General features: G+C 35.6%; 6 protein-coding genes across 9 annotated transcripts; 3 read left to right on the top strand and 3 right to left on the bottom strand.

The window, feature by feature from the left end:
* The first annotated feature begins 2,755 nt into the window (after window positions 1–2,755).
* Window positions 2,756–4,418, top strand: LOC110879353. Its single transcript, XM_022127798.2, has one exon. It carries the CDS (start codon window positions 2,850–2,852, stop codon window positions 4,062–4,064), a length of 1,215 nt encoding a protein of 404 aa, XP_021983490.1. The 5' UTR covers window positions 2,756–2,849; the 3' UTR covers window positions 4,065–4,418.
* A 13,439-nt stretch (window positions 4,419–17,857) lies between these two features.
* Window positions 17,858–21,833, top strand: LOC110879354 (protein NPGR1). 3 transcript variants are annotated; one of them, XM_022127802.2, is made up of 6 exons: window positions 17,858–18,154; window positions 18,755–18,984; window positions 19,105–19,363; window positions 19,449–20,665; window positions 20,747–20,891; window positions 21,395–21,833. In XM_022127802.2, the coding sequence occupies exons 2-6, from the start codon at window positions 18,784–18,786 to the stop codon at window positions 21,706–21,708; spliced, it is 2,136 nt and encodes a 711-aa protein (XP_021983494.1). In that variant the 5' UTR covers window positions 17,858–18,154; window positions 18,755–18,783; the 3' UTR covers window positions 21,709–21,833. The 3 variants fall into 3 exon arrangements, with proteins under 3 accessions (XP_021983494.1, XP_021983491.1, XP_021983492.1); XM_022127799.2 differs by having other exon boundaries at window positions 18,703–18,984; XM_022127800.2 differs by lacking the exon at window positions 17,858–18,154 and adding an exon at window positions 18,346–18,475 and having other exon boundaries at window positions 18,703–18,984.
* A 1,315-nt stretch (window positions 21,834–23,148) lies between these two features.
* On the bottom strand, window positions 23,149–24,651 carry LOC110879355. 2 transcript variants are annotated; one of them, XM_022127804.2, is made up of 4 exons: window positions 24,467–24,651; window positions 23,803–23,908; window positions 23,630–23,656; window positions 23,149–23,431 (listed from the first exon to the last, which is right to left on the bottom strand). In XM_022127804.2, the coding sequence occupies exons 1-3, from the start codon at window positions 24,577–24,579 to the stop codon at window positions 23,642–23,644; spliced, it is 234 nt and encodes a 77-aa protein (XP_021983496.1). In that variant the 5' UTR covers window positions 24,580–24,651; the 3' UTR covers window positions 23,149–23,431; window positions 23,630–23,641. The 2 variants fall into 2 exon arrangements, with proteins under 2 accessions (XP_021983496.1, XP_021983495.1); XM_022127803.2 differs by having other exon boundaries at window positions 23,149–23,396; window positions 24,467–24,650.
* Window positions 24,652–36,820: 12,169 nt separating this feature from the next.
* LOC110876661 (protein FAR1-RELATED SEQUENCE 5-like) lies at window positions 36,821–38,748 on the top strand. Its single transcript, XM_035977108.1, has 5 exons — window positions 36,821–36,866; window positions 37,128–37,941; window positions 38,047–38,305; window positions 38,414–38,643; window positions 38,736–38,748. The coding sequence occupies exons 1-5, from the start codon at window positions 36,821–36,823 to the stop codon at window positions 38,746–38,748; spliced, it is 1,362 nt and encodes a 453-aa protein (XP_035833001.1).
* A 2,088-nt stretch (window positions 38,749–40,836) lies between these two features.
* LOC118481819 lies at window positions 40,837–47,346 on the bottom strand. The gene is made up of 10 exons (XM_035977107.1): window positions 47,268–47,346; window positions 46,435–46,554; window positions 46,175–46,342; window positions 45,959–46,084; window positions 45,083–45,876; window positions 44,145–44,801; window positions 42,462–43,081; window positions 42,155–42,335; window positions 41,826–42,074; window positions 40,837–41,247 (listed from the first exon to the last, which is right to left on the bottom strand). The coding sequence occupies exons 1-10, from the start codon at window positions 47,344–47,346 to the stop codon at window positions 40,837–40,839; spliced, it is 3,405 nt and encodes a 1,134-aa protein (XP_035833000.1).
* A 14,027-nt stretch (window positions 47,347–61,373) lies between these two features.
* LOC110879356 lies at window positions 61,374–62,485 on the bottom strand. Its single transcript, XM_022127805.2, has one exon. The coding sequence runs from the start codon at window positions 62,350–62,352 to the stop codon at window positions 61,684–61,686; it is 669 nt and encodes a 222-aa protein (XP_021983497.1). The 5' UTR covers window positions 62,353–62,485; the 3' UTR covers window positions 61,374–61,683.
* Between the last annotated feature and the right edge of the window lie 9,604 nt (window positions 62,486–72,089).

Raw genomic sequence — 72,089 nt, 5'->3', positions numbered from 1 at the left:
AATAAAAGATTTCCCGGAGAAATCATATTATTATGGGATTTATTCCTCAGCTATAAAACGGGCAGTTTGAATTATTAAAAGATCCTGTTTTAAAAAGACTTCCGCTGTCGCCTAAATTAAATACCACGGGATTCCTGTCCCGCGGCTCCTGAAACGGGTCAAACCGGGTCGGGGGCCGTGACACTATATCTAAAAGAGATGCAAATTAGCAATTAGCAAATAGGTAAAAGAATATAAACAGACTAGTATTAAGCCCCTGCGTTGCAACGTTTGTCATAAAATTGTGTTAAGTAATAGCAATATTATACCATTGTCAGCAACCACCAACACCGGAAAAGCTCGTAAAAACAAAATAAATAAAAACGGGGAAAAAATAACTTCGAGCGAAAAGCAGACGTAAAATCTTTGAATCACGCTCGTTGCTGAGAAATTAAACTGAAACATAAAACATAGAAAAAATAGCTAAGTCCATCTAGGACCCCGTGTGTTGGACGAACTTGCCAAACGCAGAAAAATAGATGTGGCGCGGCGGGTCAGTCAAACGGGAAAAATATACGGAAAAATGTTGAACCCCACACGCACGTTGCGGTAGATTAACTCACAAAATTTAGAACGAAACGAAAAACTTGGGAAAACTGAAAAGTATGATGGACCAAAATTGAAAATAAATTAATTTTTTGCAAAATTAAGGTTATTTATTAATTTTAGATAAAGATAAGGATAAAAATAAGTGATATCTATATATTGGTTATTAATTAATATTAATATTAACATTAAAAGAAATTTATTAAACAAATATAAATTAAATTTATGAGTTTGAAGGAGAGAATAACATGTGACATTATTTGAAGTCTTTTATTATAAGTTAGATTAGATTAAAAGAAATTTATTAAACAAATATAAATTAAATTTATGAGTTTGAAAGAGAGAATGACATGTGACATTATTTGGAGTCTTTTATTATAAGTTAGATTTTCATAGCTCTAGTTTAAAGAAAATACTAATTAGATTGAAAAACTAAAAGAAAATACAATTATCAAGAATAGCCTATGTTAGAATTATTTAACGTACTGTTTTTTATATTTATACTTATTAGTATTTTATTTTTAGTTCTGGAGGCCCTAATAGGGTGGAGGCCCAAAGCAATTGCTTGGGTACACTCCCTCATGGGTCGGTCGTGCCCGCCACCGACCGCAGCTGATCGATGAGCTCCAACACCATCCGCCATCGCCACATTATCATCCATTTTTTACATTGAGTGAATTACAAAAAAATGTCCTTTATCTTTATACCAAATTTCAAAGATTTTCATTTGCCTTTAAGATTGACAGGATTTGTACTTTATGTTTACATTACATGTTGTGTCCTATTCACCAAGGAACGTTAATTTCATGGTTAAATCTGATCGCATGGACCATGCGTAAGGGCAAATTAGTCTTTTTACCACTTTTAATGCAAAACTAAAAAACAAAAAATAATTAACCTTCACTCTCACCAATTCACAAATCTCACAAAAACAAACATAACACATACTCAAAGATCCATCCAACCAGTCATTTAATTCAATCTCAAAACACATTTTTCAGAGTCGACACATAAATCCCCTCTAAATTCACCTTTTCATCTAACTTAAATCTACTATGTTGATCAAGAGTCTTCAAATAGGTATCCATAAATTTTCATTTTTCATTCCAATTTGTCCCATGGATAGTCTCCCAATAGTGGGGGTATGCTTTGGCATAAGGGGTACGGTCTTACGGCGGTCAATGAGTCAACCTTAGACATAGCCCTGGTCATGATGGGTTTACACGTGAGATTCTTTCCCGTTAAAAAAAATGATGCTACCACTTCCATATATTATATTCCAAAGTTGCACCTTTTTTTTCTTGCTGATTTTAGTTTTTGTAGAGAACATAATCGATACCTCTATTGAAAAAACCCACAGACCTACCACAACTAGTTCTTTAAAATATGATTTTGAAGATATAAAATATGATATCTAAAAGTTAAAAAAGAAATCAGTTATAGTGATCCTGTTACTGTTAAAAAATATGCTAGACGCGCTCAACTGGGGGAAAATTTTGAATTAGATCGTGCTACTTTGAAATCTGATGGTGTTTTTCGTAGCAGTCCAAGGGGTTGGTTTACTTTTGGACATGCTTCAGTTGCTTTGCTCTTCTTCTTCTTCTTCAGACACATTTGGCATGGTTCTCGAACCTTGTTTAGAGATGTTTTCGCTGGTATTGACCCAGATTTGGATGCTCAATTAGAATTTGGAGCATTCCAAAAACTTGGAGATCCAACTACAAGAAGACAAGAATTTGGACTATTTCTACTAAAAAAAGGTTATGAATGATGGAATAATGGTTGATGACATGACGAAACTTGATTGGAAGTTGTGAGTGATGAGTAAGGGTGGTCGGTATGGCTTGTTTGAGTGGGATCGGTGAATGGTTTCACAGATCGGTGAACTACCCATACTTGTTTGAGTCACCGATTGTTTGAATGTTTTCGGTGTATAGTCACCGATGCGGGAAGAGGAGGGAATGATGAGGGAGGAAGGTTTAATAGTGGGTCTCAACCCCTTTCAACCAATCACAATTTTTTTTTAAAATTCTTTACCACTCTCTAGGTGTTTGAACCATACCCTCTGATTGATTGCAAAATGAGAAGTGAAATAGGAACTTGACATGACATAATATTATTGGGTAGAGAATAACTCAAACACCATAAAGTGATTGAACCATACCCTCCACCCGGAACACCCACCCCCTGACACCCTGAAGATACTATTCAATCTACTTGTTCATTTCAAGCTTCCAGTTCCCTTATCCACATGAACTGATCAAATGAATTTTCTCTACAAATCCATCCAAACCCTCTCCCTCAATCTCAATCTCAACCCCAATCTCCCACCTCCATCTTTCCACCATCAAACCCCCCTCCACCCACCCAAACCCACCACCACCGGTTTCCGCCAATGCCGCCGCTCAATCCCACCCACCTTGGCCTCCGACCACCCCGCCTCCATGTCGGAAATCGACATGGTCCCAAACAAAGAGGGCATCTTCACTGCAAAACCCAAAAAAGTCGTCATCTTATGGGACCTCGACAACAAACCCCCACGCGGCCCTCCATACGACGCCGCTTTATCCCTCATTAACATCGCCACTCATTTCGGTGAAGTCGTTGACGTCTCCGCTTACGCTAACCGCCACGCCTTCGTCCACCTCCCTCACTGGGTCCGTGACCAACGCCGTGATCAACGCCGTCAAGATTTTCTTGAACGGAAAGGCGCCGTTACCCCACCAGAACCCTACATTTGCAGTGTGTGTGGACGCAAATGCAAGACTAATTTAGATTTAAAAAAACATTTCAAACAGTTACATCTTAGAGAAAGGGAGAAAAAGATGAATAGAATGAAGAGTTTGAAAGGAAAGAAACGACAGCGTTTTAAGGAGAGGTTTATTAGTAGTGATCATAAGTATATGGAGGCTGCTAGGACTTTGATTACGCCCAGAGTCGGGTACGGGTTGGCGGCCGAGTTAAGACGGGCCGGGGTGTTTGTTAAGACAGTGGAGGATAAACCGCAGGCGGCGGATTGGGCGTTGAAGCGGCAAATGCAGCATTCGATGAGTAGAGGGATTGATTGGTTGGTGTTGGTTTCGGATGATTCGGATTTTGTTGAGATGTTGAAGAGGGCGAGAGGGTCGAATTTGGGGACGGTGGTTGTTGGTGATTGGGATAGGGCGTTGGGTCGCCAAGCGGATTTGTGGGTTCCGTGGAATCGGGTTGAGAATGGGGAGATTACGGAGGAGGATTTAGTGATTAGAAGGAGAAGTGGTGAGGATGTGGACGATGTTAATGCGGGTGCGTTTGTATCCGATTTTGATGAACGGGGTATGAGTTTAGATGGTGTTTTGGATGAACTAGTGAGGGAACGAAACGGGTTTAATCAGTCCAAGATTTCGATGTTTTCTGAAGGGGAAGAAGAGGATGATGATGATGAAAGTGATTACTTATCTGATAGTGATGATGATGAAGAAGATGATTGGTACATTTGATAGGAAAAACGGTCTGTCTTGTTCTGTATGGAGAAGAGATGCAAGTTAGATTGCCGACATAGAAGTATGGTTCCCAGAATTATTTGATCTAAAGATTCTTGCTTGTGGTTGGCAATGGCCTTTCCTCGAGTCCACTTTTACAGGGAATTCTTCTTTTGGTTGTTTATATAATTATTCTTTATGAATACTTGATTTATGTAGAAAGTTATGATCTTATAGATTTATATATTTAATGTTAGTTTGATGCTCTCAAGTTGTCTTCTTAATCCATAGTTTTGACTTTTGATGATAAAGATAGATGTAGGGAAATGAGATCCTGTAAAACTGTACATAATGGAATTTGGAGCCTTTATACACTGTGTTATCCGCTGAGCATGTCAACCGTTGAATCTACAATCATATTTGAAAAAGTATGCTCTACTTGGTTTCTTATAACGTGGAGCAAGAGATTGAAAATGAATATGTTTATTTATATTTGAAACTTGAAAGTGTTTATTTGATGCTTCAGGTATTACATCTGTGGTGCTCGGGAAGACGAGTAGCATGGCATTTAAAGGACACCGAGAATGTAAACTGTAAACCGTTTGTTGGCATAGCACCTGTGGTCAGGTGCACTTTCTCTGTCACTATGATATATAGCAGCCTTGTCGACACTTTTAGAAACCAGGCTAAAAGGTCTAGCACGAACCACCTATAAATGGTTTTTGGAGAAACATCTACTGTTCTTATTCTTTTCTCAAACAATTTCAAGTTTCGCTCTTGCAAAACCAAATAGACCGTTGCTGCAAGTACAAGGCATTTAACAGTACGTGTCATTTTTTTTCTAGCATTAATTTGAAGATAGTGTAATTGATAGTGTAACTGATATCAACCTAGCGTAATTGATGACAGTCCAAACCTGGTCTGTGTAAGGACATTAAAAAAGAGGTGTGCTAACATCCATTTGGGTGGTTGCATATCGTACAACATAAGTTAGAATGAGCGAATGACCATCTCAATTTCTGATTCTGTCGTACCTTTAATCACAGTCCACACCGAGGCATGTGAGCCGTCATAGCACTCCATACATGATACAACAGCAACTGAAACTGCTGTTGGGTGCAAGCAAGTCTCACACATCGGAAAAGGAGAAAGTCAATGCCTACGTATACGCCTATGAATTTCATCAAGAAGTAGCACCAGAGCTACGGCTTAGTTCAGATGTGAAAGGTGCAGGTGACTAGTCGAAATTCTAATTCAGGTGCCTTGTATCATCGTGACCCGAGAAATACATACGAGGCATGGAACTAGATGATTTATCGGTGGAGAGGCCCAATGAATTTGGGTTTGAGGGGGTGAAGCTTATTAGGTGGGCATGTAAGCTAAGCAATCGGTCCAAGATAATGTGACCTGCAGTTATTTTGCTAATGTACACAATCAGCACCCCCTTCAGGCTAGCCAGTTGCCAATCATCAAACCACACCGCTGTTGACCCGAATGAATCCACATTCCACTGTACCTACAAAATATCTTTATTTGCGATAATCCGCCATATATGCCTGGACATGCCCCAGTGTTCCACATTGTGTTAGAAAGTGAATGTAATATGGGGGGTTAGACTGTAATAATGTGTTAGTCAGGGGGTTAGTTGTAATTTTGTAATAACAGTGGTTAGGAGTTAGTTGGCAGTTACTATAACTAACTAGTTGGTTAGTGAGAATGTTAGCTATGAATTGAACAATTTCCTTCTCTCTTGTGTTCTTCTCAATTTATAGCTAACAAATTGGTATCAGAGCTACCGATTCTCAGTGATTCTGTATATGAATTCGAATCAAATCAACATAATTAAACAATCGCTTCATTTCAATCTCGAAATTGATCATTGTTCGATCGATTTCTGTTAAAATTTCAATTCAAAAACCTTGAAATCGATCTTTGTTCAATCGATTTCTATCCGTTCTTTCAATTCCGAAATTAATCTTTGTTCGATTAATTTCTAAATCAATCAGTGAAGATGTCTATGAGAAGTCAAACAATGGAACAAAAGATACAGGAGCATGATACCACTTTACTTCGTTTGGAATCTGCGGTCACTAAGAATGTTGAGAATATAACATCTATGAAAATTCAAATGAATGAAATCATTTGGAGTATTCAAGCTTTGAGCAACAATCAAGGTCATCTGGCACCACAAGGTTAGCAGCTTGTTGGTCCTTATCATAACAGCAACAATAGACTCACAAAAATGGAGTTTCCAAAATTCAGTGGTGAGAATATTGAAGGATGGTTGTGGGTAGAACACTTCTTTGATATTGATGCTACTCCTGAAAATCTTAAGGTAAAGTTTGTAATAGTTCATTTGGAAGATATAGCTTTACTTTGGCATCAATCATTTGTGAAGTCTAGGGGGTAGTATCGAGGGTATGTTGTGGAGTGAGTATAAAGGGTTCATTCTTGCAAGATTTGGGGTGGGTCTTAATCAGTATGCAATGGGGGCTTTGGTAGATCTAAGACTGACTAGGTCTTTGAGTGAATTTTGCAAGGAATTTGACTTAGCTTTGACTAGGGTCAATATATGTGATGAATATGCAGTAAGCCTGTTTTTAAGGGCTGTTAAGCCTGAGATTGGTAATCCTGTGAAGTTGATTAAGCCAAGAAATTTACCGGAAGCATATATGTTAGCTAGGATTCAAGAAGACAACAATAATTCTTCTGTGAGCCAGGGCAAGCCTTTTAAACCTTCATACTCCTTTAGTTCCAAAAACAGTGATTACACCACCAGAAATGTGGGGGGTTCTAATACTCCTTTGTTACCTACACCAATTCCTAAGCCGAAACCCTTGAATGCTAGAAGATTATCCCATAAAGAGATCGAGGAAAAGAGGGCAAAAGGGGAGTGTTTTGGGTGTACTGAAAAATATACCCCAACTCATGTATGCAAGAATAAACAACTGTTTTCTATTGAAATAGTAGAAGTGGATGAATGCAGTGATGACAATACTGCCCTCAATGAGGTGATTATGGCTCTTGTATTTGATCATGATCCATGCATTTCTTTAAATGCAATCATGGGTGTTCCTTCTTATTCTACAATGAGGGTGACAGGGGCGATTGGGACTAAACCCCTTCAGATTTTAATAGATTCTGGTTCCACTCACATTTTTTTGAACTTGAATTTAGCCTTGAGAATGAAATGCCCTATTAAAGAAGTCCCTAAGTTGAATATTACAGTGGCTGATGGCAATAAGATGGCTTGTACTCAGTTATGTGAGAATTTCAAATGGATTATGCAGGGAAATTGGTTTAGCATTGATGTTATGCTTATTCCTTTGAGTAATTACGATATGATTTTAGGGGTGCAGTGGTTGCAGACGTTAAATGATATCAACTGGAACTTGAAACAGCTGACTATGAAGTTTAAGGTGGGTGAGCAGTGGTTTGAGTTGAAGGGTATTGGATCAAATCTGATGACAGTATGTTCTGCTGAAAAAATGAGCTCATTATTGAATGATTCTATGCACTTAGCTAGTGCACAGTTGTACAGTTTACAAACTTTGGACACAGAGTCCTTCCAACATGAAACTAAAGTTCATTTGAATAGTCAAAGTGCAGCTTTAGAGGCCCTATTGGATGAATTTCCTGATGTTTTTGCTGTACCTACTTCTTTACCGCCTAAAAGAAGTTGTGACCATAAGATTCTTCTTAAGGATGAGAATGTTGTTATCAATCAAAGAGCTTATCGATATCCTGCTCATCAAAAGGATGTGATAGAGCAGTTGACTCAGGAGTTACTTGATGCTGTAGTTCTTGTCAAAAAGAAGGATGAGACTTGGAGGTTTTGTGTGGACTACAGAAAATTGAATGAAGCTACTGTGAAGGACAGGTTTCCTATTCCTTTAATTGAGGAACTTTTGGATGAACTTGGAGGGGCAACAGTGTTTTCTAAACTTGACCTCAGGGCTGGTTACCATCAGGTGAGAATGAATGAGAAAGACGTTCATAAAACAACTTTTCGAACTCATCAGGGGTTGTTTGAGTTTGTAGTGATGCCATTTGGTCTCACTAACGCTCCTGCAACCTTTCAATCTATGATGAATGCTACTTTTAAACCACTGATGAGGAAAACTACATTGGTATTCTTTGATGGCATATTGGTGTATAGTCCCACGATGGAACAACATTTGGCTGATTTAAAACAAGTATTAATGTTGTTAAGGAAGGATACACTGTTTGCCAAAAGGTCAAAGTGTTCATTTGCAGGGAGAAGTGTGAAATATTTGGGTCACATTATTTCAGGAAGTGGGGTAAAAATGGATCCAAAAAAGATTGAAGCCATTCAGCAATGGCCAGTTCCAGCTACTATCAAACAATTAAGGGGATTCTTGGGTTTGGCCGGATATTATAGAAGGTTTATTAAGTCTTTTGGAGTTATTGCCAGACCTTTAAATGATCTCATGAAGAAGGAGGGGTTTACTTGGAATAGTGAAGCTCAGCAGGCCTTTGAACAATTAAAAATTGCCTTGGTGACTGCCCCTGTGGCAGTTTTGATGCAGGATGAGCATCCTATAGCCTTTATAAGCAGGGCTTTATCTACCAAACAACAGTCTTTTTCAGTCTATGAAAAAGAATTATTGGCCATTATTATGGCAGTCAAAACTTGGCACCATTATTTGATCATAAAGAAGTTTTTTATTAAAACTGATCAAAGAAGTTTGAAATACTTGTTGAGTCAAAAAAATAACCACTCCTTTACAACAGACATGGTTAGCTAAATTGATGGGGTATGACTATGAGATAGCTTACAAGCAAGGATCTGAGAATAAAGTAGCTGATGGGCTGTCTAGAGTGCAGGGGTTGGCTTTATTTGAAATGGGCATGAGCTCTATTAGTCCATTATTACTGAACAGAATTAGGTCTACTTGGCAATTTGATCCTAAGTTGAGGGGTATGATACCGGAGTTGCAACAGGGGAAAATTATTCCACATGTCCATTGGGATGGTAATCTCTTAAAAAGGAAGCACAAGTTATGGGTGGGTAATGAAAAGAATAATAATTATTAATATATTAATATATGATCATATGTACCTGAATCGAACCGTACCGGTATTTTAGATACCAATATTGATTGACACCAAGGTTATCCAACTTAGAAAGTAAATAAAATAATAATTATTATTAATATATTAATATATGATTATAATATATTATAATAACTGTTCATTCCATTTGCTTTTTTAATATATAGTAATAATATATACACAAGTGGTAAAGATACACCACCGCCACCGCCACCACTGCCGCCGCCGCCACCACCACCACCAAAGCTAAGGTAGGGTATGAGTAGGGTAAGATGTAGACAGTCCTACCTCTATTCTGCAGGAACAGAGAGGCTACTTCCATACGGTGTGGAGGGGCCTGAAAATTGGACATTATTCGACACATGAATGACACGTTAGCGCGCGTCAGAAACAGGTCGTGGTGGCAAAACAGGAGGGTGGCGTTATTCGACACGTGAGTCGTGACACACTTTTTTTATTGTTAAATTATATTTAAAAATTATATAAAATCTATTTAATTAAAAAAAACAATAATAGTAATTAAACTAATAACATTAATAATTAGACATTACATAATTTAAAAATAAAAAAACGTTACATAATTAAAATTAAAAAAACACACAAAATAAAATAAAATAAATAAAAAAGGATTAGATAATTCATATATGTTAATAACCAAACAGACTGAATAGCAGTTGTTGCAGTGGTGACGTTGGATTGGGCCTTTTGGTGGTGGTGGCCTAATCACCAAGGAAGACACACATTCATATTCATATATTTGTTATAACCAACCAGAATGGATAGCAGCTGTTGTGACGGTGACGTTAGATTGGGCCTTTTGGTGGTGGTAGCCTAATCACCAACGAAGACACGCGTTGTTGTATGTGTCTTCCTTCAAAATCACCACTTCATGAAATTTGGTTTCATCTAGGTCACATTAGAGAGAGAAACCGAGAGAGCGATGAGAACAATTAAAATAAAACCTAAAAATTAAACATTACTACATAAAAAGTCGAATAATCTGCCACGCCAAAACGTGCCAGAATTCACGATTGTGGTCGTGTCGAAGTTGATGAGAGTGACTTGTATGATGTCCTCCTCCCCAATGTCACTATCCGCGTTTTCCACCACGGTGTGCATCGTCTCGAATCTTTCGCAATCCAAACGGATAACCCTGAAACGAGAAGAAAACGCGTCCACGGTTCAACCCACGACTCGCATAATGCGATATCTTCTTCTTCGGTCCAAGGAATTGTTGCCATTTTTGGTTTTTTGAAGTGGAAATGGGAAGAGAATTTATAGAATTTTGGGTGAAATGTGAGAGTTTTTAAAAAAATGGAAGGAGTGGGTGGTTTATATAGGGGAAAGTTTTTATTTTAAAAAACTTAATGTCGGGGTCAAACGGTTAATATCCACGCCAAATTAGAACGTGCCACGTCAGCGCGAATTTCATCTCCACGCTAGTGGAATTTTCCCCACTGAAGGAGCCGCGCCGTCCCCAACGCCGTGGGCGAGCTGGTGTGCACGACGTTGACAAGCATCAACACTGGTTTTAAACGCCCACACCATGTGGTCTTAAGCCAAGAATACTTGATACAAACGACTAAAGGAGCATACTTCTTACAATGTGGTGCATCCCTATCCAAACGAGCAAGAGTACCACCCAAAATATAGATATGTAAGGCTATGCGTTATAGGTTGAGGATGGTGTCATAGGAGTGTTACGTGGAGGATGGAGGCCCTGTTCGTCATGCGAGATAAAGAAAATTTTGAGAAGTTTTGAATAGAAATCTGATGTGAAAGTTGAGATGAAGGGAAACACCATGCCCCTTAAAGGGGATATAGCTGCCTTTTACTTTCTCCCGAAATCATAATACATAGCCTAAAATATGCTCATTAGTCATTACACATCAAACGTTATAGTCCATTAAATTTTATAAAAATAAAAAAATAAATAAAAATAAAAAACCTGCTTTTAAAAGTTGATTTAGTACTTGGTTCATCATCATATATATCGAGTATGCGTTCAATAATGTCTGTTCTGAAGATATAATAAATGTAATAACAAAAAGAGGACGTACGAAGACCAAAACAGTCTTTTTTTTTTTTTTTTAGTTTTTACCATTCCTTCCAAAGCTTACTTATTCATCACGTGAACACTCTGCGCTAAAGAAAACAGACTGTAAATTGCCCTCTTTGTCTCTATTCCTCCTCATCTCAAAATAAAAACAAACAACATTTTCTTCTCTCTACTAAAGGATATTTCAAAATATAGCAAACATTGTAGACATCATTTTAAATTTAAAAAGAGTTTAATTTAATTGAAACGAGAAATAGGCAACTAATACAAGATTGGGTTAACCCCATGAAGTTTGATAGATTAATAGCGTAGTAGAATAGTACTATTCGTGGCGGTGTGATCATACCAGAAGTCCAGGACATGTATCTTTTGAATTATTGGAATTCCTTAGGGTGTAAGGGGTGCTCACCTCTTAGGTGAGTCCCCCCTCTTACACACCACCAATCACATAGTGCCATGTCAATTCTCCTAATACACTCCCCTAATACCGATTTTTGATGGCGGCACTCCCCTATTAGGTGAGTTCAAAATTAATTTTTTTTTTTTGGTAAAATTATGGATGTTTAAAAATTATATAAAAGACATTTCATTAAATTTAAAAAAAAAAATACATTCAAACTAGAAAAAAAAAACACATTCAAAGTAGAAAATAAAAAACACATTCAAAAGGGGGTTGTGGTTGAGCATTTGCACCGCTCGAACCATCTCGAGACGGTTTCGAGACCCGTCCCTTAGTTTTTTTCTTGGCCTCGCGGGGTCGGTTCTCCATTGCTCGGTGTATAAAAAATAAAAAGTGAAGTGGGTTTGGTTGGAGAGTATAAAAAATATAAAGTGAAGTGGGTGTGGTTGGAGAGTTTAAAAAAATAGAGAGAATGAGATGGTTTGAGTATAAAAAATGGTGAGAATGAGATGGTTATTTATATTAGTTTAAAAAAAGTGAATTTTTTTTTATTAAATTTCCGACCGTTGTCAACGGTCATATCTCGATCCATGCAACAATTTCCATCGGTGAACCCCCACCCATAACCCACCCCGAATCGGGACCCCGCGAGGATGGCGGCGGTGTTCCCGATCGGGGAAATGCCTCACCGATCCCCCTTACCGAGTACGCCCCGGACACCCTTACACTCTGTTCCTGAGTTAACTTAATGAGTGATAAGAAAAGAAAGCAAAAGTGAGAAAGGAAAGGACGAGAAAGGAAAAATAAAGATGTCTTTCCCACCGTTTCCTCCCAAATCGGAAGGAAAGAAAAATTAAAGAATTTAGCCTAGTTTTCCTGTCACTTCCTTTCTTTTCCTTCCTTAAATGAAACTCGGGAACACGACATGTTTTATTTTCCTTTCTTTTCCTTCCTTAAATGAAACTCTGGAACACAAAATATTTTTGCTTTCTTTTTGTTTCCTTTCCTTTCCTTCGGTTAGTAAACTCTGGAACACAGTGTTAGTATTTGATATGTCTTGTATTCTATGATTATTAACATACTCCCACTTGTTACTTTTTATACCCCCTTTCCATAAAATCACATTTAAACTTGGCATATTTACCCCCTAAACAAGTCATATTTTTTTAAAGTATTCTTTTTGTTACAAAACAAATTCAAAAGTGTAAAAATATATTATAGACGTTTAAAAAAATGTTTATTTTTATGTTTATTTAAAAAAACCATATTTTTTAAAAGGTTTTCAGATATTTTTTACACTCTCTCAAATAATATTTTGATTATGTTTTCTTTTATTGAACATCTTTACAAATTACTAATAACGTTTTTCATATAAAAACAATAATAAAAAAAGTTTTGAATTTTATTTTTGAAAAAAGTCTACATTATATTTTTTCCTCGTCTAGTTTGTATTTTAAATGTCTTATATTTATTATTTTTAATATTTTAAAATGTTTTTTTTTTTATTTTGGAATGACTTGAAGTGGGTATCTGATGCGTGGTCGAAAACCGATGATTATTCGTAATTAAGTTTATGTTTTTACGTGACTTTTGGTTTCGAATGAGCTACTTTTGATTACAAAAAAAAACCCACATATATTTTTGAAATCAACAAGTTTGATATATTTTTTAAATGAAGAAGAGAAAAATATTTATGAATCAACCCTATCCATTTGTTTTAACTTAGAAAAGTGTTCACTTCGATCCAAGTCTTAAACTGGTTTTAACTTGTTTATAACATATTCTTTACACTAATTAAATTTGAATTTTATATAGATTGTTAATTTATTGTTTGATAAAATAATTTTAGTATCTATTGTTTATTTGTTCACTTACATAGATGGCAAAATAATTTTTTTTTTACTTTTTTGATAAATAAAAATTGTTAAATTATTTTATAAACATGTCAAAAGTATTAAAAAAAATATAAAAGTAAGACCTTTAAAATACAAACTAGACGAGGAAAAAACATAATATAGACTTTTTTTTCAAATAGAAAGTTCAAAACCTTTTTTTATTACTTTTATAAGAAAAAATGTTATTATTTATTTGTAAATATGTTCAATAAAAAAACATAATCAAAATACTATTTGAGAAAATGTCTTTAGAAACAATATATGAAAACTTTTAAAAAATATGATTTAAATAAAAAATAAATATTTAAAAAAACGTCAGTAATCTTTTTTTACACTTTTGAATTTGTTTTGTAACAAAAAGAATATTTTTTAAAATGATGATTTGTATAGGGGGTAAATAGTAAAAGTTTTAATGTGATTTTATAGGAAAGGGGTATAAAAAGTAATAAGAGGGGGTATATTTAGCCTATCCCTTATTATATGCGAATTTCCGATCTATGTTTCTAAAAATTTGATTAGAGTGTATGTGCATTGTGTGTTACTTAGATGGTTGAATTTTTAGTGTTACGCCTATGTCGTATTAGTCACTATACTTATAAGTTTCCAGTACAGATTCTTAAACCTACTAAACATTTGGTGAAATGTTATATCTTAAGGAAGAGTATATTTTCATGATATAAAAAAAAAACATTTTTAATTTATCAGAGCCTTCAAATTTTACTTAATAACATTTTTTTAACTTTATAAGTGAAAACTCATACAACAATTTACATTTTATACAATTCTTTAAAAAGATTCATTTTTTTTTTCACAGAAATAATGTTCAATACCACCATGAGCTTAAGTTATGGACCGTTTCGTTATGCGATCATTAATCGTATTTTCTCACATCTTCTATCGTTATTATGTCGATCAAAGACTGTTTATTGACTCAGTCGTATTTGATGAATGACGTTTTTTCAAAGTTTTTCAGACGGGTAGTGAAGACTGATGAGAGTAGATTAGAGCTTAATGTGTGTGTATTGAAACGATGTATAGAAAAATGTCGACCAAGTCTTTGTGATTCATCTAAGTACGTTTATTGAAGTATTTAATTTCACTTCTATTACATATTTAATGTCTATTCTAATTCCTATATTTATTCTACCAACAAAACATATATGATTATTAACTTAATTAACCACGAGTCCCACGAGTACATATTAATTTGAGTTGTAAAGATGCAAAATTTTGGTTTTTTTACAACAAGAAAGATTGAAACATCTTAACTTTATCTAGTAAAGAAGAAAAAGACAAGAAGCAGTGGTCAACTTATTATCTTTTCTAAAAATGCTTACAAAAGTAATCCACCACATGGTATCCATCCTTATCGTCCCCTCGATCCATCCAATATTCTTTTCTAAAACACCCATCAATTACCTTATTCGCTCCTAGGTTTTGCCAAAATATTAAAAAATAAATAAATTAGGCTTATAATATATATAACGACAATATACCTAAAGTTGATTGAACTTTGTAAAAAAAAAAAAAAAAAAAAAACTTTAAAAGGATTTTAGTTTGCATCATTTATAACATCCACTCATCATTTAACACTATATACTTCATTCATTTTGATAATAACCGGGCGTGAACACAGTGAATTAAAAGTAGTAGGAATCAAACATAAAGTATTTTTTTGGAATGTCTTTTTTCTTTCTTAATAAAAGACATTTATATTTATAAGCGATTTACTAGTTCTATATATAAACTAATGAGATATGAGGAAAACTTTTTTTGTCACGGTTAGAAGTGTAGTGTACTTGATGTGTATAGGGGTGGAATGATCGTTAATTTTATCAGACTGCATGTTGTTGACCGCGAGTAGGGTGGCGTGAGCCATGTCGTGGTTATGTAGCTCGTGAGCACCACAACGGGGTGCCATGGGCGGGGGGGGGGGGGGGGGGCGAGAGCTGAAGGGTGAGCATGGTCGTTTGGGCGAGCGGCTGTTTTGGGGGTGTGATAGCTTGGACAAGCAGAGGTTAACCACAACAAGCTCAAGTGAGGGGAGGCGTGAGTGGGCAAGTTGATGAGTATAAATCTTGACCCATGTGTCGCAATATTAGTAGATGAATACATTTTTTTTTTGAACGGCAAATTTGGATCACTGACGGACTACTGGATTATCATCGTGCCACCAGCAGAACCACCCGATCATATCCATCTCCACTAGGCAATATTGCCTATACACCAATTCAGGAGGAAACCCAATAAATCTGGGAAAAACCCCCTTTGTGGGAATCGAACCCATGACCTAATGGTCATAAGTCTTATCCCACCACCAAGATACCACTAGGCTATAATGCCATGAGTATTAGTAGATGAATACTAAGTCATCAAATGAGCCAATCTCATCATGAATAAAAAGATATATTGTTTTTCTGGACAAATATGCCACATCCATGTGCATGAAAAAACACACAAGGCCCTTTGGGGGTAAGAAGTTAAACTGTGAAGATACCAAGAATCGCCATGATTAGACATTACTTTCTGTCTAAACAATAAAATGCTGGAAACTTTATGAAAACAGTGAAACATGTTTCTTCTTAAAACATCTATCAAACAAATATAAACCACATGAGACATATTTTAGCAAGAAAAAAAAATAATACGCTGACGAAATTGATTCGTGACAAACAATGATAGATAATTATTTGAGTTAATTACTGTTTTCGTCCCTGAAGTTTGTCAAAAATAACGGTTTCAGTCCATTAGTTTAAAAATTGCGATTTCAGTCCATTAGTTTCATTTTCGTAACCATTTCAGTCCATTAACTTAACTCCATCCATTTATTTTGTTAACTTTGACTTAACTAACTAATTCAAGGACGGTTTGCGTCAGTTTTAGAAACACAGGGACTTAAGTGTAAACTCTAAAACATTAAAACAAAAAAAAATAGTAAATTCCAAAAAATCAAAAAAATTCCAAAAAAACCAAACAAATTCCAAAAAATTCTAAAAAATTCTAAAAAATTATAAAAACTCTAAAAAATCAAAAAAATCCGTTTCGCCGCGAACTGTTTCGAACCCGAACCGTTTCGAGCTTAACCGTTTCGACGCGAACCGTTTCGACCCGTACCGTTTCGACTCGAACCGTTTCGAGCTGAACCGTCCGTACCGTTTCGACCGGAACCGTTTCGAGCTGAACCGTTTCGACGCGAACCGTTTCGACCCGTACCGTTTCGAGCCGAACCGTTTCGACCCGTATCGTTTCAAAGTCGAACCGTTTCGAGCTGAACCGTTTCGAACCGAACAGTTTCGAAGCCGAACCGTTTCAAGCCGTACCGTTTCGAACCGAACCGTGCCGTTTCGAACCGAACCGTTTCGAGCTGAACCGTTTCGAGCCGAACCGTGCCGTATCGAACCGTTTCAAGCCGTACCGTTTCGAACCGAACCGTTTCGAGCTGAACCGTTTTGAACCAAACCGTGCCGTATCAAACCGAACCGTTTCAAGCTGTACCGTTTCGACGCGAACCGTGCCGTATCGAACCGAAACGGTTCGGCTTCGAAACGGTACGGCTTCGAAACGGTTCGGGTTGAAACGGTACGGTTCGATACGGTTCAGCTCGAAACGGTTCGGTTCGAAACGGTACGGCTTGAAACGGTTCGGCTTCGAAACGGTACGGGTCGAAACGGTTCGGTTCGAAACGGTTCAGCTCGAAATGGTTCGGCTTGGAAACGGTACGGGTCGAAACGGTTCGGCTCGAAACGGTACGGGTCGAAACGGTTCGCGTCGAAACGGTTCAGCTCGAAACGGTTAGGGTCGAAACGGTTCAGCTCGAAACGGTTCGGGTTCGAAACAGTTCGCGCCGAAACGGATTTTTTGGATTTTTTAGAATTTTTATGATTTTTTAGAATTTTTATTATTTTTTAAAATTTTTTGGAATTTGTTTGGTTTTTTGGAATTTTTTTGATTTTTTGGAATTTATTATTTTTTTTGTTTTAATGTTTTAGAGTTTACACTTAAGTCCCTGTGTTTCTAAAACTGACGCAAACCGTCCCTGAATTAGTTAGTTAACTCAAAGTTAACAAAATAAATGGATGGAGTTAAGTTAGTGGACTGAAATTGTTACGAAAATGAAACTAATGGACTGAAATTGCAATTTTTAAACTAATGGACTGAAACCGTTATTTTTGACAAACCTCAGGGACGAAAACAGTAACTAACTCTAATTATTTATTCACCTAGGACACAAACCTGCATTTTATAAAAAAATAATAATTATTTATTTTTTCTGAAATTACTATTAATGTAAATAAGCCATTGTTGAAGAAGAGACAATACAAATTTCATTTGTAGACCAGTTTTTAAACTTATGAGTTCTTTTTGGTAAAGTTGGATTAAAAGGAATCCAATTTGTTTTTGAAGCAAGAACCTGACTGCCTAAAATCGACCATTGAGGGAGGCCCTGCCCTGCCCACTTTCTCCCCCTTACCAACCAACCACATGTTACTATCAATCATAGATCTCATTCACTTCCATTTCATCTTCTTCATTCACGCTCAACAATACTACTAGCATTTGCTCTCAATTTCTAAAACACTAACACCAACCTTCTTCTTCTTCTTCTTCTTCAACTGCCTTTTAACAACACTCCAGAAGTACAAACTCACGTTTCAAATGCTGGTCTTGTTGGTTGGTGGTAAGTTCAAAGCTCTAGCCTGCTCTCTCTCTCTTGTTTCTTTCACTCGTATTGTCATTTTCTGATTTGTTTTGTTTTTTTATTAACTTTTGTCTGCTAGTTTTCTCTATCTTTAACTCTCTTCATCAACATATTCCTTCTGTTTCTGCGAGTTTTCGTATGTTTTTAACCGTTTTTCCAACTTTCCGGTGGTTAATTTGCAAGTTATCAGATCTACATTGTTGTTTTATTGCATAAAGTTGAAATCTCAACGGTTTATTTTTGAAATATGTTGGATTATTTGCTGCTGTAATGTTAATTTTTCCTTTTGAAGCTTATACGGTACGTTTTAAGTTATGTCCTTAAGGTGTTTGTTCTAATGCCTACATGAAGATGAACTTTGTTTTTGTGTTTTAATTGCTTTTTAAGTGGAAGCTTATAGGCTTACAGCACACAGATTTGGTGTGCTTTTATTTTTGGTCTTGAATGTGTTTGATGAAATGCCAAGATGAACTATGAGATGGAAGTTGGTTTATGCTGAGAGTGCTTTGTGTTTATTTGCTGTTCAGGTAATTCATGAGAGAATTGGCATATTAACAAGTACAAACTAAATAATTACAGACTTTTGATCAAACAAAGAAAGAAGAAATATGCTGTGTGCTTGTTCCGGTGAGCAATTTAAGGTAGAAGAGCCGATTTCTCGGTCACCGGAGTCGTTGGCTACACGGGATTTCTCAGCTAGTGGGCTTTCTTCTCGAACCGGAACTGGCGATTGGGACTCAAAGTTTGAAGATGCTCAAGTTGATGAAGCTGAATCCACTCTAAAAGAAGCCCTTTCTTTGAACTATGAGGTGAAAATTAACTGTTTTATTTCATGTTTGGAGTTCTTGATATAACATTTGTTTGCTTGTTTTTGTATATTCTTGTGGCATTGAATAAAAAGTGTATATGTATATGTGTATGAACTGAAGGAAGCCAGAGCTTTGTTGGGTAGACTTGAGTACCAGAAGGGCAATTTCGATGCTGCTCTTCAAGTTTTTTACGGAATCGACATCAAAAGTTTGTCGCCCAGGATGATTAAAGCTATTAGTGACAGAACCCTACAACATAATGTAAAATCTAAAAGGGAAATTACTATGGTAGGTTTGATGTCCCTGCATTCGGTGAGCTTGCTTCTCGAAGCAATCTTACTTAAAGCAAAATCACTTCAGGAGATGAGCAAGTTTAAAGGTATGATACACTGATACTCACCATTTGCTATCTTTTAACACAATGTAGCATATTTTATATTATAATACTTGTATTGTTCTATCAGAAGCTGCAAAGGAGTGCAAGATGATTTTGGATATAGTTGAATCCGCCTTACCTAACGGAATGCCCGATTCGATGACCGAAGACTGCAAATTGCAGGAAATGTTTCACAAAGCGTTAGAATTGCTTCCGGTGTTGTGGATAGAAGCTGGGGATTTAAAAGAAGCTATTGCAGCGTATAGAAGGGCTCTAGTTAAACCATGGAATCTAGACCCGCAAAGGTTATCCGCCTTACAAAAGGACTTGGCTGCTATATTACTTTATGGAGGCGTTGAAACAACCGTTCCTCAAGCCAAAACATGGGATGCGTGTTATCCCACAACCAACACCGAAGAAGCACTTCTGTTGCTGTTCATACTCATGAAAAAGTTATCATGTGGAGAAATCAGATGGGATCCCGAAATTATAAGCCATTTGAGTTTTGCGTTGTCAACGTGTGATCAATTCGAGTGTTTGGCTGTTCATGTGGAGCAACTTCTTCCTAGAGCGTATAAACGAATCGAAAGATGGTTTTTTCTCGCTCTTTGTTACAGTGCTGCTGGTCAAACCGAATCTGCGTTGAACATTTTAAAGAAAATTTCAGGTTCTTCTGAATCAGAACACGAACCGCATATCGCTTCGCTTCTTTTGGGAGCTAAATTGTGTTCGCAAGATCCTAATCATGCACATGAAGGAATAAATTTTGCTCGAAAAGTTATCGAATCAAGTGATCCAAAAAACGAGCATTTCAAAAGCATCACCCACAAGTTTCTTGGAGTTAATTACGGAAATGCAGCTAGGGTTTCTTTATCGGATTCCGGTAGAGTGTTTTACCATGAAGAATCTATCAACTCTCTCAATGCAGCTGCTTCGGTCGGTGTTAACGATGATCCTGAAGTTGTATTTTATCTTGGACTAGAAAACGCCATACAACGAAATTTGGATGTAGCATTTAGTAAGATGATTTTATATTCTGATATGGTTGCGGGGAGCTCATCAAAGGGTTTTACGTTACTAGCCTTGATCTTATCCGCTGAGCAAAGATTCAAAGATGCCGAAACGATAGTTGACATTGCGTGGGATGAAACAGGAAGAGTTGACCAACTGGAACTTCTTAGGCTAAAAGCAGTGCTTCAAATTGCTCAACAACAGCCCAAACAAGCGATTGAAACGTACAAGATTTTACTAGCCCTAATTCAAGCACGTGGTGGTGAACTTCGAAGCAAGAACATGGGTTCTGAGGTATAGCTGCATTTATTTCTTCTTCTATATACATTTATATAAAGTAATTAATTATGATTTCCGTTTATATGATTTTGATAGGCAATGGAGCGAAAACTGGAAATTGAAGCTTGGTTAGATCTGGCCAATATATACACCAAGCTTGAATCTACCTCTGATGCAGAAATCTGTGTTAATAAAGCCAGATCAAAGGAATTCTATCACCCTGGAGCTTGGCATTCTACTGGTTTGTGCATAATTTCATTGATATTTATATAACGAGTAAAATATCATTTTCGTCCTTGAGGTTTGGCTAGTATTGCGACTTTCGTCCAAAGGTTTGTATTTTCGCATCTGGACCCAAAAGATTTGAAATCATGCCATTTTCATCTAGCTGGTTAACTCCATCCATTTTTCTCCATTAAGTCACAGGGGTATGTTCGTATTTTTTGTTAACTTAAAGGGCAATCCGGTCTTTTGAATACTTGTACATTATGCTAAATGCTTGTACATAAAGTGAAAAAGACCGAATTGCCCTTTAAGTTAACATAAAAAGATGGAAATACCCCTGACTTAACGGAGAAAAACGAATGAAGTTAACGAGTCGGATGAAAATGGCAATATTTCAAACCTTTTGGATCCAGATGCCGAAAAAGAACCTTTGGACGAAAATGACATTTTACTCATAATTTCTTATTTTCACTACTTTTTTTAAATAAGATTTTGATAAGTTGTGTTGTCTTGTTGCAGGTTTGTTATTTGAAGCTCAATCTTTACACAATGAAGCACTTATCGCCTTTTCAGTTGCGTTGTCTATAGAACCAGATCATGTCCCGAGTATTATTTCAACAGCAGAAACATTAATGGAAATGGGTGGCAGCGAAACGCTTCCAATTGCAAGAAGCTTCTTAATGAACTCGTTGCGGTTAGAGCCTACAAACCATGATGCATGGTTTAACCTGGCTTTGATCTGCAAAAAGGAAGGTCTAGAGCAGCAAGCTGCAGATTTTTTCCAAGCTGCGCATGAGCTTGAGTCATCGGCTCCGGTTCAGAGCTTTGCGTAGCGATATCTTGCTAGTTGAATTTTGTGAATACTCGAAAATATGTACATTCGTTTATGGCTTATGAGTTGACAAGTGTCATTAGAATTCAGCGCAAGATAACCAACGTCGAGTCAGTTTTTGGTGCCTGTTTGATGAATCATCCAAGTGATTTAAACCAAGGGAAAGGACCCCCCCCCCCCCCCCCCCAAAAAAAAAAAAAAAAAAACAAAAAAATAACAAGGTTTTCAGTTGTCATGTCTTGTTCAACAAACAGGTGTTTGGGTCGACCAACTTAACCCATTTAATTAAACAAGTTGACCCGTCAATTTTAAAAATTGGAAGAGGAAAAAAATAGTTTTCATAAGGTCAACCTGCCAACCTATTTATGATTTGCTAATTCATTTGTTATAACCCATTGCAACCTACGTACCAAACTATTTACAACTTGATTACAACTCAACCACAATCTCTCAATTTATTTGCCTTGTTTAGATAAATGGGTTACACCTACTATATTCACATTACATAAATTTAAGTGTGTTAAAGAGCTAATGTCTTTGTCACCATCAAATATATGGGCGGTGTTTAAGTTCGTCACTACACCCTGCCAACCCATTAACTTGACACGATTGTCAACGTCAAGCTTGGTTTAAAAAGCGAGCTTAAAGTGTGAGGCGATGAAGCGTTAGGGTTGTCACATTTTTTGCTCTGAGGCGACAAATCACGTGAAGCGTTTTCGCTTTAAGCCCGAAGCGCCATTGGTTTGAAGTGACGCTTCAGCCCAATCAGGTCATATTTAGGTTTTTAATTTAGGCCCAGTAGTCTCTAATAGGGTTTAACTCATATTTAGGTTTTTAATTTAGGCCCAGTAGTCTCTAATAGGGTTTAACTGAAGCCCACTACTTCTTTACCCTAAAAAAAAGAACATTAGTAAACATCTTCAGCCGCTCCCTCCATCTTCTCCATCGATTCTTCATACTTTCTCCAATAATCGACTTTAATTTATGTTTTAATTACATCTTTTATGTGTTAAGTGTGTTTTTTAATCATGTTTTTGTGTTTATTATTGAATAACAAGTAGAATATGTCATATTGATGTGTACAACTATTTTTTATTTTGAGCGCTTCGTATACGTGAAGCTCTCGCTTCGCGCTTGAAGCTTCGCTTAAAGCTTTTGGAACCAAAACGCTTCAGAGCGCCTCATGCTTTTTTAAACCAAGACGTCAAGATCTTCACCCTCTTTTGTATTCCTCATTTAAGCAATTTAACCCAGTAATTAACTAAAAAGTATAATTTATGAAGAGTTTTAAAGCTAATTAGTCCAACAAGCATTGTGATGGGTTAGAACTGATTCCAATAGATCAATCCAATATCTATATATGGTAAATATTATTGGTTAAACAGAGCCAAGAATGGGGGGGGGGGGGGGGGGGGGGAATACATGTATTTTTAGAAGGCAATTAAGTTAAGAGGCAAAAGCTGTCATTTCACTACTCATTTCCTCAAACTTTTTGGTGGGAATGGGAGTACAAAAAGAAAAACAATTGCCCCTTCAAGTTTATTACACACTGTACACAATTAAATAGATGGAAGTCCAAAGCAGGAGGAGCTAGAAACAAACTTTTGTACAATATTTATTGCCATTTCTGCAAATAATTGTTTCAGGGACATCTTCCAGTTCTTGATGACCATGATGATCTTACAAACACTGCATTCATCCATGTGGGTAAGTGATGAGTTTAGCTGTCAACAATAAGGAGGTATAAATGCCATTTAAGTTTTATTAAACATTTGAAAGAGAACCTTTATATAACAGTTTACCGTATTGGTAAAAGTTACTAACTTGTTAAATCTCAAACAGATAACTTCTAAACTTCAAATGTGAAGTTATAAATGATTCCTAATGATTTGACAATGATGTTTAAGGGTGGATGTTCTTACATAAACAAGACGTTATCCCATCTGCCACTGCACGCACAAAATAATTCCCGTTATATTTCAAAAATGAAAAGAAGACCATAGAGACAAAAAATGAGTTAAATAATGATAAAAAATGCATGTATAGAACACCATAAGGAAAAAAAGAATTGAAAAATAGTGAAGATCAGGTATACCTTAAGAGTTGGTTCACCTTTATTAGTATGTGAAGCCTGTTTTGCAGCTGCTTGCATCTGAGCTCGCGCAGCTCTACCTGCAGCTGATTGTGCAAATTGTTCTTGCCTGCAAATTCAGCCATCAAAAATAAGAATGCAAGGATTCAGTTATCATCTTGATTATCCATATGTCAAAATAGCTTTGAAAATTGGATCCAGTTTTTTCCAAATTGAAAAGCAACAACATCCCCATATCTGAAACTCAATATTTCCAAAAATCAATCACTTGTATCATGATCATACCGAAAAGTAACAAATCCGAATATCAAGACAACCGGCCTTAATAGCTAATATGTCCCGTGTGCAGGGTAAGACAGTGTTTGCTGATCAATTTTCAGTAACATTTACACAAGTTGTTCCGGACCGAAACCATGGTAAGAGAATTGACCAACATCCAACAAATATGGGGTTTATAGTCGTTTGATTATAGTAAAGTTAATCGTAAACGTCAAACTAACTATTTCTTCAAGCACCACTAACATCAATCATGAATCAAACTAATGTAAAAATATACCTAGGGCTCAAAACAATAAGTAATTAATGAAATTGAATGCTATCAGATGAAAACTGGAAATCAAACTATATGAAACAACGACTGATTGAAAGAGAAAGAGGAATAAATTGCCTTTTTTCGGCGGCTTCAGCGGCTTTAGCTCGAGCTTCTTGAGAAGCCCTGCGTTCTTCCTCCAATCTCTCCTGTTTGGCTAAACCTCCATCGAAGCAACCGAAGCAGCCCATCTCACGCAGAAATTGAGAATGTCGGTCAATTTGGATCGGGCGTGTAATATGGGTCTACTTGATCAAACAATTTTAGTTGCTTTCTACTTTTCTTTTCTAGTGCATTCATCTTTTAGACAATTTTAGTTTTTGTCCTTGGAGTTACCGTAATAAAAAAATTCGTCTTGTGATTTGATTTTTTCCAATTCTTATAAATACATTTTTTTTAAATCATAAAAACTAGATTTTACCCGTAACGCGCGTTGCCGCGGCAACATCACGTTTGTCACTTCGTTACACGCGTTACAATGATGACATTAACATTTGGTGCCCACGCATGATGTGACACGTTTTTTACTTTATCACACACGTTACGTTAGTAACATTAACGTGGCTAGGTAAAAAAAAGAGTATAATGTATCGCACGTTGAAGTGTAAAGTCGTAAAAGTAATTTAATCAAAAGAATTGAAGCGTTAGAGAAGATGACGTGCCCACGTGTGACGTAACGCGATTTTGACTTTATTACACACGCTATGCTAGTGAAATTAATGTGATTAGACATAGATAAAAAGGAGTATAATGTCTCGCATGTTGTAGTGTAAAGTCGTTAAGTGATTTAATCAAAAGAATTGAAGTGTTAGAAAAGATGAGGTCTGAAGTTATCAAGTAGAGATAAATGAGGGGCCAAAGTTGTTAAATATCAAAAGTTACGGATCAACGTGTCGATAATCTAAGAATCATTTTTTTTTGTCAAATGAACCTTTCAACAATATAGCTAGCGACACGACGCATTATGTGATGCGTTAAACATATGAAAACACGTGTTTCGGCGTATTCGATCTAACTCAGTGTAACCTATATATGCATTTCGGTTACAGTGTATAATGAAGACATTAACGTGTGGTATCCGTACGTGATATTACGTGTTTTTGACTTTGTTAAACACGTTACGGTCGTGACCTTAATGTTATTAGATATAGATAATATAAAAAAGACTATATCTTGAACGTAAATTAAAATTTAAGTTAAATAATAACAAAGATAGTATGTTTAATTGATTTGATTATTATTATTATTATTATCATTTATTGATACTGATTGAAATATGTAAACGAAAAAATCAAACTTCAAAGAAGTGAAGGAGGATTAAGCAAAGGGACACGCGTAAGATTATTGTTTTGTTGGTGGCCTTGTACGACTACATTTTGCTCACGTGATATATGCATGGTCTTGTCGTCTTGTGTCACCGACCTTTCATTTTAATAGTTATATAATATAATTGACTGTTTAAAAAAAGTAGTTCAACCAATATCTAATCTATACTATATTATAATGCATGAGGAAGGGGCATTTTAAGATACCCAAAAAATAAGAACTTTTCCCCCTCTTTATTTATAGAAAGACCCCTAAAATGAGGGTAGTTTGGTCTTTTAAACATTATTTATTTTTAGCCCCTAAAATTATTACACTTAAATCCTTAAGGTTTTAACAAAATTATAGATAATTAGTTACAATTCACCCCACCATAACAAACTTATAATTTTTTTACGTATCTTGACATATCTTATAAACTATACTGTTTAAAAAAAATCCAAAGATAGCATGACGACCTACACATTTTTGTCGACGTTTCGGTAGTTGTCTTGTTCAATATCGACGCACGGATTAAAAGGTACAAGTCGATTATGCGTTAATGTACAAGTAATTAATACTTGTGATCTAATGTGCCTAATCTACAAAAATCGGCTCATCTACGCAAACAAAAACAAAAGAAATTAAAAGTACCGTAACATAAAATGAAGATATTATGTGTCACATTTTATTTTATTATATCTTATAAAAACTTAAAACTAACCACAATAAACTTCCTAAATAATGGGGTGGCAAATCTAAAATTAAACCCTAATTCACTTCTATAGTTACTACTATAAATATAGCAGGACACTCCTATATCTATTGCTAAACAAAGTTAAAAAAAAAATGAATCCAGTTCTGAATTCAATTGTTGTGAAATGTTAGTTTTGTTATATCGCAACAGTGAATATTTTTTCTTTTATTTACTTTTATGTGAATGTTAACTTATTTGATTTTTCAAATTCAGTTGCATGATGAACATGCCAATTTAAACAATACATTTGTCGAACAAGCTTCTAAGGTATTGATTTTGCTGGTTTTAAGTATTATTTTGCGTATATCTTTCATATTAACATGTTTGTTATGTTATTATCTGTGTGTTTTATTGCAGGATGATGGTGATAAAAATATTGATATTATTTTTTATGGTACAATGTTTAGTCTATACAAGTCTAATCTTCAATGTGAATTTAGTGAAGCTATAATTTTAAGGTTTATTTAATCTTTTTTTAACTTTTGTATTCAATTTTTGTCATTTATAGGGATCGGAAGTTTGAGACTCAAAGTAAGAGATCCAACAGATTCTCTTAATGGAAATGGAGTGAGGTTATTAATTTAGACGATTCTGAGGACAATGACAAAGAAGAGGAATTAGAAGATATTGTCGATTCAAGCACAAACCAGAAAACCCGATTAAAAAAATGTCGAGTGTCAATTCAGAAACGGACAGATTTCCTGCAGTCTAATATGAAATCTATCAAGTGTTTTCATATATATATATATATATATATATATATATATATTTTTTCATTTTCAGTTGTTATGTTTGACCTAGACGTATGAATAAAGTTTATTTTATATTTGAACTTTATCTTTGGTGTTAATATAATGCAGTTATTAACCATATTAATAAAGTTCAAAATAAAGTTAATATCCTAAATTTATAAGTCAACTGAACTTATATAAGTTAATATCCTAAAGTTGCAATAAATAGATATTGTAGTTAGATATAGTAAAGCTGAAACTATAAAATATTGCAGTTATTTTTGGATATTAATCTAATAATTTGCATTTTTTAATTAAAAAGTAATAAAGTAATAAACTTTAAAGCTAAACTAAAAAACTGAACTTACTATGATATAAAGTTAATAAAAAAAATAATTATTTTTATAAACATTTTTATAACAAGTAATATAAATAAAATACTCCAGAAATTTACAATCTTTACTAGATAAATTCTAAACTGGGTTGCAAATTTTTAGGAATTATAAGCTCAACTATATTGCTATAGATAATATTAGTCAGTTCTAAAATAATTATTTACCAACTTAACTAGATACATAGTAGTAGATTGTGTTGCATATTTTTAGAGATTATTAGTTAAAAGTAGACTCATATAGATAAGATTAGTTAGGAACTAAAAATTTAACTTAGTATGATATAAAGTTAATAAAGATATAAACTCTTATCATCCTATTTTTTTATAAATACAGTTATTGAAATCTTATAAAAAAATATAAATTTTTTATATTTGTAAAAAAACCGAAGTTTAACAATTTAAGTTAAAGCTCTAAAACGTACTTACGAGTCAAATACTATTTTTTATTTTTATAAAAACGAAAATTTTAAACTTAAAGTTTATTGGATGGATACTATGTGGATATTTAGAAAAAGTTATGAACTTTAAAGAATAAAATTATACTTTATAATTTAACCAATAAAATAAACAAACTTTACAATTATAACAACTTATCTTTTATTTTTTGTCTTTTGATTATTAATTTTTATAAAAGAACAAAACTTTTACATATGTGTAAACTTATGACATATATCCACCACAATAATGTTATCATAAATATTATACGAATAAGAAAACTACCAGAAACGAGTGTCGCAATACAAAGTGTCGCCCCCGCTGCATCGCGCGGGCACCCTACTATTACTATATAATGCATAACAAAATAACATTTTAAGATTGTGTGCTCACCATCCGATTGTTTTGGGGTTTTGGAGGGTAAAGTGCACTCTAACCGAAATTAAACAAATCAAACAAAAACCCGTCAATCTAACTGAATAAATCAAACTGTCTGTGTTTCTGACCACATCACGCGAGCACTTTTTTAGTTTATATAATCCATATTGGCATTAAGAATTAAAAAATATAGAAATGACCTGACAAGTTATAAAGTGTAAATTGGTGAATTTTGGAAAACTTCAAGATACAAAGAACCGAAACATATTGTAATTGTCTTGTCCTTTGCCCGTTTGGTTCGGGGTCGTGTTTTGTAATGGTCTTTTGCCCTTTTGGTCGGAGGCGTTTTTAATGAAGTTCATTTTCCAAAAAAAAAAAAAAACAAAAAACAAAGAACCAAAACAACAAATAAAAGTTTAGTAAATTTAAAAAGAAAAAAAAGTTATGCACCTTAATGAAACTAGGGGTATTCGAGGCCACGCGTTGCGCGACGTGTTAGGTTAGCTTTATTTAGGTATGGTTGCAAGCAGCCAAGCATTCATCATGTTAGTAATACTGTGATTTATTTATTCAGGTATGGTTGCAAGTATTTATCATGTCCTTCGTTGTGATACAACCTGTGTAAGTACAGTTAACATAATAAATTATCAACAGTTCAAACATGGTTCTTTGTAACTACAATCTGAGCAACCGTTAGTTGGAGCAATATTAGCAGACCAATAACGTCCGATGCTTTGACCATTGACCCGCGTTTCGCCTTTCCCCATTCCCGTGAAGTCTATTGCAATTGGACCATCAGCAGCAAAAGCATCAAAGTTGGTCAGTTATAACATACTTGTTTAAGACATAAAACTCTTGTCAAAGTTTGCTTTTTTAGATAACTGACTTTGATATTACCTTGTACCAAGTCTAAGGTTGACTTTTAGGGGACCCTGAGATCCAAAGTGATGAACCACCAGTGTCCTACCCTAGTGCTTCTCCTTTGAATCCAACTCAATATGTCCATTGCTCAGATGAAAGGTCAACGACTAACCCATTTGTTAAGCCCCGGAGCTTCACTTGGCCCATAATACCAGTACCCGTTTTATTAAAAACCGTACCATAGTTCTATACTCATATTAAAATCTTTTATATGTACGAAAGTCAAACTTCATGTCCAACAGTCAAACTTAAGAGATCGAGTTTATATGAATCAAACTTGTTATTAATATATATTTTGAAAAAAAGGGGTGATAATATAACATAATTTTCATGTTGAAGTACTCGTTTGCTACAAAAGATGTAAATTCCAAACTCACAGCATCATATGGGGCCCGCCAAGCGAAAGCCACATGTTTAATTCTTTATAATCTGTCAAAAGCAAAACGTAAGCTTTTCAGACATTTTGTAGAAACTGAAAATGAAATCAAATTGGTGCATCCCCCTGTGCCAGGCTTATCTTGCTAAAGAATATCGGTTTGGCGATTTAAAGGTTTCCCTATCCTTTGCACCAACATATGAAAAGTTCTCAGCGAAGCAATGAAGTTTTGTTTCCGCTGAGGAAGCTTCCTACCAGGCAAAAAAAAAAAGTGCACTCAAAACATGTAGAGACTTGATTAATTCCTCGATTTTTTGAATGAAAGCACACATTGTTTCTCAAAAACCCTAACAATATACTTCTTCGGTCACTCCAAATCACATCACGATGTTCAGTTTCTGTGGTTGTAGAAGTTGCAAAAACATTTAGTAAATAATTTTGACACGCGTATCCATTCTATTAATTAATCAAAGGAACTAAGGGTGAAGGGGGTGCTCACCTAATAGGTGAGTCCCCTCTCTTACGTCAAACCAATCCCCGTGTGCCACGTCAACTCCCCTCTTAAACTCCCCTAACACCCCCATTTGATGGCGCCACTCCCCTATTAGGTGAATTGGGTTTTTTTTTTTTTAAAAAAAAAAAAAAAAAGGAAAGCATTGATTGGTTGAAAGTGGGCTGGCCCCACCACCTTTCCCCTCTCTCCTTCGGTGAGCCGCCACCCCCTTGCCTCACCGATTTGGGCTACCGCATGGTTGGCGGTGTGTTGCCGATCGGTTGTTTGGGTCACCGCATGGGGTTGCCGAAGGCACCCCGTGCACCCTAACAACTGAAAATACCTTATAAAAAGCCTAACCAGATAGCTGCTAAAATTGATTTACTAAGATGAAACACTGCAAATCGATTCTGAAGCTTAAATCACAATAAGACCAACAAAGGTAAGTCTGCATACATTTATTACGATTCTGGTATGAGGTGATGTTTCAGAATCCAGATATGTGTGCAGTCGGCTAAGGGTGCAGCTTTAACACCATTTGTTAATTAAAATATTATTATATTAAATTAGTTTCGAAATTGACCCGCACGATGAAACTCAGGACATGTACCTTACATACTTGTCCCCTTACATACATCTTACAACTACGAAGCTCACATAATAAAAAATACAATTTGCAATTAATAAAATCTTACCAGCAGCGGTGCTCTATACAATCTGATGCATCATTTGTAGTAACACGGTTGACACTCGTCAAGGTCTGAGCAATTTTGTTCTCTACATATGTGTCTTATTACCAGCAACACACAACTTTGAAAGTGATATGTTAAGAAATGCAACCTGCAATTAACAAAACTGACCCACTATCGCGACTGGCTTGGGTCTTTGATGTAAGGAAGACGACGAAATACTTCCCGCATACCAGAAGCGCCCTTTAGTGCTTCACAATAGCAGCGACATACGAAGACGAAGACGAAGTAAAAAGCAGATCCTTCGGAACACATGGTGCAAGAATAGACGTACGTCGACGTGCTTGCAGAAACGTTTGGTGCCCATCCTCATACTGCATGTACCTGAAAGATGACTATAACATAAAATAAATAAGTTATATGAAAAGTTATAAAATAAATATCAGCCTAAACACCAATATATAGAAGTTTGGATTTGCATTTAATTAATTATCTGATTATTTTTTTCCAACCCTTTTCTTGGATGTCGTTATCGATTAGGTTTTTTGTTCTTCATCTGAAAATTCATAACCTTCGGATTTTTTAAACTTTAGACTCTGGATTGCTGATCCCAGTTCATGGTTTTATGAATCTGCAGAAAGAATTGGATAATGTGTTCATTAGAGACTGCTTCGCTTCTCTTTTTTAGATTTTGATTCCAGTGATTATTAGTCTTAGTTTTACTTACTTTTTTGGTTAAAGTTTGGATCTTTGGGTGTCCCCAGTGAGGGTCAAAAGTTTTGACAACTTTTTACAATTATAATTTACTTTTGGAGCAAAGTATTTAGGAAATCCGTAAATATACATTTTGGATGAAATTTTGACCCGTTCAGCCCACATGCCCTCTTTCGTTTCATTATTTTTTCTTATTCTTTTTACCATTAGAGATAAATACAAACTGAGTCGGCCGCTAGCAAATGGGTCAAAGCCCTTGCTACTTTTTATCCAAATCAAAGCGAAGAGCTTCTTATTTTTTTTATAATGCAGAATATAGTTTCTTTGGGGCAAAAAAAGGTGGTGGGATCCTTTCCATTAGTGAAGTTCAAATAGAACAAAGTTAATTCTTAAGCATCCAACAGAAAATAGTATAGCTAATTATTTTTCCTTTGAAGCCACCAAACAATTCAATTAATCAACAATAATTGAAGTTATTATATCATTTCGAAGGTGGTGTATCTAAATAAAAAACAACAATTTGGTTTTTGATTCTACAGTAAATAAAAGTTATTTCGCAAGGCTTCAACCAGTGAATTTTGACATGTCTTCCTCACTTTCTTCACACAACAAAAAACAACTTTACTTTATATCACCTGTGAATGTTTTTCTGTCTAATTCTTATCATTTATATAAAGTATTTTGTAGAATCATGATAGCACTTCTTACACAATGGTTCCAATCATTACTATATGAGCCGATCTACCCAATAAATGGAGACATGCAGACCAAAAGTGCTTACCGAAATTGTCGCTGAAACACGATTCAAGTCTCTGAGGTTGTGGTGTTCAAGATCACCTTCAAGTCTCCCATTCCGTCTCCAGAATCGACCGATTAGAGTCACCGGTACAGCCGCCGGAACCATAGAACCCCCGGCCGTCAAGTTTGCTTTCAGCGACGATCGATAACATTATCGTCGGCCGGAGACCATTGTTGACCAGTAACAGAAACAAAGAAGACTTTATTTTTATTGAGACATTGTTTGCTTCATATTGAATACAAAGAGAACAATAACCACTTCTACTTATATTAATGAACAAGGATTTAAAAAAGGAAAATATAAGGAAAATATGGCTAATTCTTGGAGAAAGGGAAATACGGCTGTAATACTTGGAGGAAGGGAAAACATATTTGACCCTATAATCATGGAATATTCTAACACTCCCCCTCAAGTTGAATAGTGGTATTGCTAAAATTCAACTTGAATTGGTTTTGGTTTTGGATTTTGTTTTAAAAAAGGTTTTGTTTTGATTTGAGAATTTGGGTTTTGGGTTTTTTTTTTTTTTTTTTTTTTTTGTGGGGGGGGGGGGGGTTTGGTTCCCTTCAAGCTGAAAAACAACTTGGCCATTTGGGTTTTGGCATTTGGACTTTTTTTTTTTTTAAATTTGGTTTTGGTAAACTGTTTTGAAAAAATTTGGGTTTTGGGTTTCGTTTTTTTTTTTTTAAATATTTTTTTTTCCTTTTAAGGCACTTCATCTCTTAGGGCTTAGTGCCAGGTCCAAAGATTTCCTTCGGAAGCTTCATCACCACCACTCTTCCCGGCGTTGTCGTTAGTAGCACTATTGTTGCCTATGGCAATGGCAACCTTACCCTCTTGATTAGGGTTCTTGGTTTTGTGATTGTCACTCCACCAGTCAGGAAATCCCACGATTTTAAAGCACTGCTCTTTGGTATGTCCCCTCATATCACAGTGGGTGCACTTGAGGAGCGATTTATCTTTTTTTATTGGTGCTCCGTTCTTCTTTTCTGTCCTGCAATATCCTTTGGTTGCGAGGCCTAACCCGTCAGATTCGGTGGCTGAAAACCCAGCTCCGATGCCTTGTGTATCACTATGAGCCGCTCCTAGAATAGTTTGGTGGGCGGTTTATTTCCGAACAACAGCATAGGCCGTCTCTATAGATGGTAAAGGCTCCCACCGGAGTATTTCGCGCTTTATAGGATCATATTTTTGGTCGAGGGCACTTAGGAATTGAAAAAGTTTGTGTTCAGACCTTATTTTTGCGTAAGCCTTGATGTCATCCGGGCACTTCATGGGGTTAGGATCGATCCTTTCGATTTCTCCCCATATCCCTTGTAAGGAAATCCAGAAACTTTCCAGGGAAGCATATTTTGTTTAATCTCGTTGGCCCTGACATGGAGATTAAAGGCTTGCAATTTATCTTTTCCGCTGCTGTAAGTAACCACCAAGGCATCCCATAGCGATTTCGCCGTGGGAAACTCGGTTAGGTTGCCGGCAATTTGTGGTTCTATATTTTGTATAAGCCACGAGAACACAACCAAGTCGTCTTGTTCCCACTGCTCGAATTCTGCATCATCTTGATCTGGAGGGTTTGAGGTTAAGTGAGTTAAGAGGGCTTTCGATTTCCTGCCTATGGCGACCCGAATCATTCGGGTCCATAGGGCGTAATTCTGGTTATTGAGTTTGAAATTGATTTGTAAACTGTCTGACAATTTTGGGTTCTGAGGCTGGGAATTTTTTATCAGATTTGCGAGTTGTTTGGACAGGTCCGAACTCGAGCTATAATCGTTGGGCATGGTGGTTAAGGTTTGGATGGTAAACAAAGAAAAGGTACCAGGTAAGTGATGAGCAGATTGAGGTTTGAGGACCTTAACACTGCTCTGATACCATGTTGACCAGTAACAGAAACAAAGAAGACTTTATTTTTATTGAGACATTGTTTGCTTCATATTGAATACAAAGAGAACAATAACCACATCTACTTATACTAATGAACAAGGATTTAAAAAAGGAAAATATGGCTAATTCTTGGAGAAAGGGAAATACGGCTGTAATACTTGGAGGAAGGGAAAACATATTTGACCCTATAATCATGGAATATTCTAACAACCATAACCGCCGTGCGTCTCTCTATCTTACTCTGCCTCCGTCGCGCGCTCTCTCTCCCTCCGTCGCGCGCTCTCTCTCTATCTCTTTCTACCGCCGGTGGATTTGTTGATGTGTAAAAGAAAAGCGGTAAATACCCCCTGAAGTTTACTGATCATTTCATAGGTTTATTAATATAACTAGTTATTTTCCGCCCGCGCGTTGCGGTGGGATTCAATGACTACAAAAGGCGTGTCAGCAACGGCAAACAGATACCGAATATCAAAACATAAATAAAATGACATGGTAAGGATAGTCACTCCGTCATAAAAAACGATTTTAAATAACCTAATATATAATAATAGGACTCACACGTCCTACACGTTGGAAATTCGGTTGTTTTCAGTTCAGTTATTACGGTGCTAACACGTTAAAATATGGATGAGCCCGGTACCTGTAACGGCAGTGAAAGTACCGATCCAGAAAATCATCAAAATTAGGCACCGGGATTGAAAATGTTCGGTACTATACGGTATGGTATTTGAAGGTAAAAATCAATAAATACAGGTATGGTGCTAGACCGGTGTCGAACCGAAAGTAACGATTCTGAAAACGCCAAAAGGTGGGTACCAAATTGGTACCGAAAATGATTTGGTATAGTAGATTTGGTACCGATACGATACCGGTTCGTTTACAGGATTTGATACTATTTGCTCATCAATATTTTAAATATCCAAGTTAATTTTACATGCTACAATTCATTAATTACAGAAAGACAAAAAAGAAAGCAAAATAAGTTGTTGTGTATATAAAATCACATTCAAACGAAATACAGTTTACTTACTGTGTGTATCAAAAGTAATCTAAACGGTGCAATTACTTGCATTGCTGCGTTGCTATAGGATTTGATGAGCTCGTTACTAACCGGTACCGAAAATACTGGTACCAAAAACCCCAAAAGTGGGTACCGGTACCGAATATACCTAGTATGGCACGGTTCGGTACAGGTCGGTATTGGTACGACACCGGTATTTGAGGGTAAAAACCGGTGAATACCTGTACGGAGCCGGTACCAAAAATACACCGGTTTAGTAAATTTGAGACCGGTACCTATACACGATACCATTTGCTCATCTCTTAATCATGTTACTAATTTTAAATAATTCTAATCTAATTCTAATATTAATTTAATAATAAATCCACTGTTCATTCTGTTTCTTTTTTATCATATATAAGAGTAGGAGTTGTGTGGAAAGTCATATTTTCCTAGAAAGTCTAGGAAGCAATAGTATAGTGACATGTGGCAGGGATGTATTTTAACTAGAAGGGCAAACATGTAATTGCATATATTTTTTTTATTTTTGGTAATTATCTCAATTTATATATTTTTGCATGTTTCGTTTTTGTAACTGATTTCTATGCATCAAATTCGGGATTGTAGTTTCTTTTCAATCCAAATATATTCCAAATTCCACGAACACGAAACACACATCTATATATTATAATCCGATCATTCTATTATTCACTAGCAAAGTTCTTATTCTATATTTTTTAAGTCTGAAAGATCATGGCTTCGAACACCCTCGCTGATGGTGGAGATGGTAATTGCAGTTACTTTTTTAGCAGTTTGTCTTGTTTTACTATAACCTTTAGTCAAAATATTCAGATTGTTCTTCATGCTGTGTTTTAACAGCAGAGTTATTGAGCTTTAGTAAGTACATAAGATTACACATGGTTTTTCCTAATCTTGATGCTGTGTTTTAACAGCAGAGGTCACCTTGTTAAAATCCACAGTTGTTTTTTACGAGCAAAACCATCAAGCTTTGTTATTGGTGATGTGTTTTAACAGTCATACAGATTCTTATTGCATGTGTTTTAACCGTATTGTGTTTAACAAGTTTCCTGTTGTAACAGATATTGAGGTTGTAGTCAACGTTTTATATAAATCATCTGAATGTTGTCTTTTAAATAGTGTTGTGTTTTAACAGTTATTGAGTCTGAAGACAATTTTTTTTTAATGTTACAAATTGGATGTTGTGTTTTTTAAAGTAATGTGTTTTACTAGTTATGTGTTCTAATTTAGTTTCTCATTGAATGAATGTGTTCTAAATGTACTGTGTTTTACTAGTTATGTGTTCTAATGTAGTTTCTTATTGAATGATGTGTTCTAAATGTACTGTGTTCTACTAGTTACGTGTTCTTATTGGATGTTGTGTTTTAAAAGTAATGTGTTTTACTAGTTATGAGTTCTTTTTTGTAGTTTCTTATTAAACGATGTTTTTTAACTGTAATGTGTTTTACCAATTAGGTGTTTCAACAGTTGCTGAGGTTGTGGCAAACCATCATCATGTTATTGGTGTTGTGTTTTAACAGTCATACATGTTCAGGGTGTTTTTGTTCATTGTTTCAAATGAGTTGGATGATGGTTTGTAGTCCGAAGGTCACCCCTTTTTTACATAGTTGAATGGTGTGTTCTAAATTCCATAGTTGCAGTTTTTTGTTAATGTTTATTTAAACTCTTTATGTGTAAACATCAGTTTGTTATATGTGATGTGTTTTCAACAGGTGTTGAGTTTGATGTGAATGTTTTTTTATAGGTTCACCTTTTATCATTGATTCGCTGTTTTTTAAATTGCATTATGTTTGGTTAGTAATGTGTTTTATACCCTTTTTTTGTCATGTGTAGTAGATGCACCTAATTGCCAATTACGTGGTGTTGAACAAGTTTCTCCAAACACTGGAACGAAGAGATATATTCCGGATTCACCCTCTTCGTTGACGCCAGCAGAGGGAATGTTATTCGACACAGTTGATGACGCATATAACTTTTATAAAACTTACGCAGAAGCGGGAGGTTGGACTGTAAGGAAGGGCACACAGCACGAGAACCGTGGTATTGTTATAAACAAGTACTTTTTCTGTTCAAAGGAGGGTCAAAAAGACTTTCGACCAGTTGATACTTTAGTTGAACAGCCGTCCGATAGGTGGGTACGTAGGGTACCATCCAAAAGGACCGGATGCCAGGCTGCGATCAGAATAAAACTTATCGATGCTAAGAAGTATTTGCTTTATCATTTTATAGAGGCGCACAACCACGATTTTGTGCATGAAGAAGATTTACATCTTCTCAAGGAAAACAGGGGTATTAATCGTGCACACGAAGAGATGATAAACAAGATGTCACATCTCAACATCGGGCCTGTTCGTGCATTTAACATTATGAAGGAAGTGTATGGTGGGTTCGACAAAGTCGGTGCTACCAAAGTCGATTTTAAAAATTTCAAGAAAGAGTTAAATCTTTTTATCGGAGAGTTTGATGCGGAAATGTTTGTCAAGCGTCTGATGAGGAAAAAGGAGTTTTTACCGAACTTCTCTTGTGAATATGAAACCACAGACGAAGGTGTGTTGAAGTGCATTTTTTGGGCCGACGAGGATATGAAGAGAAATTATTATATGTTTGGGGACGTTATATCATTTGATGCTACATACAAGCGTAACAAGTAACGATGAGTTTATTTTTTTACATATTCATTGTGTTTTAAATCTTACTGTGTTATAAATACATCATGATTTTTTTTCATCGCTGATTGTGTGTTTTTTTAAAGGTATAACATGATGTTTGTCCCTTTCACTGGGATTGATAATCATAATAGGAACGTGACACTTGGTGCTGCAATTCTCGGTTCGGAAACGGCAGAGACGTATAGCTGGTTACTTAGGGCGATCAAGAACGCATACGGGTACGCGCCTCCTGTAATCGTTACTGACCAAGACCCTGCGATGAAAAGGGCTATAGCTGATGTTTGGCCTGAGTCGAGGCATCGGTTATGTATGTGGCATATCATGGATAAACTCACTACAAAGGTCTGGGTTTTATATAGCAGGGTTTTATTTTTTTATTTTTGTGTGATTTGTTCTGTGTTTTAAATTTTTTTTTTTTTTTGTCATTCACGATACAATGTGCCATTTTAGGTCGGGGCTGCCCTATGTTCAAATACAGATTTCAGGAAAAGATTGTCTGCAGTTGTTTGGACTGATTCTCTATTGCCCGAAGCTTTTGAGGCTGAATGGGCCGCTATTATTCATGATTTCGGTTTAACCGACCATGAATGGCTGACGTATATATATGGGCTACGTGAATCATGGATTCCAGCTTACTATCGTGAAGAAGAAATGTCTGGTCTTATGCGGACATCATCTAGGTCCGAAAGCGAGAATCACTTTTTTGGAAAAATTAGCAATCCAAAGTGCACGTTAGTTGAATTTCTTAGCCACTTTGATACGGCTATTGAAGCGCAAAGGCATGAGCACCGAAAAAACGATCATGACACTCGATACACCAACCCTGGAGAGTGGAGTGATTTTGTTCTTGAGAAGCAAGCAACTCAAATATATACTAGAACTTTATTTTTGGATGTTCAACTCGAGATTCAACATGCTATTCATCGTTGTACGAGTGTCAGATTAGATCACGTCGGTGATTTCATTAAGTTTTTTATAAAGGATCTCGATCAGCCATGTTCTTCGTTCTTCGAGGTGATTGTTTATTTTTCTTTATGTGTTCTTATTTTTTGTTTATTATTTATTTGTTTATGAACTGTGTTTTATTGATATTAAATGTTACAGGTTATGATACGCGAGGAGGATGTTACTGTTAAGTGTATCTGCAACAGGTTTGAGCAGTTTGGGCTGTTGTGTAGTCACATTTTTTGCGTGTTACGGATTCTTGATATAAGGGAGTTTCCTAAACAATATATATTGAGGCGTTGGACGCGTGAAGCTGTTCCAAATAGTTCCCCCGGGTCCATTCTTACGGATGGTGGAGATCCAGATCGTAGTGACGAGGTTAACCGGTGTGTTCGGGAGATTAGTCACGCAACGGAGTATGTCGTGAACAAGTTGATTTCAAAATTTGATAAGTTGTCTGATTTTCGAGACCATATCAAGCAGTTTATGTCAGTCGCGGATGAAGCTCAAATAAATGCACCTCCCAAGACACGACGTAATCGATTTGCTGAACTGCTAGGAGTTGCTCCAGAGAGCACGACCACTATCCGTGTTCCAGTTGGTACCAGGTTCAAGGGCTGTGGTTCTCATAAACGCCTTAAATCTCAAAAGGAGCGAGCCATAAGTCAGGCCGGAAGTAAACGTCGTCAATGTTCATTATGTAAAAAATACGGTCATAACAGAGTAACGTGCTGGAAATACACCGTGGCTGGGGCTGAGGCAGGTTCTTCGCGGAATGCTGGAGGTAATGAAGACACAATTCCTGAAGGAGATGCAGCTATGGTTGTTCAAGGTGATGGTACTGGATTGAATGATGATGATGATGTGTTTTACACATCTGGAAACGATGCAGATATGGACGATGAGGAGATGGCATAGTAGGATCTTTTTTTATCAATATTCTAAGTATTTTGCTGAACTATCCGTTTTTCAGTTTTATTTTTTTATCGTATGTTTGTTTTGGGATTTGGTTTTGGTGAATTTAAGACTGATTTGTATTCGACATTTTATGAAAATCGTTGCTTTTGTGTTTTAGTTTTAAGCTCTTTATTTAGTAGCCATCTGTGTTTTACGGGATTCTTGATTTGTTAGTGGCTTTGGCATATTGTTTACTTCGTTAAAAATGTGTTTTAAACGTGTTTTAATCCATAAATGTTAATGTGTTTTACTAGCCATATGTGTTTTATACGATTTCTGATTTGTTCGTGGTTTTGGGTATACTGGTTACTGTGCAACAAAGTGTTTTACATGTGGTTTTAACTATAAAGTGCAGTCTTTCAACTGTGTTTTAAGTATTAACTTTGTTCCAGACAAAACACAAGCCTTTTAAATGTTAATGTGTTTTAACATTTTTAATTTGGATTATGTTCCTTAGAATCCATCCGCCTATTATACGTAATGTGTTTTCACAGATATTCGAACCTGAAGTCATTCTTTTTTATACTTGAAGGTTTTTGTAAACTATTTAGTTTCTTTTATTGTTTTAATATTCGAAGTTGAAGTCAATCTTTTTAATACTTGAAGGTTTTTGTAAACTCTTTAGTTTCTGTATTGATATTAATGTGTTTTAAGTTTGTTTTAAGGTATAGATGCTTGATGACATAGATAGGTTGGTTCCCAGATCACATTATTGGCACTGTGTTTTAAGTATCTAGACTGTGTTTTAATAGGTCATAGAACTGTATGTCCTTTGTAGATTGAAACAAAGTAATAATATAGCCATAAATTCACAAGGTTGAAGAGGTTCAAAGTTAACATATTCGTACTTGTTAAAGTCACTGAGATAACTGAACAAAACGGTTAAACTGGGTTTTAAGAAAATCAGTGCACAATACGTCAACAAACTACCGCTAACAAAGTTTTTTTTTTCGAGAACATGTCATTTTAAGCTAGTTATCCAATCTTGCAAGGATTGTGTCATAGGCTTTTGCTTCTAGCCTCTTTTTTTCATCCGCCGACAACTTGTTATATTTAGCAACCTCAGCTTTAACAAAACCTCTGTACTCGTTTCCTTCACTTAGGAGCATCTTCGTAATGTACTTACGCCGCAGATCATCAATCTCTTTGCTCTGCTTGTATGAAATCTCACCCGCATCAGTGCACTCATTTGAGAATCCGCATTCCCAACCTTTTCCAGATACGCCCTTGTATGTTTCCATATGGCGCATCAGGAAGACGCCACAATCGATTACATTATTTTTTGTACGCCATGGCATTTCCAATCGTACCGGCTCAACTTTATCGATCACCCCGCCTGCCGGATGCCCATTTTTTTCCAAGTACACCGATAAAGCATCACGCTGCACGATAAACACTTTAAATCAGCGCTTGTGTTTTAAACTGAATGCATTAAAATGATCAACGTAATTAACAAAGAGATAAATTTAAATTTCTGACTTAGTGTGTTTTAAGCTCTTAATACCGTTATTATGTATAGGCACAATACTGTAGTAAAGTAATAAAGTAATACACATGTAGAGGCACAATACAACGTAGAATTAAGTAACAGTGTGTTTTAAGTTAATATTATATGTTATTATGTTTTACACTGTGTTTTAAACATTCACTAGTGCTGATAACGTATCATTCATTTTATCAACTGTGTTTTAGCACATTAAACTTTTAATTCTCATGAAGTGGGTTTTAACACATTAAGTAACAGTTTAAGTAACAGTTTAATGTGTTTTAACACATTAAACTTATAATATCATCATTTAGAGTCATTTTATTATCACATGTGTTTTAACATCAAACCTTATTCATCTATCCGAACACCTTTTGTAAACATTTTTTTTTTGCAGTTTTTAATTTTTTGTAATCGAATGGCATGCATTTATATAACACAGGACTTTTGTATTTTATATATAGACGGGCGTACCAATTTTTCCGGCCTTTTTTTGTATTTCGCTTGCATTGAGACTTCCTTAGCGCTGTTGTCCAAAACTTCTACCTTCATGTCCCTTAAATTAAAGCATACACAATAGAAATGAGCTTCGTGTAAGACTGGTACAAAGATGAGGGCATGTTCAGGTATCTTTTTGACATCAGCTGAAACTAAAACCGGTTCCATGTTGTCTCCGAACGTTTTTGCTCTTGATTTTGCATTTTTAATGTAGTCGTCTTCATTCTGCATTTCAAATTAATCGTGTTAAACAATATTACTAAAGTTGACAACTTAAATTGCAATTCCAATATGATCAGCCTTACCAACATATTTACTGAACAGAACAGGCGTGTGATGCTCCCCTTTTGCTTGAATTTTTCTTCGTAATTCAACAAATCCGCCCACGCGCTTATTACCAATATGTGCACCTCGATTCCCGGCAATAATGATTCGAGCGGAGATCTCATCACCGGCACTCCTTTCTTAGTTCTAAAGACAACATCCCTAATGTATACAAATGTGTTTTATTAAATGTGTTACAATTTATTCATCAGAATCTGTTTCAAACTATTGTGTGAAAATATTATTTGTAGAAACATTCTTAAATTAAAGTGCATGTTGATAACATACCACATTGATCCCCAGGCTGAGAACATGTATGAGCTGACGGAGAGCTCAGCGTTTTCAAGCTTTGCCTTAATCGACACTGCCCGCTTCACGTAAGGAGACCTTAGAGCATCGGTCAACTCTGTTTGTCTTTCCGGTCTTATTTTCGGCTTTCCAAGGTCCAGATCGTGTATAAGCTGCCCACGTCTAATCGTATATTCGTACTCCTCCTGTGTTTTCTGGGAGATTGGTGTGACGGCGAGTGCAGTCTTCTCCATTTCTTCAACCTGAGTCTTCTGTGCGGGCGGCTCAATTACTGCAAGCTGAGTCGTCTGTGTGGTTGTCTTGTCAACCGTCTTGCATACCTCTTCTGCCAATGAAGGTGTCCACTGCGACAACTGTGACATATCCAAATTCTCCTTATTTGCCTCTTTTTCCGGTGTTTTATCATCAGGAGTCTGTGGCTGTTTGGTTGTCGTACACGGTGATCCGACCTTTTTCAACTTATCTGTCCACAATTTGTGTACTTCTTTGATTTTTTCACTTTGGGGGTACAATTGGAAACCTTCTGTAAAAGTGTCGGTTATCCTTTTTACACATTCGTCGAATTGATTCAAGAACACCTCCAACATTCCCGCATGTACCTGAATTACATCATACACACTTTATCATATTCTTATTTCTCCAATTATGCAACGTGTTTTTACCAGAGTTATAATGTGTTTTTTCCTATCAATATTTGTGGTTCTTTTTTAATTTTTTTTGTTATTTGTGTTTTACCTACCAGCAGTGTGTTTTAGCAATCAGAAGGTGTATTAAATCAGCATTTGTGCTAGTTCCTAATCCTGCAATATGTTTTTACCATTATTAAAGTGTTTTACCATTTTGGAAAATGATATTTACCAATCATTAGTTTGTTTTTTTATTATGCTCATCAGTATTCTGTTTTACCAATAAATAGTGTGTTTTAATAATTCCAGATTCAGTTTTTTGGTATTCTGAATGTGTTTTTTAGCAAACAGAATGTGTGTTTTAAATGATCAGGCTGTTAAACCTGTAATGTGTTTTACCATTCTTAAAGTTTTTTACCATATTGAAAAATGATATTTATAAATCATTATTTGGTTTTTATATTTTTTCCATCATTATTCTGTTTTAACATTTAGCAGTGTGTTTTACTAATACCAAATATGGTTTTTAGGTATTATAATGGTTTTTACCATTATTAAAGTGTTTTACCATTTTGGAAAATGATATTTACCAATCATTAGTTTGTTTTTTTATTATGCTCATCAGTATTCTGTTTTACCAGTAAATAGTGTGTTTTAATAATTCCAGCCTGATCATTTAAAACACATTACAGGTTTAACAGCCTGATCATTTAAAACACACAGGTATTCTGAATGTGTTTTACATTACAGGTATTCTGAATGTGTTTTTTGGTATTCTGAAAGTGTTTTTTAGCAAACAGAATGTGTGTTTTAAATGCTCAGGCTGTTAAACCTGTAATGTGTTTTACCATTCCTAAAGTGTTTTACCATATTGAAAAATGATATTTATAAATCATTATTTGGTTTTTATATTTTTTCCATCATTATTCTGTTTTAACATTTAGCAGTGTGTTTACTAATACCAAATATGGTTTTTAGGTATTATGATTGTGTTTTAAGATGTTAAGTATAAATACTTGGAAAATTAAAAGATTACCTCGTCGCTTTGTGTCGCTGGTGTCGATCCATATTGAGATGCCATAGATGAGCTAATTCCCGGCTGACTTTGTTGTGTTTGTCCCCACTCGCCGGTTTCTCGGTAGTATCTTTCTATATCAGATGTATCTATAAAAGGCACTCGTTCCTGGCCAGCTTCTTCATTCATGCAATCTGCGAAATCGGTATGGAAACCCGCATTAACCGGGATTTCATCTACAACACGCGCATTTTCCGGGCCACTTTCATTACAAACTTTCTTCTTCCCAGCTTCTCCGGCTTTCGGCAGTTGCTTTTCAGTCTGTTTTTTTTTCGGTACCGGTGAGACCGGAGGTTTACCATGTGTTTTACCGGCCGGCTTCACAACAGATTTTTTCCTTTTTTCCGGAACACATTTGGTAATGTGTTTTTCAGCCTTGGGTTCATCTTTTTGCTTTGTTTTCACTACTTCTGCTTCGATGTCATCATCACTCTTTTTTGCAAATGGATACCTTTGTTCCGGTTGCAACTCATACTCTTCCACTAAGATTTGATCTAATCTGACCGAGTCCAACTTTATGCTTACTGCCTCGATATCGTCATCATTGATATCTTCGATGAGATGCGTTGCTCTTTGTTCACCTTCTTTGTATATCTTCTGGTCACGTATCAACGCAGCCTGTAAAAAACCAAATAACGAAACTGACGTCAGATGTGTTTTAAAGTTTTGGTATACTTCAGGTTGTGTTATATCACCTATAATACTGTTTAACTTTTCTTAGAATGTGTGTTGATGGTTTTTATATACATAATGGTCTTCAAAATATGTTTGTGAGTATTGTTGGTGCGTTACCATTTTTTCGAATACAACATTAATGTGTTTTACCAAAAACAGATGTGCTTTAAAGCACATTAATTTTTGTTTTGACTTAGGAAATTACATATGTATTTAGAACATACCACTAGCAATGGCATTGGTCCAAGGAAGGGCTCCTTTGGTGTCCATGCTTCCACCGTTCGATCCAGACATCTGATCATGTACTCACACCAGTTAAAACTTTTGATATCCTTCCCTCGACGCAAGGCTGGTAAAAACTTCATATTAATTGATGAATTCGTAGTTGTCTCTCCCAGAAGTGTGTTGTAGAACAACAAAAAGTTCAACACAAAGATCCTTCCGCTAGCTTGTTGCCCCTTCATGTATGTTTTGAATTGAACAGGCGTCAAGCGTGCAGGATCACTTTCGAATTGTCCTTTCCATTCTGCCACAACCTCGTGGAAATCAGCCCTTGCTCTCCCTACTTCCTTTATTTCTTCATTCCCTCTCGGTACTCCGAACACATCGTGCACCAATTCCTCTGTTATTTGAATGTGGTGGCTACCGCAATTCAAGACCCGTGTTTTAGTGTCGTAATTATTTACCAACCACCAACTCAGACTTGAGGGAATCTGACCCATTCGAAAGCTAAGTATTGACCCGAAACCTATGTTTTGGACAGCCCCCCGTTGATTTTCGTTCAAAGATTCCACTAACTCCCCCATGTGCTTAAGAGCCAATCGCAAAGTTAGTTTCCCATCAGCAAGTGGTATGTAATTCTTTACCGGTTGTCGCTTCTTGCGTGTTTTAGAGTCTTTGATTGATGTAGCATCTGCGGGTTGTTGTGTTTTCTCAACAACTTGTGGACCCGCACCTGACCTTGTTTTTTTCCAAGGTGGGTTGTCAAAATCATCATCAGAATCGTCTATTGTCGTACCTGACAAAACACCAATATACCAAGCCGGTCAGCAAGTCAGTCTTTTAAGTATCTGAAATTTAGTTCTTAATATTAAGTTTACCGTGTGCTGCTTCTTTAATCGGCTTAACTGTTTGTACATTCGCAGCTTTCTTTTCATCCGGTATGATTCCAGCCTTTTTGTGCTTCCTCTTCTTACCGGTATTGTTTCCCTTTTTGATTGTGTCGGCTGATTTAAAGCCCGTAAAATTCATTAGTATTATGCTGTTGTGTTTTAACTCATTAAACATATGGTTTCACGTTTGTTCATTTAACTTACATATGGGAATTTCACTTTTTTCGTTTGGTTCCGACTGTAATACGACATTTGTATCCATTACGTTCGGAAAGAGATGTGCAATGTCAGACAGAAGGGTACCGGCAGGCGGTTGTTGTGTGGACGATACTTTGTTGTCTATTGTTTCTTTATGTTTTTTAACACGCTCAACTGTTTGTAACAAAAAATAACACAACTGATCAGACAGGTGGCCATATAAGTTACCCCCCCCCCACACCCTTAACTGCCACAATTAACCGTACCCTGTAAAGGTGATCCTTCTTCTGTGTCTGATTCATCCAGTATTATTGGCTTGTCCGGTGGGTTTCCGGGTACCCTTGAAAGCCATTTTCCTTTTATTCTCTCACTTTTTCTCCGTTTGACTGAAAACACATCTTTATTATTTATAAAACACATTTCTACTGCCTTATCTAATAAGTTAACCTTAAAACAAAGCATGTTCACCGTAAACTTATAACCAAAATGACCTTAAAACACATATGCTTTAGGCACACCTCTAATAAAAAACCCATTAACAAAAACAGTTTTTGGATAACACATCATTAACCTAACCGTAAAACACAACATGCTAAAACATTCCAATAAAACACATCTTGTTCAAAACGTGTAAATCAAACATATTTTTTACGTAAAAAGCACTTACAGGCTGACAGTAAAACACATCTGCGCTGTTCAAGTAACAGGCTGACATTAAAACACATTTCAAGTAACATAATCATTAACAAACACAGTTTATGGAGAACCCACCACACAACCTATCCTTAAAACACATTATCTTTACACCTTTCCCATAGTACATAAAACACATTTGTCCATTGAAACCATCTAACTGCCTAACCTTAAAACACATCACTGGAAACACACCCATAAAACACATTTGGGGCAAAATCATTAACACAGAGAATTGGTCCACACACAACTCACACTCAAAAATTGATACTCTACACAGAGTGTAAAACCTATACAAACATTCCATATCACACATAACCAACAACAAAAAAATTAAAACAAAAAAAACACAGTCATCCCCAACAATCGGAAATCATACTCACATTTTTTACTCTAAAACACATACCTAAGGTTCTCGCTACTACAACTTTGCTCCCGGATACTGGGTTTTCACTTTCACCGACTTTGATTTTGCTGGAATCCATCTTGTTTAAATCGTCTTTTTTTTTTTGAATTTCTTACCTGCAAACATAAAACACCTCAATGTAGACAACTATCGAACCCTAATCGCCTTCTAAAACACAGCAACCAATGTCCAATTGATCTTACGTATATAAAAGGTTGAAAATCTCTTATCTTCATCCATGATTCTCGGTATTTTTGGTATGATTTTTTTCTGATTTCCTCGATGGTTTAGAGAGAGAAAATGAGAGAGAGGGAACTTCGCGTGGATTAAGGAGATGTGATGTGTTGACGGTTATACTTGATTGTTTTAAAACACTGTTAAGACGATTTTGCCCCTCATCATTTAAAACATTCTATTAAATTTAGTTGAATATTACAATCTTGCCATTGATTTGATCTCAACCATTAAACACACCAATCCAATGGACAAGATCGCTTCCTAGACTTTCTAGGAAAAACACACTTTCCGTGCGAACCCTACTCTATATATAAATAATAAATAGTTAAATTCCACCCGCGCGTTGCGGCGGGGACCCAATGACTGCAAAACGCGTGTCAGTAACGGCAAGCAGATATCGAATATCAAAACATAAATAAAAATGTCGTGAAAAGGATAGTAAATCCGTCCTAAAAGAAGCGATTTTAAATAACCTAATATATAATAATATGACCCACACGTCCTACACGTTGGAAATTCGGTTGTTTTCATTTCAGTTATTACAGTGCTAACACGTTAAAATATGGATGAGCTCGATACCGGTAACGGTACCGAAAGTACCGATCCGTAAAATCATCGAAATTTGGTACCGACATCGAAAATGCTCGGTACAATAGGTATGGTATTTGAAGGTAAAAATCAATAAATATAGGTATGGTGCTAGACCGGTGTCAAATCGAAAGTAACGATTCTGAAATGCCAAAAGGTTGGTACCAAATTGGTACCAAAAATGATTTGGTATAGTAAATTTGGTACCGATACGATACCGGTTTGATTACAGGATTTGATACGATTTGCTCATCGATAATCTAAATATCCAAGTTAATTTTACATGCCACATTTCATTCATTACGTAAAAAAAACAAAAAATAATGCAAAATAAGTTGTTGTGTATGGTGCTAGACCGGTGTCGAATCGAAAGTAACGATTCTGAAATGCCAAAAGGTTGGTACCAAAAATGATTTGGTAAGTAAATTTGGTACCGATACGATACCGGTTTGATTACAGGATTTGATATGATTTGCTCATCAATAATCTAAATATCCAAGTTAATTTTACATGCCACATTTCGTTCATTACGTAAAAAAAACAAAAAATAATGCAAAATAAGTTGTTGTGTATATAAAACCTCATTCAAACGAAATACAGTTTACTTAGTGTGTGTATGAAAAGTAATCTAAACTGTGCAATTACTTGCATTGCTACGTTGCTACAGGATTTGATGAGCCCGGTACCAACCGGTACCGAAAATACCGTTACCGAAATCCCAAAAGTGGGTACCGGTACCGAATATACCTGGTACAGTACGGCTTGATACGGTCGGTGTCATACCCCAACCGATGGCGGAATCATCGGGGCGCGGCACTGAGCGAAACAGATTGTCCAGATGTTTCCACAACAACTATTATTACAGATTCAGTTAAATGATACGTCCCATACCGTATCCCAAATAAATAAACAAGTTATCATAGGAAGCAACTAGGCAAATAATTCCGTTCCGACAACTCAGGTTCAATTATTATTACAGACAATTGTTTATTATTTCTAGACTCCCTAGCCTCGATTTCATCACCACGCGCCTAAGCATCCTAGCAACTTAAGCACCTGTCACATACGTTAAAATAAAGTCAATACATAAAATGTAAAGGTGAGCACACAAGTTTGATAATAGCATATAGAGTTCGAATAGTTTATGCATAACCAGGCACGTACATAGAGGAAAACGATGCATGTTAATTATCGACATGGGACCATCGGTACCAACGACTGCGAGTTGACCGTCCGAGACGGTTCGCAATACATGATTACCACCGTAATCCATACAAGTAATTGTCCTTAACAACCCCCTGTAAACGGGTGCTGAGTCCAAACTATAGTACTATGTTGCTAAGGCAGGTAGATAGCACTCCACGTGTAAACATAATAAACAGCATTCATTTAGTCAAGTAGCACATGCAAATGGTCAGCGTTCAAATAGTTTGTGTTTGATTGTGATTTGATAGGTAACGTATGTAACACCCCAAAAGTGCTAAAAGCAAAAATGGATCAAGTATACTCACAGTGATTGATTGTGGATTGAAGGGAGCGCTGAGAGTAGGATTAGCCTGAATAGTTTGATAGCATAACGATAAGTAACGCGGAAAATAAGACATGTGTGAACGGATCGAATGGGCTGGTCGATCGAACGGCAGGTTCGATCGAACGGGCTGTTCGGTCGGCTGGTATGTCCGGTTGGGCAGGCCTGTTCGATCGGCCGGCAGGCTCGATCGGCTGGGCCATTCGAGTGGATTGTTTCTTCCTCTGGTGTGTTTGTGTTTGAGGATTTGAACTTTCGAAGTTTTCGTTGCAGCATTTGAGAACACTGAAGTGTTTCTACCTTTCAAGTCGATCGATCGAACAGTTCATTCGATCGGCTAGCTCACTCGATCGGCTAGGGACTTCAGAATTAGTCCTCAACTGAATGTCACTCGATCGAACAGTCTGTTCGATCGGCTGGCATTCCCTACTACGAACGAGTTGTGAAAACGATTAAGTGTTGAAGTATAGTATTTCATGATGCGAAGAGTAATGTTCACCAAACGCAGTTCGATCGAACATCTCTTCCTCAATACTATGCTTCCTGAAATTTTTAAAAGTGTGGGACCATGTGCTAGCCGATCGGCTGGCCCGATCGATCGGCTGGCATGTCCGATCGGCTGGGCTGTTCGAACAGCCTAGCCGTTCGGCCAGCAAGTCTGACATGGTCGGCCTATAACGAGTTGAACTATGACACCTTCGTTCTTACTCGTCTCTCCGGCTCGGACAGGAATCACCCAAATCCGTCCGTTGAGCAGTTCAGAACGTCGGCTTAGAGTTTAACCCATTGTCGGTGAACCTCGTAGATAGAGCCCGAATCTTGAACCATCCAACCATTGGAATGATCGGTGGGTTGGCTCAGGCTCCGTTTCTACCGTTTTGAAGGCATTGAGTGTAAAAGAGTTGAAAGAAAGTTGGGATTCCGTCTTTCAATTCTTCACAACATGTGGATGTTTAGATCTTTGATAGATCTTAGCTTGTTTATGTGGAAATCGGTTAGATCTAAGCCATTCATAGTTGAATGAGGCCAAAACATGATGTTCTTCAAGAACACCATGATGACATCACCCAAGAACACCTAGATCTTGGTGATTTCACGGTTAGAATTCAAGTTTTGAAAGATAGAAAGGTGTAGAATCAAGTAATGATAAAAAACGTACAAGAATTAGAGTGAAAACTTACCGGGATTGAGAGAAATCTGAGAAAAGATGAAGAATAGGAGCTGGCCGGTCAGAACTTTCCAAAAGTGGAAATGAAGACAAGGACAGCCCTATTTATAGGCTTCCAAAAGAGGAAAGTGGCAGCCGATCGGCCAGGAGCTCCGATCGAGTGGGCTGCTCGATCGGCTGGCAAGATGCTAGCCGATCGGCTGGCCTGTTCGATCAGGATGCTTCCTGTTCGATCCGCGACACACTTTGACTATTTTGCGACGATTTTCGACGTTTCGATTTCGATGGACGCTGATACGAATACGATAGGGTTCCTAGTCAAATTACTTTCAGTCCCAACTACTATATCTAACATACAATCTTCTATAAGTCACGTCTCGATGTCGGTTTCGATTGAGTTCGATTGCCCTTCGAGTTTCGATTCGATTTTCGATTGATTTGCTTGAATACCACACCAAACATAAAGTAAACACGCACAAGTAACACATAAGGCACACACACACGTATAACAATACCACAATTCGCATAATTCGAGTCTCGAGTTCGATGATTGTTAGATCGGTTTGATTACTGATTAGTTAACTTTATCGCATTGTTACTTCCTATCATTCATAGTCGTAGATCGGTTTGCGTTAAAACATTCGATTACTTCGATTCTTGCTGATTACAACACTTACTCCACATAATACAACTAAAACACAAAATAGACTAACTACAGTCAAAGAAAGTCAAAGTTGACTTGGACTTTGACTTTGACTTTGACATTCGAAAACACGGGGTGTTACAGTCGGTACTGGTACGGCACCTGTATTTGAGGGTAAAACCCGATGAATACCTGTACCGAACGGATACGGAAAATACACTCAGTTTCGTAAATTTGATATCGGTACCGGTACCCGATACTATTCATTCATTTCTATTTTTATTACTGTTAATTCATTTCTCTTTTTAATAGGTAAATTATTGACTACTGTTCATTAACTTCGTTTTTTAATATATAGGTAAACTAGTTTTTTCATCCCGCCGCGTTGCGGCTAAATTTTTTTATTATTTAGTCTATGTTTACTTGTGTTTTGAAATCACTACGAGCGTGTTGCGCACGTAACCGTTGACAAGAATAAAAATAAAATGTAGAAAAAAACATGAAAAGATAACCGAAAGAAAATCAACCAAAAAAATTGTATGGTAATGATGTTGTTCGTATGAAACTTGTAGTCAGAGATGAGCAAATGGTATTGGGTACCAGTACCGAATTTCCCAAACCCAAATATCTTAAGTACCAATTCAGTACTGACTTTTGGCGTTCCTGATACCAGTTCGCTACCGGTTTTTACCTTCATATACATGTACCATAACCGGTATTTTTGGTACCAGTGCCAATTCAGTATCGGTTGGCACCGAGCTCATCCCTACCCTTGAAACTAAAGAAAAATCATTAAAAGTTGAAGAAAATAAAAAAAAAAGTTGTCCGATACCGTTGTTATTCGTACGGTGCTCGTGATCAGGGATGAGCAAATGTTACCGAGTAGCAGTACCGAATTTCCTAAACTAAAAGATTTTCAATATCAATTCGGTACCGACTTTCGACGTTTTCTGTACCAAGCTGGTGACGGTTTTTACCTTCATGTACCGATACCAAACCGGAGCGTACCGGTATTTTCGATACCAGTACCGGTTGACACCAAGTTTATCCAGACCCGTGATACAAATTTAAAAATTATCTATACTATATAATAAAAGAAACCATTATGGGGACACTTGTCATCATATTAGGCCATGTCTTATAGATAATTTTTATTTTAGTTTAATCTTTTCTAATTAATTATAAATAATTCTCCTACTAAATATTATTTGGTCTAATTATTACTTTTATATTTATCTATAGTTAATTAATATGATCGGTTCGTGATTTCTATTTTTTCAAATCGTGTTTCTGAAATTTCAAACTTCTATATTATTGTTTCAAAGCTTCTTTGTTTATATATTAAAATATATTAATACACGTGTATTACACAATAATATTTAGTAGAAGAGAATACACTAAATAATAAATATTAATATCAAGAGTAAATTACGATTTTGGCCCTTGTGGTTATATTATTTTTACCCTTTTAGCCAAAAAATAAATCTTTTATCATATGAGCCCTCAACGTTTTTTTTCTAACCTTTTTGGCCCCTAACACTAATCCCATCCCTTCACTTTTAGGGGCCAAAATGGTTAGAAAAAAATACGTTGAGGTCCAAAGGGGTTAGAAAAAAAGACGTTAAGTGCTCAGATGTTAAAAAATTCCTTTTTGGGCTAAAAGAGTAAAAGTGATATAAGCACAGTGGCCAAAGTCGTAATTTACTCTAATATCAAATTAGATAACTAAGTTTGAATTTGAAGTACATAGATAAATATAAAAGTAATAATTAGACCAAATAATATTTAGTAGGAGGATTATTTATAATTAACTAGAAGAGATTAAACTAAAATAAAAATTATCCATAAGACATCGCGTATCAAATAGATTTAACGAAACTCAAAATAAAATTAACTAATATTATTTATCATTTCTACGTTTACAAGTTTTAAATAAAGGGTTAAATTTATTGAGATTTCGTTACATCTGCAAATTTTAAATAAAGGGTTAAATTTACTAAGACTTCGTTAACAATAGAATAATCTATTTATATCAATCTAAATATATATCTATACTATACTATATAATAAAACATTAATGTGTGACGCCTATCATTCATTGTACGCATTTATTTTATGATTTTCTCGCCACACTTTTAAACTTTTCTTATATTAATTAAATAAATGAATAATGAGCCACAGGGAGCAAAACGAAAGTTTACTCTAAATTATAATTTGTTAACTAAGTTTGTATTATAAAGGGTTAAATTTATTGAGACTTCGTTAACAAATTTTGCAACAACAGAATAATCTATATTTTAATCACGAAAACCAAACTTTGTATTAATATATTAAATATTTTTATTTTCACTATGCAAAATTACATTTACTCGACCCATGTAACACATGAGGTTTTTTAAGATATAACCTTTTATTATTTGATATATAAGATTACATTTATTCAATTCGTACAATACACGGGGGGGGGGGGGGGGTTTAAGGATATATATTTTTTATTATTTAGTACAGAAAATTACATTTATTCAAACCGTGTAATGCGCATATTTTTAAAGATGTAAATTTTTTATTGTTTGGTATATAAAATTACATTTATTCAACCCGTGTAATAAATTAGGTTTTTTAAAGATGTATTATTTTATTATTTGGTAAACAATATTACATTTATTCAACCCGTGTAATACACGGGGTTATAACCTAGTTATAATATAAAATGCACTAATGATACCGAACCGGGGCGTACCAGTATCTTCGATACCAGTGCCGGTTGACACCAGACTTATCCAACTTAATATAAAAAGTACTATTCATAAGGTTGTATTACTAATATATAGGATAATTTAAATTTAAATTTATACATAAATATAATATAATATAAGGTTGTTATTGTTTATTACGTTTAATTTTTAATGTATAGGTTTAAATTTATGGATAAATATAATATAATATAAGGTTAAATTTATGGATAAACATAATATAATATAAGGTTGTTACTGTTTATTACGTTTAATTTTAAATGTATAGGTAAATTTTAAATGTATAGGTAAATTTTAAATGTATAGGTAAATAAGGATAATATTTGAGAAACTTAATAACCATTTATGTAAGTTTTGAAGTTTTCACATTATATTTATCGGATCCTATTTGAGAAACTTAATAACCATTTATGTAAGTTTTCACATAATATTTTTCGGATCCTAGAATCCTAAGTTTACTCCGAGTTATCCTAGCATTCATATGGTTTATTAATTTTTGATTCTCTGATTAATTTGTTTCTTCTAATACTTAATAATATTACTTTTACATGTGCGATGATGAAGAAGAAACTGTGGAACATATTTTTTGTTCGTGTATTACGGCCACGACTCTATAGACGTACATAAGTGCCTGGTGTAAGATCCTGAACATGTTTATTTTTTCGTTTAGAGATCTGTTGGAGATACATGAGCACGTCAGATTAGTGGGCCTTCAAAAAGAAGCTTTAAAGGGTATTATAAGAATCGGGTGTTGGAGGATTTGGAGGGCGAGGAATGAAGCCAAATTCAATAATAAAGTTATAAAGATGGAAGAAATTATTTGCGAGATCAAGTCGGTTGGCTTTTATGGTTCAAATGTAGATAAAAAACAAAACCATCTCTTGGGTTGATTGGTGTAATTTTGTAAATATGTAGTCTTCTTGGTTGTGGCTGCCTCGTTTTGAGGTGTTTGTCATTTTAATGAAGTTTACTTTAAAAAAAACTTTTATATAAGTTTATCGTCATGCTTTAATTTTATTTGTATTTTTGATATAAATATAAATATAAATATAAATATAAATATAAATATAATTATAATTTTTTAATAGACTGAGTAATATTAAGTAATAATACATTTCTCTTATATGTTGGGTACGGTTGAGTTAATGATACAATTCATCTATAACAAAATATAGTAAAAAAATTAATTATGACAGTATTTTTGAAATTATAATAAACATTACAAACTATAATTCATAGATTTTTTTTTTCAATTTTATGTTTAAAGTTAGTTCGCATCGTATCTGCAGCTTTACATAAAGTTTTAAAATTATAATCTTATGAAAAAGCTGTATTTTTACCTTTTTCTCAGTGTAATTTACAATTTAAATGTTATGTTGATCAGTTCTGTTTAAACATAATTGAAAACATAAATAACATACCTGTTACAGTAGACAGGCCAGCAGAGAATCCAGTCAGAGATGCAGCCATTGAGTTTGACATACTTGTCAGGATAATCTGGTTTCTCCTTAGGGTGTAAGATTATGATGGTGATCAACCGAAACTAGGGAAGGAATCGGTTATGGAGAGAGAGAGAGAGACGAAATTGATGTTATGAGGGTTGTGTGAATTGTGTAATTATCTAACCCTTAAACTCTCTAATAACCTCCTTATATATACACCCAAAAGGAAACCTAATTAGTTAATAAGGGTAATATGGTCCATCAACAATTACCAACTAATTATTAATAGGTTATTAATATATTTTGATCTATATAATATAAATGATTATAATGACTACAAGATTAAATATAATAATAATTATATTTAATCTCACAGGTTATACATATTAATAATACTTTTATTATTATTATTATTATTATTATTATTATTATTATTATTATTAGAGTTAATTGCCCGAATCGTCCCTGTGGTTTCATGTTTTTTCATGTTTAGTCCCCACCTTTTGGAAATAGCAGGTATGCTCCCTATGTTTGTCATTTTGTTACTCAGATAGTCCCCTGACATTTACTCCGGGGACTATTCGAGTAACAAAATGACAAACCATAGGGAGCATACATGCTATTTCCAAACTAACTCACATCTACTGATCAGGGGACTATCCGAGTAACAAAATAACAAACCATAGGGAGCATACCTGCTATTTTCAAAAGTTGTGGACTAAACATGAAAAAACGTAAAACCGTAGAGACCATCCGGGCAATTAACTCTTATTATTATTATATTATTATTATTATTATTATTATTATTATTATTATTATTAATTTGTTACAATAACAATAACAACAACAGCAATAAAAATAATAATAGTAATAACAAGAAGTGTGTTTATTAAGAGAATCCGTGAGTGTGTTTATTAGTGCACCGCATTCGATATACATATTTTTCAATCTTAAGTAATTAAGAGAATCCGCAATGCAATGCGATTGATAAAAAGGCCATGGTCATAGCAATGAGCAATCACATCCAGGGTGTTTTATCATATGAACGCTGACGGAGAGGGTAAGTGTGTCTCATTCCAATTTCTTTTATTATTTTGTTGATTTCTTTTTATTTTCTAATTATTATACTTTTGTTTTGTATAACTGGTAATATATATGAAAGAATTTTTGAAATTTGTAATTTGTAAGAATACGTAAAGCTTAATTAATATTATTCTTTCAATAATTTGTTTACTTTTTTAAGTTTCAACTTGCAAATGCAAATGCAATTTTACTACACATGCCCGTTATTAATGAATTCCTTACATGGAGAAACAGAGAAACGAAGATAAAATAAGAGACCTATGAAGATATGTAAGAACATCAATTCTAAAAATATATACCGATCAAGAAACACGAAATGAAGTATAAAACATTAAACCTCGCACAAATTGCACCCCAGGCAGGCCCCAAGTGAGAAAAGAGAAAATTATGGGGAATGTGGGAGTGGGGACCTGAAGAAAGGTTGTGGGGTTACAAGTTGCAAGTTTTCTGTTCATTATTAAATATTAAATTATTACCCTATTAGTCTATTATTACCCTATACATTACCCTATACATTAAATTTTGAAGTTAATGAACAGTAAAATGAACAAATAGTATTGGGTACCGGTATTGGTACCCGCTTTTATCAAATAGGGTGTCTTTTCGGTATCGGTTCGGCACCGGTATTCACCGATTTTTATCCTTAAATACCGGTGTTGTACCAGTACCGAATCGTACCAGGTATATTCGATACTGGTACATACTTTTGGGGATTTCGGTAACAGTACTTTCGGTACCGGTTGGTACCGAGCTCATCAAATCCTGTAGCAACATAGCAATGCAAGTAATTGCACAGTTTAGATTACTTTTCATGCACACAGTAAGTAAACTGTATTTCGTTTGAATGAGGTTTTATATACATAACTTATTTGCTTTATTTTTTTTGTCTTTTTTGAATGAATTGTAGCATGTAAAATTAACTTGGATATTTAGATTATTGATGAGCAAATCGTATCAAATCCAACCGGTATCGTGTCGGTACCAAATTTACTATACCAAATCATTTTCAGTACCAATTTGGTACCCACCTTTTGGTGTTTTCAGAATTGTTACTTTCGGTTCGACACCGGTCTAGCACCATACCTGTATTTATTGATTTTTACCTTCAAATACCATACCGTATTGTACCGAGCATTTTCGGTGCCGGTACCTGATTTTGATAATTTTCCGGATCGGTACTTTCGGTGTCGTTACAGGTACCGAGTTCATCCATATTTTAACATGCTAGCACCGTAATAACTAAATTGAAAACTACCGAATTTCCAACGTCTAGGACGTGTGGGTCATATTATTATATATTGGGTTATTTAAAATCGTTTTCTTTAGGACGAAGTGACCATCCTTACGTCATCTTTATTTATGTTTTGTTATTCGGTATTTGCTGCTGATACGTGTTTTGCAGACATTGGGTCCCCGCCGCAACGCGCGGGCGGAAAATCAACTAGTTTTATTAAATTTCAAAACCTAAAATTTTATTTTAATTATATAACTTTTTCTAATACTATATAATTATTCATTTTATTTTTTGTTTTTAATTACGTAATATTTACACATTACACATAATTTGGTATAATGTGAAATACTAAATAACTTATTAAGGTTGTTGTTATCAAGAGTTAATTACGTAATATTTAAACATAATTTGGGAAATCATTTTATGGATTTGATGGTAATAAATATACGTGAGTATATATGTGACAGTATATATGTGACTTTAATAGTTTGTGATAGGGATGGTAATAAGTCGGGTATGGGTTGGGTATGGCTAATCTAATATCCATATCCGGTTGTAAAATCTTGTTCCATACCCGATTCATTAGCTGTCGGGTATTGGGCATACCCACGGGCATACCCGTTGGGATTTTCATGTATTTTTTTACTTCCCTTTATAATTTTATGTTTTAAAAATCTATATAATATATTAAATTATGATAAATAACACACATATCATCATCACTGTAATAATATTTGATATATTTAAAAATATAAACATATTATAATATTAGTCTCAAAAATAATTTTGTATTTCATATCATATAAATATGAATTGTGCCATCAAAATATATACTTAAAATGAAAAGCTCAACTTTCAAATAATAAAGCTACAATAATAAAATATTACTAAACTATAGTTAAAGGAAAATAAATATAAAACTTAAAACTTCTCGGGGATATATTTCGGGTAAACGGGTATATAGATTCGGTTAATTGGGTCGGGTATCATCTAACCCCATGCCCGTGAAATATATTTTTTCTATACCCATTCTCGGCACATTACCCGTCAGGTATCGGTTATACCCGTCCCAAATTCTTCGGATTTTGGATATACGTGTCGGACTCGAGTATTTTTCCCATACTTACTTTTTGAAACAGTAAAATTCAGTTTTATTATTTTGACCATCTGTGTGAACAAGAAGGCTTACCTTAATATTAAATTATCTTAATATATAATGGGCTTGTAGAGTTGTAGTATTAAACGGCTACACCAACTGGACTATTAATTTGTTTGATCGGTGATTCATGGGCTTTGAAATTTAAAATATAACCAAAACCAATTTCTGCGAATTTCTATTTCACGGTCTACTTCCAAATTCAACGTTCAATTCAATCAAATTATTGGTAGAACTCCTATGTTTAATCTTCTTCACATGTCACAATATCACAAAAAACTCATGTTACATATGTGATATATGGTTTTACACAACAAGAGTTGAACACAAAATCAACAAAGGGAAATTTCAATAGTCGGTCGTCTACACTCGATGTAGACATATGGTTCTTGGTAGCAAGGTCTTTGTTTTTAGTAAAAACGTTTTTATAACTTTTTTTTTTTCTGAAATTATTTAATTAATTCGTGATTGATTAGTTGAAAGAGGCAAACAACAGAGGTGAGTAGACAAATATATAACAAATTTTGAATTGATATATATTGTTTGGTTTCCCTATGAAGTATGTAACGTATGAAGTGTATGAAATCTCTAGGTCATCGATAAAAAGGTGGATGGGATTTTATTTAAGTAAATTACATAATCAATCTTTGTAACTTCCAACAAGGTATTTTAGGGTCTGTTTGCTAACATCTAAATGGTTAAGTACTAAACCAGTAAGAGACCTGAACTATTAAGTACTGAACCAGTAAGAGGTCTGAATTATTAAGAGCATGTATAATACTTAACCGTTCGGAGGAAAATGTTTGACAAACTCATCTTAGAGGTCTTAACTATTCAGACTCTGTATAATGCTTAACCATTCAGAGGCAAATGTCTAAACCATTCAGACATCTGCTCGTGAAACAAACAGTCTGAACCATTAGGGGACTCGGGGCGGTCCGTTATGGCCCCCCGAGCACGCGTGATGAATGCCTAGCACACCGCCGCCGCTATAAGAAGCACGCGTTATATTATAAACGCGTTTTGTGTATAACGCGTTGAAGATTCAAAATTTCGAACGATGGATTATAACCGTTGGGGGCTTAAACCGTTGGGAGGGAGTGATAGAATACCCATCACTAGTGATTCCACCCCTAGTCCATTTCTATCACTAGTGATGGAAATATGGTTGATGACATGGCATTTCCTGATTGGATAGTGGGAGTGATGGAATCCATCACTAGTGATTCCACCCCTAGTCCCCTTAGTACTGAACCAGTAAGAGGTATGAACTATTAAGAGCCTCATTAAGAGGTAAACAAACAACCCCTTAGTTGTTTTAGACATTAAACATTGTTTTTTTTTTTAATTAAAAGTTGGTATTATACCTTAAACATGTTACAAACCTACAGAAAGTGGACATGTGACTTTTCAAAGCTATGCCCCAAACATTTTGTGCTTATTAAACCATAGGAACTATTTGGGTGTGTGTATGTATATATATTATGAATATATATATCTAGTTATTTATTTATATAATATCAAATTGCAACATAAACATGCATTATGAGTTGTACAATGTGCAAATTTGGAAGTTCTTTTGTTTATTGGGCTAGGTGTGAGGTGAGTACCTATTTCGTCCGTTGCAATATGCGGGTCCTAGATCGAGTTAGTTATTATTTTCAACGTTTAACGTTTATGGCTAATTTCTTCGAATTAACACGTCGCAACGGGCGTGCGTGGTTCAACGATTTCACGTCTGTTTTTTGTTCGGTGATATTTTTTACTTTTTTTTTAATTTTATTTTTACGAGTTCTTCTAATGTTGGTGGTCATTGTCAGTGGTGTGGCATTAGTGCTGCTTGTCACGATTTTTAGAACGTATTGAACCTATTAAGTTATTACTAATAATTTGTTTCGAGTTTACCACTATACCCCTTTGGTTGACATTATGGTATTTTATGACTTTTTACACTTTGTAGGAAAAATGAACTTTGTAACAAACTCCCACCCTATATTATATATAGATTACGATGAACCTGTCAAACAGGAAAAAAATAGACGCGGGTTCATCGTAACGCGCGAGTCCTAGATCAACTTAGTTATTTTATTCTATGTTTCACGTTTCGTTTTAATTTCTTCGCATTAACACGCCGCAACTTCAGTGTCGTTTGTCGCTGACAGTAGTGTGACATTAGTGTTCGCCCCCGCCGCAACGCGGGGGTGCTTAATACTAGTTGGAATTAATTAATAGCTATAGCTATTCTTATCTTTTACAAAATTAAAATCAAAAGTATGAAACGACAAGACAAGTCTTTTATTCCAAGAAGTTCCATAAAAAATGTCGTCACCTTACATTTACAAGTTTGTCAAAACAAGCGATCGAACTTTCAGTTCAACTCGACATGCGTAACGCTACAAACAAACAAAAGAACAAAAAAATATACACAAGAACATCCCCACAAAGAATCTAATATACATTCAAATGATAACCCCTAAAACAAACCGAAAAAATAAGTTGTTTGGGTCGATACCAATATCAAAGAATGTCCAATCGATGCTGATTAGTTCAAAGCTCGATCAGAAGCTTCTGTTTTGGTATTTTTTTATTGCTTATGGGCCGTCTTGAGTCTTGACCTCTTCAAATGCTCTTTCTTTGTGATGATATTCGGCTGCTTTGACTTGTCTATAATCGCATTAAAGATTGGAACCAAATACCAACCTATAGAAGTACATAATATTGTGAAAGAACGTCCGAAAAACATCAAGAACACCAAGATCAAGATCACAAACAACGGTAGATAATACGAGGGTTTCCACCATTCTCCAAACTTTCTTTTACACTGATCAACCGATGGTTTCGTGTAATCTTCTTCCGCTTCATTACCACCACTTTTCGCTTTAACAAAAGCATCATTCTTTGGAAGATCGAGTTCTTTAGTACTTGGCAAACTCATGTCATCATGTTTTCTTTGATCGCGAAACTTGACTACAATGGGTTGTACTTCATTGGGGCCACTAAAAATGAACTTAACCATGGAGACATCTTCAGCCCCTTTTTGTGTCAAAATCTTTTGCCTTTTCTTGTCAAGATCCGCTAAAAGCGCCTCAAACTTGTCTAGACCACGATCCGAATATGGGTTTGTGGCGTTTTTACCCCTTCGGCTACCGAAAATCTGTCGTCTTCTTGTTGGTTTTTTCGGAGTAGATGGCCAAAGCACATCGTAGTCATCTTCTTCTTGCTGGCTACGAAAAGAGCCACAAATGAAGGACATGTTTCTTGTTCTTTCAAACTTAAAGTGTGTGTGTGTGTGTTGTGTTGAGAGGTTTTAATGTGTGTGAAATCAATGTGTGTGTTGTTTTTACAAATCTGAAAATCAAAGTGGTGTGGAAGGAATGATAAAGTATATAAATGGTTGTATTGAAGACTAAATCCAACTCTAGAAATAGTCAAAGGTGCCAAGTTTTGACTTTTTGAAGTTGATAGATCATGGAGGAGAAGCTTTGGTGAACCTTCTGAAACTGAATAATATAAATAAACATGTTACTTGGTTTACTTCAACTACTTATCCAAATAGATTAATAAGTTTCACTCTCCCCCTCGTATTTTCGTCACATCACTATTATACATACACAAAAAAAAGATAAAATACCTCAATTATAATTCAATTTTAATAGCAATTTAAAGTGATTTGTATTTATATTAATTATTATTCGTGTTTCTATATAAATCATCTAATTTTAAAAGTAACTTTTGGTTGTAAGAAAAAAAATAAAATTGTAATCGTGAAAACTAAACTAAGATTGCGCTGAATCGATTAACTATGTTGGTCTGGTTGGTTACACACATTTACAAAATCTTGCTAGCTTGAACGAACAATAACACCACCATTATATTGGTAATTTCTGTAGATGCACCCCTTCCAAATGAACCATAGCCCAATATGTTAAGCCTAATTCACGTAAATCCAAACTTAGCAAACCAAGTTGGAGGTATCACAAGGCATATATATAAATAGATCCCTCCTCCTAACATAAACCAAGTTGTTTTGCTCCACAAACTCTCTCTACATATCATTCTTATACACGCATATATACGTCAATGGTTTTAAATCAGTACTGACTTAAGCATCAAAAGGTGGTCCAGAGACTTTGGTCCCTGACCCCTTCTAATGAGTTCTTAGTGGTTTAGCAAACCTGGATCGAGATAGAAAAGACGAGGCCTGACAAGTTTGTCTTCTCCACGCATGTAGCAGTGCATTCTGTGGAAGTTAATCACCCGAATCAAGCCTGATCGGAATTGATTCTTCAGTTTTTCAAATTAATTCTGAATGTATCACATCAATAATTTGTATATCTCTTCATAAAAAAATCATACTATAAAGATCTAAATAATAATTGGAGTTAAGTGTCATTTACTTTGTTCACTTTTGCCATTTCATGACAAATTTCAAATAATTGTATAAAGTTACTATATAAACTGGCATATAAGAGGACCCGGGGTGGTCCGTGTTCGGCCACCCATCACGCGTGATGGGCTATATGTACACCGCCGCCACCAATTTTTTAACGCGTTATATTATTAACGCGTCATATGTATCACGCGTTGAAAATCAAAAATCCGACCGTTTCAATGATGACCGTTGAAAGCAACGGTAACTTTAATAAAAAAAAAAAATCCATTTTATCTATATATATACTCACATTTTAACCATTTTTTCATACACCAAACTCTATCTTTTAACCATTTTAAACCCATTTCACCCAATTTTTTATATCTTTCTCAAATGGAATTCCCTACCGATTCGACGTTTCCGATGTCTAGCGATTCCGAGTCGTCTTCCGACAACGACACGCTAAACTATTTTGTGTCGGTGTATAACGAGCTTGATGCCGAGTCGTCCCGCCCAAAGAAGAAGATGGTCGGCCGTGATCGTATACGTGCCAACAAGATATCCATTTACAATTGCGTAACGAAGAAACTCACTTTCGGTTGAGATACGATTTAATCGAACTAGTAGGTTCTCTAGGTTTGGAGTTTCCAGATTCGGACGAGGAGTAGTTTTTTTTTTTTTTTAAATTGTATGTTCCTAGTATGTTAAATTCGAGGAGTAGGGTTTTTTTTTTTTTTTTTTTAAATTGTATGTTCCTAGTATGTTAAATTGAACTAGTATGTTTTAAAATTAGTGAAATTTTTAATTTAGTGTTTTATTTTTATTTTCTAATTTAAAAATGAAAATTAAAAAAATTGGGAGGGAGTGATAGAATTCCATCACTAGTGATTCCACCCCTAGTCCATTTCTATCACTAGTGATGGAAATATGGTTGATGACATGGCATTAGTTGATTGGATAGTGGGAGTGATGGAATCCATCACTAGTGATTCCACCCCTAGTCCCCTAAGACAAGTTATTTGAAGTTAACTAGAATATCTTAAGTAAAAATACATTTTTCTAATAGCAAATTTTATTTGCACTTCTTGCGAGACATGAACCCATGATCTTCCTAGTTTAGGTGTTTTGAGGAGCTTTGCTTCTCTCATTGAACCACCAACTCCAATTTTAAGTGAAAATATTATTGTATCTTAGCCTCTTAGGCATCAGTCATCACTTGTTCACATGATTTGGATATTTAAGTGTAGCATATATTATCCTTTTGATTTTAAATCTCATATAAATATTTTTTATATTTTAATTTAGATTTGAAAAGATTTGATGACTAATGGTGTATCCATCCGGATTTGAATAAGTCAACCCGGTCATAAACGTGTATCCCGGGTAATCCCCAGAGCATCAAAGCTACATTAATTGCTGAGCTTATTACTTGGAAGCATTATTAAAGCTCTTCTTGATAGTATGAAGGTTGTTGAGAATTCGAAGGAATCAGATGAACCTCAACAATAGCATGAATATTGGATTTTTGTGAATTAATTATGATTTTACAATGATCAGCGATCTGCATTGTATTACATAAGTTTTACAACTTACCAAGCTCTGCAAGCTTTTTGGTCATAAGACAAATAGAAAGAGTTTCTTAAGAAACATTCGAAGAATTTACATGATGATAATGTGTCCTTTTCACTTATGACGTGTAGTGGAGAAACAAAATATTTTAGAAACGACTATTACATCAAACTATTTTTATGTAATTAAATTCTTATTTCGAAAGTTCTTGCAAGATAGTCAAATCTTGGGAAATGAAAAATTAAAAATTGACAACCTAAAGTTAAAAAATAATATGACAAAATAAATATTTAATTATAATTATAAAATCCACGACACATGATTTTTACAATCAAAACAAGATCATTAAAACAACAAATTTAGTAAAAAGCCATCAAAGTCAAATCAAGGCTAAAGATGCGAGAATTTGAGTCTCACAGCCAAGACAAACAACATATAGAGTTTGTCAATTTTTTTTAATGGCAAAGGTTATATAACTCCTACTCCTAAACTATACCAACAAATATTAAATTATATCCATGTTAGGATTTGAACCCTTGTCTTTTACTTCAAGAGGCAAGAGCCTCTACCACCCAGCTATATAAGTTTGTGAGTTTCTTAACCTCAAAACATACAAAGTTATGTTCGTTTATAGTTGGGTTCTAGCTAGTTTGCTTTCATATAGTTGGTCAAAATACGATATTGCCAATTTTTGGATAAGCTTCGTATTGATTTATATGCTCAACGTCAAATTAGGTAACATGCTTACTTTCTCTTTACCCTAAACCGTATAATATAACAAAAACAATCTAGTGTTTTTTTTCTCTTTTCTTTCATTTTTCTCACCCGTCTCTCCATCGGTGTTCACCGATCTTCTAGTTCTCACAAATATTTTCTTTCACTGATCTAACCATAGAGCGGATGGTGACCCTCACCATCTATCAGAAAATGATGATTTTTGGTTGATTTCTTGTTCCACGTTTGGGTTAACAATTATCATGAGTTGCAAATTTATTTTCTGAATGTTTTTCTAACATACGTTATGAGAAAAACGGACGGGTGTATTATTAAGATTTGCGCACAAGATATTTGTGTTTCTTTTTGTGAGAACAGTAACAAACATTGTTATATCATTTGATTGTTGTTTTCTTTAAATAATTGTTTGTAAATCTTAATATGATTTTCAATTTATAGAGGTAAAAGTCAAGCAATAAAGATAGATATGAGCGACTTTGAAATTTGAATACGTGCATAATAAAACATGCATAGTTGTAACATATTAATTAAACCTACAATTTTAAAGTAGTCTAGAAAAGGGTATTGACTTCTTGACCTGCAAGCAAATGAGCAATCATGAGAACGTGTTGACCAATCAAGGAATAAGGAAGGGATAGCCGGTCTTATTTGTATAAAACCATTCTCATCTTGTAATAGGGGCAAACTACAGGGTCATAAGAGTTATTTATTTGAATGAACGCGTGGGTGGCTTAGTTGTGGTTTGATTTGGTCAATAACTGCTAACCAGATAATAGTAGAGGGGTGTGTATATAAATATTATTTATCTTCAAGTCTCCCTCCCCATATCGTCATACTCATCCCAATTTTCCGTTCCTTCACGTAATCGTATGTCTGGTCTTCGTCTTTAATCATCTGCTATAGGTACACGTGGTGTACAACGGGGATGTAAATCTATATAATATTATAATTAAATTATTAATCTATATTGCATAACCTCAACCTTGTATTAGGTTAGTATTGATGACAAAACGTTTTCATACATGAGCAAACCTTGACAGGTGATTGTGAGATCATGTATTTTTACAGTTAGGATGACTAACTATTTTGAGGGTCTAAAAGTAAGTAAAAACTACATGTATTTGACATATAATAGTAAAAAACATAGTACAACCATATATTCATCATCAAGCATCTATGTTGTTGCCAATAACTATTCATGTCATGCAAAAATGTCTCAAACATATACATTAGTTCTGAAGGAAAATGACAAACTGAACCTATAAACATGGCCGTCTTTGAGAATTCGATCCACACCTATCTCTCCCCACCCTACCCAAGTCACCCGCCCAAGCTCTTTCTAACCCGGATTGGAAAAGTGCCATGCTCGACGAGTTTTGAGCACTTATTGAAAAAAGACAACCCGGATTGGAAAAGTGCCATGCTCGACGAGTTTTGAGCACTTATTGAAAAAAGACGTGGTAAACCGGTATGAATATTGTTCGAAGTATGTGGATCTTTAGACATAAAAAGCGTGCTGATGGATCACTTGAACGGTACATAGCTCGTCTTTTGTGTGACGGCTGGTTTCAATAGGTAGGTGTTGATTGTGGCTAGACTTTTAGTCAGGTAGGAAAACCGGCCACCATACAGACCGTTTTAAGCATTGCCATTTTCAAGTCATGGCCAATTCACCAACTTGATGTTAAAAACGCCTTTTTTCGTGACAATCTTGGTGAAACCATATACATGCATCAACCTATGGGGTTTCGGAATCCAAACTACCCGGATCATGTGTCTTTATTGAAAAAGTCACTATATGGCCTTAAACAAGCATTGAGGCTTGGTATCAATGGTTCGCGGACATTGCTACTATTGGTTTTCGTCACCGCCAATGTGACCACTCATTGTTCATCTTCAAAGAAGGTAATCACTTGGCTTTCATACTCTTATATGGAGGTGACATTCTTCTTGTACTTTTACAGATGCCTTGCGAACCAAGTTGATGTCCCTTCTTTCTAATGAATTTGCAATGAAAGACTTGGTTCCGATTAGTTACATTCTTGGTTTATCGTTGCTCACTACCACAAGTCCCTATCTCTCTTGCAAGAGAAATATGCCATGGAAATCCTTGAAAGAGCAGGTTTAGCCGATTGTAACCCAGCTGCCACTCCGGTTGACACTCAAAAAAAAAAAAAAAAAAAAAAATTAGCCAGTAATGTACTCCTTTGGAGGATATCATTGAATACCGATGACTCGTTAAGGCCTTACAATACTTGACGTTCACGCGACCCGATATGTTATATGTCGTTCTGCAGGTTACATATGCATGCTCTCAAATGAATACTACGCTACATCAAAGGCACTATTTCTTTTGGGCTTCATCTTCATGAATCCTCCCTCACTTCATTATTCTCTTACACAGAAGCGGATTGGGGTGGTTGTCTCGACACAAGACGCTCGAGTCTTCAAAAAGACAACCTACCTTATCTAGATCTAGTGCCGAAGTGGAGTACAGAGGTGTCGCAAACATCGTCTTAGAAGTATGTTGGTTACAAAATTTACTTCTCGAATTACACCATCCTCCTACTCATCATATACTTATTTATTGCGATAATGTTAGTACTATTTATTTCACGGGAAATCCCGTTCAACATCAACGTACTAAACATATCGAGATGGACATACATTTTGTCCGTGAAAAAGTGGCCAAATGTCCGGTATGCGTTCTTCATGTACCGTCTTGCCACCGGATAGCCAACACATATACCAAAGGGTTGCCTAAGATCATGTTTGAAGATTTCAGATCCAATCTCAACGTTTGCGAACCTCCCTTTTCGACTGCTGGGGAGTATTAGAAGATATGTAGAATATTTTGTATTTGTTATAAATATTGTGTCAAATATAGATTAGTCAACACAATGTAAATTATATATAGAGTTGAGAGATGGAATAACAATCAAGGATCATTTTCGCTACTTTCATTTCATATAGGAAGACTAATCAAATAAGCCATAATTAGGCCAACAAAGTAACACCAAGATGTTAAGTCGTCAGTGAAGCTCGCCCTAAAATGAAAAGCCAACAGATAATTGTTTACGTGGCTAGGTTTTTGAAGAAGCAGGTACCTATACGGGTCTGTACTTCAACCATGAAGTTGAATCATGATCACATCTCGTCTTCTTTGTCTCGTTTTAGGCCTACAAAACCATAAACACGTTAGAAGGGGTCAACGACCGAAGTCTCTGGACCACCTTCCAATGCTCAAGTCAGTACTGGATTCAAAACCGTTGACGTATACGTGCAAGAATAATATGATAGTATGCAGAGAGCGTTTTAGAGTTAGAAACAACCTGTAGAATATTTGATAGAAATCCTCTATTTATAGTTGGTGATCATTAGAGTTTTCTCTCTGAGAGTTGTATTTGAATTAGGATCCTTTTCCATAAAATAGGAGATTTGGTTAATCAATGAGAATCTCCACATTCTTTGGAGATTCTTTTATTTATTGATATAATTATATACCATATTTTATTATGTTAGTTGTGAGGCAACCGGTTTTAATGGGTGTTAACCAGTTTGACTTGGCTAAACCGGGTCATACCTCATCATGTCCCCCCCAGTCTGGTATTTGTGACATCTTGGAAAAATAGGTACTTTCCTGATTCGATTTCCTCGAACCCTGACTACACTTGTACTCGTTAGGATTTAGACATATGATTTATGTGTAATTTATGTGTTTAGAAGTGTGATTTACGTGTTTACAAACATTATACTGACACCCAACTCATAAAACACGAAACCTGAAACATGTGTTATATTATTTTGACCAAACTCACTTGAACAAACCCAACCCCGAACCCAAACCCATTTCGTGATCCTCTACCCTCAGCCCAAGAGAACTAAACCCAAACCGCCCCCTTTACACCCGTGACCCACTAACCACCGACCCACTCCCATCTTGGCGCAACTCCCCTCTATTTTTCCTATAACCAGTGGCGGACCTAGAAATTATTTGCTGGGGGTGCGGATGAGGTGTTCAACCATATTTTCAAGGGGTGCGGTCGGGTTTTTTGCCTAAAATATACACTAAATTTTTTTTTCAAGGGGTGCGGCCGCCCACCCTGGCCAAAGGGTAGGTCCGCCCCTGCCTATAACCGTACATGATGTGTGTGTATGATAGATGCATGCAACTAAACCAAACCCGAATCTCCTCACACGCACTACAACCTCTATCTCTCTCTCTCACTACTCTCTTTCACTCTCGGTTCTCTCTTTCTCCGCATTCAAGTCCGACCGGCAAGCACCAAGACCCGATTAGGTACCTTGTTATGTTTCTTGATGTATTATGTGTTTACAACATGGGTATGCATGTGCGTAGGGCCATGGATGGCTGTAATAGATTCATGTGACATGCTTTTCCTTAGGATTAGAAATTATTGGCTAAACGTGATAGATGCGATTATGTGTGGATCCTTAGTATGTTTATATGTGGTGTTTTGATAAGATTACACATGGTGCATGCTTATAATTTTGTGTGTATATATATATAGATTGGTAAAATGAGAACCGTATCGAGTTATGAGAACCAAACGAACTCTTGTGAGCCCTTCACTAAGATGTGTTGATGGCTGTTACTGATTTTGATTTTGATTATGTCATGTGACTTTAATGATTTTTGAATAAAAAACCATTCAAGTATATGTAAGGGCAAATTTATCATTTTGCAACCCACACTTTTTAAGCTTACATGTTGTCCCATCAACCCTATCAAATACTTGTGTACACATCATTAAAATCCCACAAAAACTCTGATTAAATAATTGTAATTATGTTTTTCATACATGTAAAACATATTGTTTGATGCAAAAATTACATGTATAAAATAAAAAAGAGAAAAATGCTCGGAATGTCCCTGTGGTTTGCTCACTTTTCACCTTTAGTCCCTAACTTTCGAAAATTACAACTATAGTCCCCAATTTTTGCAATTTCATTCTCGGATAGTCCCTGGCGTGGATGGGGGTTAGTTTTCTCTGTTAACCTGGGGTAAAATGACAAAAATATCCTCCCTATTAAAAACACTAATAAATTAAATATTAAAAAAGTACATGTGACCCACAGTCTACCACCCAACCCCACCCCCACCCTTTTTCCTCTTTCTCTCTTAACAAAACCACCGCCTCCACCAGTTCTCTCATTCACCATTAACCATCACCTCAAAACCTGCAACACCTTTTTCCACCGCCCACCACCTCAAACCTGCAACTCCTCGTTTCCACCGGCCACCACCTCAAACTAGCAACACCCACATTTTTCGACAATCGGTTGAGCCACGAAGAAAACCTGCAACTTTTTTGATATACTGGCAGTGCACGGTTTTCCGAGGATTTTATGGGTATGGTTTTATTGTTCGTTTTTTTCCAGCGGTGGTTTTATGGTCGTTTTTCCGGCGATTTTGATGTTTCGATGATAATGGCGAGAATGAAATGAGAGTTAGCTTTCACATTCGAAGCTCGATCTAAGTTCAGTTGCTTCACCGGAATCAAGCGGCTCATTAAACAAATATGTTGTGAATTTCAAAAGATTCGCGAACCGAAATGACTGAAAATTTCTTAGATCTGAAAAAAGATCTTGCCGGAAACAATGGCCGATTTGTATATCGAACGGCTGATACTTGAGGAACTGGTAAGCGAAACAATATGTGGAGTGAAGTTTCTTACCAGGTTTGAGTATATAAGTCAATGTGTAGAACTCGAACTGTGCATGTATGAATGTATCTATCTGATGCACATGGAGATCTTTTTTTACTTTGATACTTTATTAGAATTTTAATCAAGAATTGCAATTGGAGTGAAGTTTATTACTAGGTCGACGTTATAAGTTAATATGTGGAATTGTGAGTGAATGAAGGTGTCTGTGATGCACATGGAGATCTTGATGGTGGTGGTGAAGAAAGATGAAGTGGGTGTGGTGGGTCTCACATTAATTTTAAAGAGTAAATTACAAAAATCGTCCTTTATGTTAACACTAAATTGCAAAGTGTGTTCTTTGTCTTCAAAAACTACAAAAAACGTACTTGATGTTTGCAAATCCCTTCACGTTATGTCCTTTATCACTAACTTAGTTATTTTTCATTGTTAATTCAGGGTAGATTGGTAATTTTACTCGTTTATTTAAAATATATTAATAAATAAAACAAAAAAAATGCAACCCTTTCAATTTCATTCCCCCCCCCTCCCCAATAAAGTTGTTTCCAGCTTTACCCATCACCCTTTGTCCACTCCACTATAACTCCAATTCCACCTTCAGCTAACCCTAATTTCGACACACGATAC

This window comes from Helianthus annuus, chromosome 9 (assembly GCF_002127325.2).
Source record: "Helianthus annuus cultivar XRQ/B chromosome 9, HanXRQr2.0-SUNRISE, whole genome shotgun sequence".
NCBI lineage: Eukaryota > Viridiplantae > Streptophyta > Magnoliopsida > Asterales > Asteraceae > Helianthus > Helianthus annuus.
Note: the sequence above shows the minus strand (reverse complement) of the source record. Positions and strands in the feature narration are given on the sequence as shown.

Coding starts and splice junctions, on each gene's coding strand:
- LOC118481819 (XM_035977107.1), bottom strand. CDS start 47,346: ATGGATTCCAGCAAAATCAAAGTCGGTGAAAGTGAAAACCCAGTATCC. Junction 43,082..44,144: donor CAGCGACACAAAGCGACGAG/GTAATCTTTTAA, acceptor GATGTAATTCAG/GTACATGCGGGAATGTTGGA. Junction 41,248..41,825: donor AAAAAAGGCCGGAAAAATTG/GTACGCCCGTCT, acceptor TTTATCGTGCAG/CGTGATGCTTTATCGGTGTA.
- LOC110876661 (XM_035977108.1), top strand. CDS start 36,821: ATGTTCAGGGTGTTTTTGTTCATTGTTTCAAATGAGTTGGATGATG. Junction 36,867..37,127: donor TTCAAATGAGTTGGATGATG/GTTTGTAGTCCG, acceptor TGTCATGTGTAG/TAGATGCACCTAATTGCCAA. Junction 37,942..38,046: donor GCTACATACAAGCGTAACAA/GTAACGATGAGT, acceptor GTTTTTTTAAAG/GTATAACATGATGTTTGTCC.
- LOC110879354 (XM_022127802.2), top strand. CDS start 18,784: ATGCTGTGTGCTTGTTCCGGTGAGCAATTTAAGGTAGAAGAGCCGATT. Junction 19,364..19,448: donor GGAGATGAGCAAGTTTAAAG/GTATGATACACT, acceptor TTGTTCTATCAG/AAGCTGCAAAGGAGTGCAAG. Junction 20,666..20,746: donor GCAAGAACATGGGTTCTGAG/GTATAGCTGCAT, acceptor TGATTTTGATAG/GCAATGGAGCGAAAACTGGA.
- LOC110879356 (XM_022127805.2), bottom strand. CDS start 62,352: ATGTCCTTCATTTGTGGCTCTTTTCGTAGCCAGCAAGAAGAAGATGAC.
- LOC110879353 (XM_022127798.2), top strand. CDS start 2,850: ATGAATTTTCTCTACAAATCCATCCAAACCCTCTCCCTCAATCTCAAT.
- LOC110879355 (XM_022127804.2), bottom strand. CDS start 24,579: ATGGGCTGCTTCGGTTGCTTCGATGGAGGTTTAGCCAAACAGGAGAGA. Junction 23,909..24,466: donor GCTGAAGCCGCCGAAAAAAG/GCAATTTATTCC, acceptor CTGAATTTGCAG/GCAAGAACAATTTGCACAAT.